The sequence below is a fragment of the Lytechinus pictus genome, unplaced genomic scaffold (assembly GCF_037042905.1).
Source record: "Lytechinus pictus isolate F3 Inbred unplaced genomic scaffold, Lp3.0 scaffold_20, whole genome shotgun sequence".
Classification (NCBI taxonomy): domain Eukaryota; kingdom Metazoa; phylum Echinodermata; class Echinoidea; order Temnopleuroida; family Toxopneustidae; genus Lytechinus; species Lytechinus pictus.
In genome coordinates, this window is record NW_026974141.1 from 10225724 (window position 1) to 10297812 (window position 72089).

General features: G+C 35.8%; 2 protein-coding genes across 2 annotated transcripts; one reads left to right on the forward strand and one right to left on the reverse strand.

Moving 5' to 3' along the window:
* Window positions 1-16119: 16119 nt before the first annotated feature.
* On the forward strand, window positions 16120-27942 carry LOC135157969 (uncharacterized). The gene is made up of 6 exons (XM_064115182.1): window positions 16120-16186; window positions 21545-21742; window positions 23272-23451; window positions 24182-24367; window positions 25158-25308; window positions 26947-27942. Exons 1-6 carry the CDS (start codon window positions 16120-16122, stop codon window positions 27131-27133), a joined length of 969 nt encoding a protein of 322 aa, XP_063971252.1. The 3' UTR covers window positions 27134-27942.
* A 15111-nt stretch (window positions 27943-43053) lies between these two features.
* On the reverse strand, window positions 43054-51677 carry LOC129278875 (uncharacterized). The gene is made up of 4 exons (XM_054915006.2): window positions 51530-51677; window positions 47475-50584; window positions 46222-46389; window positions 43054-45439 (listed from the first exon to the last, which is right to left on the reverse strand). Exons 2-4 carry the CDS (start codon window positions 50503-50505, stop codon window positions 45207-45209), a joined length of 3432 nt encoding a protein of 1143 aa, XP_054770981.2. The 5' UTR covers window positions 50506-50584; window positions 51530-51677; the 3' UTR covers window positions 43054-45206.
* Between the last annotated feature and the right edge of the window lie 20412 nt (window positions 51678-72089).

The window sequence follows — 72089 nt, forward strand, 5'->3', positions numbered from 1 at the left end:
TACTGACATACACCATGACCTGGGTGCACAATTGCGCTTATAACATTGCAGACAACTAAAAATGCACGTATGATTCATGGTCAACCACGTTGCAAGCATTCGTCGGATGCAACAAACCAGGTGAGACGTGTCGGTGGATCACAAATCAACGTTGAAATTAAGATTACATATATCATGTGAAATTTATTTGAAGAGTTTGACTCTTTTATCAGAAGAACACCATTTGAATATTTAAAACTTGACTTCTAGTAATTCAGGGAAATGCCTGCCACCTGTAACCAAAGCGGAATGTCACGTGGAGTATTATACAGCTACAGCGCGCTGTCTTGGTGTAAAAGTTTTAGTTATTTATTCACGTATGTATATGTCCTCTTTTGTCGCAATATGGCTGAGTTAGATACAGGTGTATGTTCGCCGCCCCAGTTTGCTTCGGACAGGATATCTATGGATGGCTCCCAGCTGCTGTTCCTGTCGACTATGATTTTTTTAAATGAAGAGCATTACATAAATCCAAACGGAATGCAAGAATGTGTGTAGCAGCTTCTTTGTTCTAGACATGTGAGATATTTCCTAAATAAACCAAAAGTTCCAAGTTGATACTGAATACACTGAAACAAACTAGACACTTAATTTGACAGAGATGTATCATACAAAAAGTAACTCCAAGATTGCTACACTTTTTGGTTACTTTAGGTACTGAACACCCTACCTTTATGGAGCACCCATTGCACTTAACTCTTACTCTGCCAGGCCCAATACCCCTCTACTGCCAGGGATATTCGAGGGAATCCTAAATTGACCGAAACTTGAGAAGCAACTGATTTTAAAACGGTCATAATTCTTTACCCGTACGTTGTATAATAAAACCTTCTACACATGAAATGATGCATGGTTCATGGGCTTTATGGTCGTGTTATTATCTTTCATATTTGCGTTTGGAAAAATGGAGAAAAGATGTAATATTTTACATCGTTTTTTTTTCAATAAGTAAAACCTAGAAAATTATGATTTCATGAACATTTTAAAGAGTAAATAACCTGACGAATTGTAGAGATACCAAGAAATTAAGAAGATAAAATGAAAGTTCAATGTTTACCCTTTCAAATGACGTATGTATTGATGAAATTGAACAGACAGAAATAACGAAAAATAATGCTCATTTGAATGAAATACTATTTTGCTATTCAAGTTATTTCCTCTGAAGTACGATAGAGTATGACCTGTTCCAAAAAAGGGCATTGTCGTCGATCAAGTGACCAATCACAGCACAGCTGCGATCCCCACGCAAACACACACAATAATATATTAGAGCCATGTATCTTCAAAGTGCGGCCAACCGTACCCTTTCATTCGTGTAGTCTTCAAAATAAGACTCTGTAAATTTTTTTATTCGTAGTGTAACAAACAAAGTTATTGCCAGTCAGAAGGAGACAAAATATAAAAGAACTAAAGATGATATATTGAAATATAGATAAAGAGGGGTCGGACAGATTCAATAATTACAAGTTTGGGGTATAAAATCCCACAAAATAATATACGCGTTCATGGCAAAGTGCACAGAAGTAAGAAAAAAAAGTTTAGTTTTCGTGAATCAAAGAAGAGGGAATGCAGATCAGTTACAAACAAAAAAATCAATAAAAATTTTCAAAAAGAAAATAGGCCTATTTGTTCTGTATTACTGGCCTGACCAAAGTAGCCACCTGTTAACATTCTACACGACTACATTCTATTGTTCATGCCACCAAGTCATGAACAATAGATGCCCAGACTCTCTTTCATGATTAATCTCTAATCCGCATTCCCTCCTGACCTATTATCTAGGAAAGTAATTTAGCACAGGATGTTCATAGAAATCGGGGCTCACGCGCGTCTTTTGATTTGACTTTTTAATACTTTCAAAGGTTCCGGTATTGATTTATTATGGGTGACCCAGGTAAAGAGAAAACAATTTGCCCCCCTACAGAAAAATCCTGCATCCGCCCAGGGCCTCCCCAGCTCGTAGCACTATCCGTGGTAAAAGAAATAATTTGTTCAGATAACATAGTGTACAATAATATGCGTGGTATAAAGAAATGTAATATTCAACCCGTTATCATCGTTATCATTTTAATTTCTACTCTCTAAAGTCGTTTTAAAATCCCCTTGATAGTGACGTCAATGATGCAGCAACTAACAGGTCGGTCTGATCGGTTTTGTTAATGTATCCCTTTCTTTCTTTTCCTCAAAACATCTGATATTACTGTATATACTCCGTTTACTTTTTCTCTGACCAATGGTTTGATTTAGCAAAGGAAAAACATCCACCTTGAAAAAAAAAAAAATCTTGAGAAGAATAAAGCGGTATTATCGGCCGTTTTAATTATCACATTTTTTTTTTGCTTCTTCCTATTTTATTAGAGGAGAATATTGAACGATTCATATTTTTGTGAGAAGTTTGAATATGATATTGATAAGCATAACAATGTCAGTCATTTTTTTGTATAATGGTTTGGGCTATAAAAACACAAACGAATATGAACCGTTATTTACCTGATCTTAACTTTATGAAGAGAGAGTTTGGCTGCAGAAGGAATGCAATTTATATGATTACAACAATTATTTTTTAATAATAATCATAATGATGATGATGATGATTCTGATGGCAATAACATAAATAATAATAAGAAGGTGAAGGAGGAGAATAATGATAATAATTATACTAATAACAATAACAATAATAATGATTATGATAATAGTAATACTAATAATGATAATAATAATAATAAATGAATAAATAAATAAATAATGAGTGTGATGATTGCAGTGCGACGGGAGTTGGAAATGACAGCCTTCTTTACTCATATATTTATAACGAGAACAATTTTGTGAGAATGCTAAAAAAACAAAGTAAAATACCTTTTCCCCCCGCCCCCCCCCAAAAAAAAAATCTCCCCCAAACCTTGCACATTTGCAGGCAGAAAAAAGCCTTGACACAAGAATACTACCATATCGGCCTGCAAAAGACCCGATCGATAGCTCATGAATATTCATAAAACAATAGCGAATGGGCGAGTAGCGTTGGGTGAGAGACATCGTACCGCTCTGTCATTGGTCAATTCCGAGCTGAATGCCTTCGCACACTCGCCTTTGCTCTGCCCATAGAAGTACGTGTATTGCTACACACAACCTTTATATCACACGTGTCTATAGTGGAAATCTTGATTCAGATCGCGGCAATATCCTAAATCAACTCTTCAAAATAATGATGCAAAATTCCATTTTACTCAAAAAATGTCTATGTAAACCATTATTTTTTATATGACAAAATCAATTGTGAATTCCTTGCCAATATAACAACATAAAAAACAAAGAATATGGTGTTGATTTTCTGGCTGTAAAATTGGTTAAACAAAAAAAAGTTTTTTGGGCAACTATAGCTGCCAATGGCACTAGAGGGCTATGGGCAGCTATAGCTGCCAATGGCTCTTAAAGAGTTAAATAACGAGAGTCCTAGAACCAAGTAACATGAAATCATAAGCGTGATCACATCCTGTCTAATACGCCATTAGTGTATTATTCTTCATTTTTGTAGCAAAACCTGTGTTTCCTTGACCAGGGGAGTATGATCTATACAATCAACATTATCAGCGCAAGTGGTACTTAACAACAGAGTGGTTTTGTACAGCATGCAATGTTGCAAGGGTTATGTCATGATACAAGAATATCCACGATGATGATTCGTCATGCTCATCGTGTGGATATCTTCCTTTTAGTGTATCTGTTGTCTACCGTTGCACATCACCTGTACCAAATATGGATCACAGAGTTCACAATTTAATAAGCATTCGGAATAAATCACTATCACAAACTTGTAAATAATCTTGTGTTACATAACAGCAATCAAGATGAAAAAAAAATGTGGGTAATGTTTATTTCCAAACATATTTGCAAATTATTAGATTACTAGTCTATCATGGGTTAAGTCGTAGACAGCACGCATTAATTTCCTGATTCCCTAACAAACATTACCCTATCCATAGGCATGCGACAGTTTCGATTTAATATCCATCTTTCCCCATATCATCCCTGATTGGTTCCCTTACCGATGATGTTTATGTGTTGGCAATTCTGTTTGTATCCACAAAGATTGTGTGGTAGCATACTTATCTTAGCAATTATACTGTGGTAGGTCTGTTAACATCATGACTATTCCCAAAACTGTCGTCAATATCAAATTTTCATAGCCTCCAATTCCCAAAACAAGGAGTCTTTATTTGACGGTAATTGCAGGGAGATGTAAACTGTACCATTATTGGTGGACACCGTCCAATTGGGCTTCTCATTTGGTTGAATCCTGGGATATATTAGAAGTCAGCTTGGTTTTATGGAGCAATTGATTATCAAGTTTATACCAGCTCGACCGGTATGACGTACGTGTATAACTATACTAAATAATTTGCGAATCATTGAATATACACGTATTACTCATCGTCATACCGTTACCAAGCATTCCTCTGATGCCATAAACCAGGTGAGATGTTTTGTGGATTTAGACGGAAGATAATCCTGTAAAATTCGAATCAACGTCAACTATTCATTACGTCAATTGTATATACTAGGATATGATTTTCTTGTTCATACATATAATATTTGGTGAACATTAAGCTGTCTGCCGATGTTATATCCATCCTCAATTTATAATTTGCGCCATATGAGATCATAATATATTATACAGTTAAGTTCCCAATACAAAAAAACGATTTATTTCATACATTATCCATACATTAATACTTTTTTAATAATAATAAGTGTTTTAGAATGAGGTACCAGTTTTCGAAACGTTTTGTATTATTAGCTTTTATTATTTTGCATTTACTACTACATGCCACACCTGATTCAATATGAGGCTTTGTCTACGTAAATTTCTGCATTTTGTTTCCACTAAATTGTACTCGATTGCTTCCATATTTGAAGCATTTTCAATCTTAAGTCAGTGAGGATTGAGAAAGCTTAACTTGTAAGATCTTTATGAATACGCCAGCTTAATTTTTATTAAAACTTAACGTAGACTTTTACTTTGACTATTAGTCAAAGTTTAAAGCTATCTGATTTGATGGTCAGATGGCCATCAAATCATTAGATTTTATGTTAAAAACAAGATGACCATCAAATCAGTAGAAATTATGTTAAAGACAATGTGATGAACCATTGACACAGTTACAATCGGACAAGATTATGAGATCTGATAGGTTTGAATTCATTAGAACTCAAAATTAATCCTTAAACGAGGTATGTGTAAGATCTTATTCAACTTAAGCCTTTATATTATATCTTAATTATCCCTTGGTTTTTTTTTTCGAAAGCCCCAAATACATCATACATCCAAACAAACGTTTTAGCCTCTAAAAGGGTAATAAGGGTAATTAACCCTCTCGTTGACGTATTTCATGCACTTAGGAAAAGGGTACTTAGTGTTCAACCTAGTGACAAAGTTAAGTACAACTCTTTATGGTAATCATGAGTGAATTAATGGTGATGCAAATGTGATGTTATTGCGTTTCAAATGTATGCAATGTATGGCATACTAAACATGATAGGATTGCCTGTTAAAGAGGGAGTGAACTGACTAACACTTTGTGCTGTCTCTCTTTGACTGTTTGTTACAGCATAAAATACTAGTCTTAAAATATAACTTTGCGATAAATCTTAGTAATACAGAAAATAAATTAGCCTATAAGTTATTTTTTGTAGAGAAATTAATAGTTTTTTTTGAAGAAAGGTACATGTTCTGCTAATTGGTAACATAATTATTGTGATATGAATGAATTCAGTTTTTCATTGATGTGTTATCATTCATATATACCTTTGCTACAAGACTACACTGTTCAGAATGCTGAATTATGGGTAAGGACCTTGGCCAGGTGTGAGGAGTTGAAAACTTGAGGTGGGGCTGTTAAGGCTACTTGGCCGTTCCTTTGCCATTTAAGATAAAGTGTTGACATAAAATACCAAATAGATTTATAGCGTGTTAATGATATAGATTGCTTGTAAAAATGGTAAAGATAAATCTGTACGAGGCTAATGGAGTAGCCTGATCCTCATTTTTGGGGTCCGACTGGTCTGGTTACCTGAAGCCGAAGATCATTTTTCGTCAGCTTGTATTCGTAGATATCAACTCGTGTGATGAGCATAGGCAGAGCAGCTCGCATACATAAATCATTGTTCACAGCAAACGTTTAGCAATTTGAATACCTAAGCAATTATTATATGTAAAAACAAGGGGAAAAAGACACATCGACTTTGAGTATATGGGAATGAGACTTGTGACTAGGAGTGCAAATTTATGAGAAATGAGATAAAACTTATGGATATCATATGAATAGTTGTTGATGATAGTGAATGTCACATGAAATATTTTCCCTCCGAAAAAAATGGCATTCGGTAACCAAAAATAGTCAACTAGATATTCTTCATTTGGACCATATTCCAAATATTAATGAGACTGAATTCTCGCACATTTAGCCTGAAAACACAGGCGAAATACTCACAATAGTACATCTTAATAAGAATAAGGAAATAACATCTGAACTTCATAATCACGTATAAGTGTATAAAGAGAGGAGATGTTGATGATAACAACTACTTATTTCGTAAGCACTTCATCCTTTCTTTTTATTATTTATTTTAAGAACGTGGTAATATGAATAAGGAAATAGTAGTAAGTATAAACACGTTTGATAAAAAAAAACGAAAATTAATAAAGACTCTATATCATTGACTTGTTACAAATGTAATCCAAATTATGGTATGCAAACACCCCCCCCCCCCCATGTAACGAATTAGGGAGGAAGTTCTTTTCTGCAAAATTTGAAGAAAAGAAGGTTTCAGTATATTTTTGTTACAGTGTATTTCCATAGCCATTAGTTCACTTAAGTTTCATTTTAATTAACCAATGATCCCCCTATAGCGTGCATTTTATTTTACACAATCAGTTGCATTACGTTAAGCGTTTTGTTACGCGGGTTTTTTTTATCATTATCTCTCTAGAGCACCAACTATTTTGGCGACGCACACAATTGCTAAATTGAAATTAAACAAAGTCAAGAAATGGAATTCGACGTTACAAAATGTTTAATGTGCATTATAAGAATTTCCCGCTAAAGAAATGACCGGAAGTACTTGAATCTTTGGCAATAGTCATTCCAGGACATTGAAGAGTGTAGTTTTTTATTACTCCTTTTTATTTGAATGACAAGTACTCTTACGCTGACATTGTAGTGTTTGTTGGAGGGTAGCAGGAGACAGATAAAAGCATATGATACCTACTTCAACTCTTTAACAATAAAATTTGGCACGTAAAATTAGCTGGCTATGAAAATTATGTGCTTAGTATGTCTCACAAGAATTGGATTGAAATGACGAATTGCAGTTGATTCGAATTTGAAAAAAAAATGTATGTTTCGACAACCGAAAATGCCCACGACTTAATGGTGTTCTAAAGGTTTTTTTTTTTAATATGTTTCGGTTGCCAATTAGGCATATCATTCGATATTAGAATGTATAGCTTTCTTTCAGATCACCAAGTGAAATAAGCCTCGGTTATTCGTCTGACTGATTATCAGTCCAATTGCATCATTGGTCTCCAAACAATTAAGTTCACAATACAAACTGCTTTAAAAGTCCCATCACTGAAACTAATTTTTTAAATAAAAACGAGGTAAACACAAAGTGAAAAATGACACATTGCTCATATGATAAAATACTGTAGCTGCCTGTCTTTAACCATAAACGAATAGAAGAAATGTTGACCGCTTCCACATATCCACGGACAATTTGGGAATATACCAAGAGGAAATTTTCGTTTAAGGCAGCTCAGCCAGTATGACCAAAGTGCGGAACTGCGCTTATGAGTTTTGGAATTAATTTGATGTCCTGATTGAATATTAATACATAGGTATTGCATTGGATGCCACAAACTAGGTGAGACGTTTTAACGTATAAACGACCTAAAATATAAGAGCGAATGAAGGATGCTAAACAGTCACTGTGCGTCCCGCAAAAAAGGAAACCCGTTTGCAAAGATAGATTACCCCATTCTTAAACATGTTTTTACTATGAATTTGATACTTATGGTAAGAGTTGAATTTCATCTTTAATCTGAGATGAACACCTTAGCAAAACATCCACGCATGGCATATTACAAATAATGAATATTGAGACAGCAACTCACGTATCAATATGAATCGACTCTCATTTCAGGGATAAGTGACAGATCCTCAACAAAGCATACAAAAGAAATGATATTGAGCGAATCGTCGAATAAGCTCGGTTGTCGTTTCACGAACCAACCTTGTCCATTATGTTGTTTTTTGCGCAACCTGATTTTGACATTAAAATTTCGAATTGGTCTTGCTTATTGATGGGTGACGTATTCGTCACATATTCGGTATCAAAATGTAGAGAAATAATTAAAGGGTGTAATAATGTAAATGAAACCTCATAATCAATTTGCGTCTGAAAAAAAGTATGTGGGAATCCCTGTTTCTTTTTTCTGGGACGCACTGTATATATATATATATATATATATATATATATATATAAATATAATTGTGATGAGCAAGGACCTAAACATTGCGTGGGTGCTTCAGTGAGTAATATATTGGCGAAGAAGCTCAAAAAGCATTGAAGCAAGAGACGTAGCCTGGATTTTTTCAACTTTTATTAGTACAAGCTTTCGGCCATTTAGTAGGGCCCTCTTCAGGTATCGTCAAGTTTTACTGTAAGTGCTTAACCAGGTGGGGGATGTGTGGGTTCTCTTGCTTGGTCTGACCAAGCAAGACCAAGCAACTGAACATTGTAAAAAAAATCAATTTCCGAGCCTCTAATTTCTAGCATAAGTTATTTAAGTGAAGGAAGTCATTTAGTTGGCCCCCAAAAACAAATAAATTAAATAAATTAAAGTTCAATTACTTTCATGAAAGAGGACTTAGCTACTAACATAGCAAGATAATACCGCACCTGCAAATTGCCATTTCCATTTGGCAATCGGGTACAACATAAAATATATCGCAGCCCTGTGAAAAAGGTGAGTAGTACGGCAGTGAGTGTTGTTACAACTAATGAAAAGGTTGTCATCTCAATACAAATTTTAATATTTAACGCATGTATTCCAATAAGTAGATCTACTCATCGGCCATTTTAATATATTTTTTTGTGGGGGCAATTTATTTCAAAATTCCGGTTTGAAGTATAATTATACTTGTAATGCTTATTCTGCGAGGACATAGTTTAATACTGAAGTATCTTTCGATCATTTATATGCAGTAAAGAGCAGAAATTGCAACTTTCGACGTTTTGAGACTGAAGTAGATGTTAGTGTATATTCAGGAACTATAATCAAAACCATACAAATTTACTTTAAAAAGTAAGAAAACGGGTCCACACATCGCAAACACACACGAGTCAGCAAGTAGACATGTACAAGGGGGAGTGGCAGTTTAAACGTCGCATGTTTCGATTTCTGGCAGTTATCTGGCTGAAGGCCCCCTCACACCTAACCGAATTGCCTGAAATATGCTTTGCGATGGCTGGCGAAAGGCACTTTTTTTTTTTCGTTTTCAATGGTAACTAATAGTAAATCATGTTTACCCTCCGTGTTTGGGTTCGTACAACTTTTGAACTAACAGCTGTGATTATTCAAATTCGCGCGGAAATTTTGATCATGTTTAAAATTTCCCGACGAATTGAAAAATCGTTGGTCATCTGTTTGAATTCGCATCTCTTATCTAGTCTGCGGTAATCGTTCGTTTATCGTTCGTGTGTTATTGTCGCGCATAGTTCCTCATCGCGCTTTTGCGAAAGTGGACCGATCTCGAAAGAACCCTTAACGAACCAACACGATGACAAAAAAATTAGTTACACCCCAAGGAGCGCATATGAACTCGTCTTTGTTTCTAATCGCACGCCATATCAAACCATTGCTTACTGTTCGTTCTTCTTATTGGGGTTATCAACCCTTCGCTCGCCTTCGGCTGCAATTTACTCAAAGAGGTGAACCAAAAAATCGATATCCTTCGCATGTCATATTTATCCTTCGCTTACCGTTCGTTGATAAAATTTGACAATTGTTACTGATCGCATGATTTGACGGAAGTTTTATTTGAATTCGTTGAATTCGCGTGCCTTTCGTGCATTTTTCCCATTTGTCACCCTTCGTCATCCTACATTCGGTCAGGTGTGAGGGGGCTTTTTAGCCTTTAAAAACTAAATGACGTTTTAATATGCTTTAATTTACCTAATTAAAGCTTAACTGTTAGTATCCTCTAACAGGTTATTCCGATTGCGTGGGCGATATCTTCATCGATAAAATATGTTCCGTTCGTGTGGTTAATATGGCAAACATTTAATTATTTAATACAATAATACAAACTGTGTTGAATATGTTATTAAGGAAATCTAAATTTGTAGATGACATAGGGCCATTCAGTGAGGATTTCGAGATAAAAGCAATACATTTCAAATATCATGTCTCAAAATTAAAAGAAAGTGTAGGTCATTATATTTTCTACTAGCAAATGATATTACAATGCCGATGATAACATTTAGTAAGACAATGTTCAAATCAAGTCAATCTTGCAAATGGCAGTTGGGGCAAACTGTACTATTTCATTTAGACTGAATCAATTGCAATGTATGCTAACCCAAGCCAACATATGAAGTCAAGTTACTGTAACATTTCACGTCTCAAATTAGCAGCACGTTCACTATGACCATAGTGGAGCGTTGCGCTTAAATAATTGCTGAAACTCCAATATCTGCTCGTATTCTACAATCACAAATTATATACTAAGCAGTCGTCGGATGCCACAAACCAGGTGAGACGTTTAACAATGAAATAAATATTTGCATTTCTCGACACACTTAAAATAAAATGTTCAGTACTTAGTAAACCGACATCAATATATGTGTGAAAATCGAGTTAGATGATATTAGTTGAGCAGCTTAAAAAATATCAAAGTTCCCTGCAGCTGCCTTACCATTAAAAAAAGTTGTCAACGTTTAAGAAATATATCTGTTCAGAATAAAACTTAGGTATTTAGCTCTGAGCACTAAAGCATTAACCGTTTTACCATGGAAACAGGCCAGTTATTCAGGCGACTGCGAATGTCTGTACGGATAAGTTAACACAAAAAAAAAAAATTGACATCCGATCACAAAATTACTTTTGGTATAAGAAGAGAGCATCCTACATTGCTCTACGTATCTAAATCTAAAGTCCATTCGAATACACATTGCCTGTCTGCCACTGCTACGTGCATGACGAATGTGTTGCCTTTCTGGGTTCGGGCTTGACTATCCCTACTGGCAAGTCTTCGAGAAATCCCAACTAAATACTATTCAAGTACCATCTTTGTCTTCTTATCATGTCTATTGCAACTCTAGAAGGGAGGAAGCGAAGTCTGTTTTGTACAATCACATATAGCGTGCGTAACCCAATCTCATGCATTTTTGGGGCGGTTTTTGTGTGTGTTTTGGGGTTTTTTTCGGGGGAGGAATGATTATTTGTTTTTGTTTTTTGTGTTTTTTTTTTCTCTCTCTCTCTTGTATAATAATAGACTCCGCACAGGAAAAATTGATAATGGTAAAGAACCGATACAATGAAATGCGTGAAAAAGAGGAAAACTCGACAACCATTCTTGGAAAGTGGCGGCACCAAATATGAGCCCAATTTCATGCATATTTTTGGTGGTGGTTTGTGTGTGTGTGTGTGTGTTTTTTTTTACTTCGGGGGGGGGTGTTTATTCCTTTTTGGTTTATTGTGTGTATTTTTCTCTCTTGTATAATAATAGACTCCGCACAGGAAAAATCGATAATGGTAAAGAACCGACACCAAAAATGAGTGAAAAGAGAGAAAAACTCGACATCCATTCTTAGAAAGTGGCGGCACCAAAAATGAGTGTTAAAAGTAACCCGTCGTTTACACACGTTGTATAAATATTACAGGGACCAGTGGCAAATGATTTCATTTGAATTGATATTAAGCTTGGTAAAAGTAAACTTATTGATCTTGAAAACTGCCGATGGAAGGGTAATGTATTGAATTTCACAATATTTACCCATCCTACTTTTTTTAAGGAAGCATTATTTCCCTTTCATCTTTGATTAGCTATCATGATCAAATTTCACCCCCCCCCCAAAAAAAAAAAAAAAAAAAAAAAACATAATCGCAATGTTCCTGCCTACTAGTTTGTCATTGGGGCTCCTATAAAGTTTCACACTATTTTCGATACACTGAAGATACATCTGAGTGATCTACATTTACTGGAAGAAGGACAGTATATCCTACACTTTTACACGGATCCTCTGGAATGTTATCCTATACCTACTTGACAAATTCTGATAATGCATCGCATGTGGTATGTACGTAATAAGCGGACATCGTTGACAAGTTTGCCAAAGTTCAATAAGAGGTATATGGCATTTTTATTTAGTCTTCATTCACCAATATAATTGTCAAATTGCAAAGAAAAAATAATACTTATTAGGTTGTAGTCTTAACCATCTAAAACACTGAGCTATTCCGACGCCTTGGAAGACAGGATGTGGGCTGATTCTGCCCCACCCCCTAATGATCTCGGCATAGGATAGTGACGAAAATTGGCGCTCGCGCTACCCATGGCATAACGTAAGAAACTCTAAAATCTGATACCTAGAAAATTTTCATTGTTAATTAATCATGGGAATTCATGAGTCAAAGTTTGTTCTGTCTAACTGAATAAGGACTCTTATTTATTATTACTTACTGACTCCATCAGATTGTGATTTAATGTACTTAAAAAAATTTATTTGACGATTATTTTTTTATGTATTCAATTGTTTTTCAAAATTTCTCATGTATCTACATGTATGTTTTTCGATTTTTTTTATTATGGGAATTGTCGGGTTATTTATTCTGATCGTAATCAAGATTAAATTGAAAGAGATAAATCAGTCAAAGGTGAAATAATGATTTATTATTTAAAACGCTGAATTGCATTAGAGTTAAAGCACGAATTCGTGCTCTTGGGCAATTTTGGAGTTTGCATGCACTTGCGAAAGGTTGTCGAAACTTCGTAAACGGGGGTCGCAAAGTTGAACTCAAAATTTTCGCGAGACATACAAATAAAAAGTCAGCGAAAGCGCAGTCAAACAAGAAAAATCGCAAGAATTTAGAGTGGATGATACAACCCTGACACCAAGATCAGTGTGACCGAAGTGTTCAATTGCGTTTACATGGTGTAATACAATATAGCCAAGCAAAACTGCACGTATCGTTCAGTGTCAGAAAGATATCAAGCTTTCATCGCATGCCACAAATCAGGTGAGACGTTAAAGATTATACCAACATCTTTGTTTTTGTTTCGAACACCAAGGGTGTTTTCATTTTGTCAAATTATTTTTACCATGATTTGTCATTGATTAAGTGTGAGAACTTGTAATGAGCGGCTGCTTGTGGAATTCCCGCGCGAAACACGCGGTTCTGACTTTTGACAAGGTACACTGTAAAACTGTGGTGTTAAAACTGACACCAGTTGTATATAGAGGACTACACCATGAGGTGTTAAAATTACACCCTAGAGATTGAACATAGAACCAAATAGCGTAAATGTAACAACCAAAGGTGTAGTAATAACACTGTCAATTTAACACCGGAGTAAATTAACGTGTGTGGTCCTCTATGTACACAGGATTACACCACGGTTTTTGCTGTGTACCCTAGGCTTGAGCATGGACGGCTCACAGCCTGAATATAACAGTCATAAAACTAATTACCTCACCCCTAAAAGAGACTAAATTTGATGACTAATTTCATGTAAATCTTATTCTCTCTGCTCTAAAATGGGAACATGCAATTATTATACAGTATGCTTATATATTTGTATCAATCAATCTGGAAATTAAAAAAATATTGGAAAAGTAATGTATTTAATGCATTGATGATACCCTAGCAAGCATGATCGACACAACATTACCAGCTCCCTTGACTGATGATTATAAAGGTAATTCGACTGTATAGGTGTCAAATACACTACATTGCACAAGACGCATGAAGAATGAATACGTCGATAGTACGGTTTTAAGAACTTTGTTGGACTTTTTGTGGACTCAACAGAGTTACAATTGTTGGTGTATTCACCGAGGCTGTTCCACATTGAGGAGCGTGCATGCACATTGGATCTTTCGCCAATGAATATTTTGCTAAAAATTTGAACGGGGAGAATTCTTTTTGAGGGAAAATATAACAGTAACATCCGCAGCCCTTCGAAGACATCACATCAACTTCATATATATGTTTCTAAATTTCTAGTAAATATAAAACTGTGAAGCAAATCATTAATACATAGGTACATCCCAGCTCAAACAGTCTGACCAAAGTGACCACTTGCGCTTACAAGATTGCGGACAACTCAAAGCTGCACGTTCACTTCACTGTCAAACAGATTCCAACATTTTCTTCAAATGCCATAAACCAAGTGAGACGTTTGCACTATTGAAATAATATGAACTTCACCCGAATGGAATTTAATAATAACTGCCATATAAAACAATTTGGGATATTTGAGCCGATTATGTAAATCTACCCCAAATAGATGACTATCCAATCAATGAAGTCTAGTTTTCTTTTCTTTTCTTTTTGTCAACAACTTTCACGATGTGTGTGTGTGGGGGGGGGGGGGCAATTACTTTTCTTAAATATTGGAGATCCATATTCCTTTGGCGTAGATGCTAAAGTTGCAATTCATATCCTCTATGAGTGGGATCGTTACGTCATCAATTGCCGCTTTATTAATTCAGAAATGCAATGATGCCTAATGTATAAAACTGGCTGAAACATATTCGCCACACAGCAATAAATGAAATAAAAACAATAATTGTTGCCTCATTAGTAAAAAGTGCTGATCATTTATATAAGTCACTGTCAGTTGAGGCTTTCAAACTACATTCTTGTAAGCCATATCACTGCCCGTCCTCCTTTGTTTGATGTGTGTGTGTTTATATATATATATATGTGTGTGTGTGTGTCCTCACGTTTTGTGAGGACGAAGTGTGTGATGTTATAAACTTAACTAAGCTTATGCTCGAATTCACTTAATCTGACATGCTTAATCTTTGTAATTGATGATTGAATTTAATCATAATATTTAAAATTACACTTCGAATGTAAATATTTCACTCTACCTGTTTCTCTTTTGGTTTCGTCAAAGACAAAAAGAAATAGTATCGGCGTTTGAAAAATTAATAACATTGTTAACATTACCTATTATGCTTGATTAACCTTAGGGATGTATGCACATGGAAAATCTGCACTTGCTTTTGAAATTCGTCGTAAAAATACATAGCCCCTCCCCACTGGGCATTTTACCTGATATTACCCGGGTTGTAACAGGTAATAGCATGAATATTACTACGGTAACAACAGTGGGTAATAACAGGGAAATTGTTAACCAATCTTTCCCTGTTATTACCTGGACCTGATATTACTCCATTTACACAGTATTTCTCAGTATGATGTAACTAATATTTTTAGCATTTCCATGATATTACCACCTGATATTACTCCATTTACCCAATAACCAGTATGATGTTACTAATATTTCAAGAATTTTCGTGATATTACAACCTGATAATTACTCTGTTTACCCAATATAACCCAATTAATGTGGGCTCATCAAAAAAAAATTTGTCATTGAAGCACATTTTTTACAACTCCTTACTCTAAGCCATATCATCTTATCCTATCCTAAAATCTTACATTCTAATCCTATCCTACACCTATCCACCGAGTCCTGTCATTGACTTTTATATATTGAGCGAGTTTACAACACTTGACAAATTATGGTTAACAATTATTTAACACTAAAACATTTTTCTAAAATTAAATGTCATGATTGTGAATAATATGATATATAAACTACATATTTTTCTGAAACTTATCTGGGTGGAATCATTGCATAAACATAGACACATTAATTATTAGAGCAATATTAGCTTTAAACAATTCAAAAATTTGTATTGTAGTTATGGATATTCATGAAAAACTAATATTTTCAGCATTATCCTGATATTACCATCTGATATTACTCCATTTACCCAATATTAATGGGTTCCGCATGGGTTGGAGGTCTCGTTTCCATCTGGGTCTTAGCTGGGCCCCATGTTGGTTCAAGTAAATTTGTTTCATCTGGGTTTCATGTGGGCCCATATGGGACCCAGATATCCCAGATAAGAACCAGATCCTGATACTTAGCTGTCTGGGAATGGAAGCGTTTCAACATTACCCATTACCCCTTATCAACCTGTTGTAACTCGGTAAAATGTCGGTTTCATCAGGGTGATAACAATATTTTTTTTGGAATTGAAGATTTCGCTGGGATTGCTGTAAGATTATTATTACTCAAGTTTACAAGGTTATAACAAATCAAGCCATTCATCATTACCATATTAACCCTCATCACCCAGTTGTAACTCGGTAAGTTATGGGTTTCATCGGGATGATAACAGTATTTTTTGGGACTTTGAAAATATCGCTGGGATTGCTGTAAGATTGCTGTTATTACTAAAGTGTGCAATGTTAAAACCAATCAAAGTCATTCAACAATACCCTTATTACCCATCATCACCCTGTTGTAACTAGGTAATTGTCGGTTTCATCAGGGTGATAACAATAACAAGTAGCAACAGGAATTGTAATTTCGGTAATAGAGTGGTTATAACGGTAACATTTGGAGTTACTCAAATTTCCGGGTGATATTACCGGTAATATCCGGTAAAATTGGTAATTGGTAATAAATTGCCCAGTGGGTCCTTAGAAATGTCTGTTAAAAAGCAACCTAATTTCTTTCATGTGGATGTGATCATAGAATATGGTAGGTCTACTTGAATTCCAGGTGTCTTCAAATTTCATGAGACTTCTAACCTGACAGTAAAGTTTTTCGTGATAAATTTTCGATTTTCATGAATTTTGAAAATAAAGCTGGAAGTGAGAGTTAAAACTGAAAACCTGTTTGCTTTTTAGCCGAGCATCTTTTGAACTTTCATCGTAAATGTCGTTTGGAAATCAGTGTTGATGAAGCCCTTTTTCAATATGCCAGCGCGTTCAGTATGACCAAAGCGACTAATTGCGCTTACGAAATATGGCATCTGCACGTATGCTTCATTGACAACCAATTATATAGCATTCCTCGGATACCACAAACCAGGTGAGACGTTTCAATCAACACATATGTTACTGCAATAATTACTTTTACCCATGTCGTCCTTTTCTGTTAATTTTAGAATGTTCAGTCTCCTGTCCTTTCACCACCAAAGCACAAGGCTGCTGCTGTCTTTGTTTGTTTGTTGTTGTTGTTTATATTGGTGGGCTCCCCTGTTCCCAAGTCAACGCATGCGAAGGTTATCTATTGGCATATGGGAAAAATAAAGTAATAAATACTATATCTTATCCCCCCCCCCCCCTTCTTCTTCCCTCCTCCGTCAAATTCGTTATTCATTTTAATTTTAATTTGGTATACCTTTAAACGTTGGTGAGGCAATAATCACCTTGGGGTGTTTTTAACTTCCATCCATGGTGGGGACTGTATTAAGACAATGTAGTACTCAAATTGAATCAAATAAATTAAAGCAATGTACTGGCTAACATTGACTAAGTTTGGTTTACATGGAGGGCTAATTTGCTCCTGAATCTTGTTCAATTTCGGGTAAATATGCTATCACGTGGGGGAGGGGGGGCGATAACCGCGCCGAGCCGCAGCTTGGCAAGGTTTTTTTAGTTTACAAATGTGGACCCCTCTCCATTCACAAGTGACATTCAACTTGCAAGCTTCTTTCCACCCCCCCCCCTCTCTCTCTCTCTTTACCCAATGTAAGGCAGCACACCCAATCCAAATATTGAAATGTGTAAGCCGGATCCAGGCCGCTAAGATATTAGCCTGTGCCACGTGGTCTACAGGTCTAAGGCTCCAAATTAACCTTTTTTTTTCTAAAGAGCAATGCCAATAATAAGGGCACTGTTTTATTTGGTGACGTCTCCCCGAAGAACTTCATTGATGTTTTTATATAAAAAAATTGATAGTCGGGGTCGTCTTCGTTCTAAGGGACTAATGATTTATGAATCACACAATCATAGTCTTTCACTGCATTTTTTCACTTACCGTCTTCGGTACAATTCTATGCAATGTCATTGCTTTATCTTGTTGTGTTTGTACTTGCAGCATTGTCACTGTGTAGTTTTAAATGTGGAATATAAATAGAGCAAACCGAATCAACCAAATACAAAGTATGTTTGTGACATAGACACAAATAAATGCCGAAATACATATATATATATTAATTTACATTGACTAGTAAAATGTATTATCACAGACTGATGAATACACACACACACACAGACAAAAACACTGAATAGAAATATGCAACGTCAGAATCTCTGTAGAACCCAGTGATAAACAAGAACAGCAACCAATGAACATATTTTAGAAAATGATAAACCCCATGAACCTGGGGATATTCCTGAACAATATGCAGGCTTCGTCAAGGTCAAGCTAAGAGTGGCAATTGAAAGAGCATGGATATATTTATCATGTTCATCTTGTTCATGGAATTCTACTAGTATCCGACGTACTTGTCAATGCTAGAACTGTAGCACAATGGTTGGATCTTGACTGAAATATCCCAGCTCGGTCAGTATGACCAAAGTATCTAGGTGTGCTTACAGAATTTAGTGGCACCGAAGCTGCACGTATAGTTCAGAGACAAAAATAGTATTCTTAGGATGCCACAAACCAGGTGAGACGTTTGCATCATTACGTATTAGTGGCGTTCAAGTGTCTTCTTCAGGAGAGCGAAAAAGCAAAGCCTGGAAATTGCGTGTGCTACTGTATATATGTCAAATTTTCCAATATTATGTACCTGCCAAATACATGTAACAGATCTGCACAGGTCATCACACAGTTTTCCCTTCGGAGCGATGATGTATTTATTAATATTTTAGCTGATTAAATTGTAAACCAGAACGTTTTCTGTGCACCGGCGCACAACCAACTTGAACTGTCAAACGTACATGATAAATCGGAGTGTTTGTTTACCTTCAGAGAGTCAAGCAAACTAAACTTCTTTTTTTTTACCGAAACTTGTTGTCTTCATTGTGAAATGCATAACACATTGGCCTCATTTCTCATTTTCATTGAGGGCTTATTTAATTTCTTCATTAATGTGTTTCAATATTTAATGCATTTTGTCTTAGTTATATGTATCTGATGTGTTTCTCCTTTCCCTAAATCCCATAACCCATAAATGTGTACTTTCAATAGCATTTTTGTATAACCATATGTGCGATACATGTAAACTTACTGATATATACAATTGAGTTTATTTCGAGATAATGATAAACAGATTTATCCTTTACACTTTTGCTGTCTATCAATTGTCCAACGCGCAGAAAGTACTCCAAAACGCAAAATGATTCCCAGCTTGTAAGTTAAGTTGCATCTGCATACATTAATATGCCAAGGACGACTTTTCACATTTTGTTAAATCCGTTATAATATACATGCTATACTTTGAAGTAAATGTATTTGTGTATATGAGCGTATGTGCAGGTGTGTGTTAGTGGGTGTGGGTGCGATAGATGAAACCATGATTCAAGAGCTGTATTTACGAAATCGAGTGCATTCAGAACTCAGTGATGCGAACTTAGAGTGAGTATCAAGAAAATATCGCATACTATATAATCTGGAAAAGGGTGTTGGTTTTGAAAGTACCACGTACCCTCTGACATGGCGCAGTGCGTTAACATATTCGATAGCGACAGCACAGGCAAAGGTGCACACTCGAATCACTATCAACGAAAATTCCAAGTGAACGTCGGATGAAATTTACAAGGTGAGACGTTTGACTGAGAAATTCAAAGTCTAGCATGGGATGCACTGACTGGCTGTTCGCACTCATCACACTAAAATCATGTGCTTCTTTAGAACGTAGCTTATCTGCAATATTTGTTATGCTATTGAAACTAGAGAAAAAAGATGATAACGTAACAACTAATGTTACGACGTGTTATCCAAAGTTTGCTCACGATTTCTGAAACCATAGATGATCGCCACAACCAAATAAACGGCACCGACGCAGTGACACCAAGTCATTCACATATATGTGCACACCCACATGAACACACGCACACGTAACCTTACCTGCCTTATTCTGAACAGTGCCTCTTGTCCTCCCCAGTAGGTTAAATGTCATGAGTTCTCTCGTCCCTCTTATCCATAATTTGCAGTTTGTGTAGGTATAATCTGATAATAGTCCAATCAATCCATCCCATATTCACAAATCTATGTAACGAAGACTGCCCCTGCCTCCTTACATAGAAGGCAACAGTTTGACTTGATGTTGAATACCATAATAATAAAGATTCCAACAACTCTAACATGTCTAAACAACATTTATGCCACAATTTGAAATGTAGGCAGCATTCACAGTATCCGTAATACGTATATTCTCGTACAGGTTTTCGTTTGAACGCTTGAATTAAAATGAGTGGTTTTCAATAAAAAAATTAGCTACGACATGTATACATCTATAATAAAAATATATCCATTGGATAATAGAGTCCCACCATCTATTTAGATTTGTTTTTGCGTTTGATACCTTTTTTAACATTATAAGTTAGTGACAAGCAGGAGGATAATGTTTACTTCTTGTGTAGACTTGTTGTTCCTTTTCGCCCCCCCCCCTCCAAAAAAAATATATAAATATATATCTTTCTATTGGCTCTATAACATGGAACTTTTTTCAACTTTCAAATAGTATGAACTGGTCGGCTTCGTTGGCAGGCCTATATGTTTATAGTACGTGGCAGATGACATCCCAGTGGGTTTTATTGTACAATCTGAGACTTGGATAACTTGCAATACCGTCGAATTCATTATAAATATACGGTTAAAAAATGGGCATATTATTTCTGTTTTAGCTTGGATTCTAGTACACTTATCGTAACAATGAGCAGGCGGAGTTGCAAGAAATCGCAACGAAGAGAAGAGCGTTATCTCTTTCCAGCCAATGTGTTCGTATGCCTTATTTGCCTTATCTGCTATAAAAGTCATTTGTCTTTATTTCATCTCCTAAGTATGCACAAGCTTCCAAAGACATGCTTCTCTGCACTTCTTTAGTATGTCAAAATTGGCACTTTGGTGAAAAAATATCAATAGCAAATGCACAAAAATTGGCACCTTTCAGTTTATATTTCGTGATATGAAAATAACCATAATCACAATTTGTACTCCTCTTTAAACATTTATTATTCCAAGTGAAGTGCATTAAGGAATTACGACAAAATGCAAACATATACATAATATATATATATATATATATGTAATGATAATTATGATATCTCGGGGGGAAATGTTGCAGAGAAGCATGTAGGAATGGTCTTGTGAAAAAAAACGATACTATTATGATCCCCAGTAAAGTCCTCGATTATGTTCGCATTGCCAGCGTTGTAACTTAAGTTTTCTTTTACAATGGGCAGGTCACCTCAACTGCAGTACACCATACGTTCCAAACCACGCCAGAATCCAGGATCCTCGCTTGAACTATCAATTCAGAGACAGAGTGACTGTGACTTGCGACGCCGACCAATCTAGCTTTACTCTGCAATGTCATAATAAAGGCTTGTGGAGCGGACCAGACGTATCTTGCCCAGTGCCTCCACCATCAGCATCAAAAGGTAATCCATCCTTGATGATTTCCATGTTGTCATGCAAATGAATAGTTGTAATATATATATCACTATTTTTCATTGGTCTATAATCTTGTTATGTAGTATGAATTTAAGTTCATGTTATCATTTCAGTCATTCACTTTCACTTGTTTACAAACTCCCCCAATGTCATCTAAGAATTCCACAACTCCCAATACCCTTTAAATCCTAAACCTTGACCAGAACAGACAAACCCTCAGTGACGTCAGCTAACTTCAAGGAACAAAAGTTCTAAGAAGTATGACTCACATTTCCAGCCCAAGTCACTTGCACAGAGCATCACCACACCCCTTATACCAGAGAAAGTTTGATAGACAGTTACCTGTAGACCAATCAGAACAAATTTAGATCACTCCCACCTTAAATTGTTACACCCCCAAAACTAATGATATAAATAAGATATCTTGATTACAGAGATAGACGATAATACTAGACCCACACTCATCCATATAGACTGACTGACTTCAAGACTTAAACGTCCATCCAGTATTTATTTCACAATCTCAGTCTGATACTTCTAATTTTTTATTTATTTATCGTCTCTTGTTATATCCGAATCTTCATGTACTTCGGACTGTAAACTCAAAGTGATGATTAAATACTCAGTGATTTGAACTGCATAACTTTCTCCAAAGTTTCTTCATTACTCTTCCCTTCTAAATTATAATTACCGATCCCAACACGTCAATATGTTGCACTAATCGCTTTGAACATTAACAAGGAAATGAAGAAAAATCAAGAGTATTTTATATATATATATATATATATATATTGCAATGTAGTTGAATCAACACTTCAATAGCAAGAGCAGTTTAAAATGTTATGCACATTGTGAAACCTTGTCAGGAAGCAGTGGATACTTTACAAAATGAGATCCCAGAAACAGACACTGTATATAAGCAGACTTTTGATATTATCAATGCATTTCAAGTATATTGCATTATATCATAATTGAGGTATTGACTATTATGATTGTATCTTGCATCATGTGTTCCTCACTTCCGAAAACGTCCTCTTGGAAATATGACTCGGCAGGATGATGAGATAAGGAAATTGCACGTGAATTCAAGTTTATATAGCGGATTTAAATACCGTGTTGGAAGCAATGTCAACATAAGTTTTGGGGAGGTCACTCCAAGGTTAAACGGCTTCGGGGAAAGAAGGATTGATAATGGCATTCAAGTAAAATAAAATAAGTTGACCATGTAGCCACTGAAATCATAATCCGTTGGTTAATCGAACCATCAACAATTTAATATTAAATGAATTACCCTATCCTTCGCTAGAAACACACTGATGCAAAGAGACAAAACTAACAATCTAATTGATGAGCCTCTTGATACGCCATTTGTCTTTAATGCACCTATGTCTGAATCGTGGGCCACGACTAGCTAATGACTACAGTGGATTTTGGATTGTATGTTTTGTATGAATTATTTGTAATGATGTTGTACAGCCATATATACTTTGATGCTTATACAATTTTACCAAAACAGTGCTCTCCTGCAATGCCCCGGTAGTGCCTCCCTATGCCACCATTGGGAATTTTCGACTATCCTACAAGCCCGGGGACAGATTGAATGTCACGTGTGATATAAGGGGAGAACCGGTTACATTGGAATGTGATGATGGCTTATGGACAGGACAGAATGTAGTGTGTGATTCACCCGCCCCAGGTAAGTTCTTACATGAAAATAAAACTATTTACTTGAACATATTATGCACACACACCGAGGCATACACACACACTTACGAACCTACACACAAAGGTGTTGTGGCTGAGTGAATACGACTACGGACTATCAACCAAGCGGTTTGGAGTTCGAAAACCACCACAGCTCTTGGGTTCTTTGGGAAGGCGTTTATCTACATACCCCACTTTCCAACCAGGTGCAGTAAACGGGTACCATGCAGAAAGTTATTTATCAAATGATTGAGCGCCTATATAGGCAGCCAAGTTGAAGGCGGGATAATAATGGCATCATTCTATAACAAGGGTCCGCTTGGAGTAGTGGGCCACTTTGTAAATCTCTACAGAACAGTATTAGAAAAAAAAATTATTTCTTGCGGGCTTCCTTTTACACAGATATGATTTTTATTTCACTTTTATCTTGACATTGGAATGTCCTATCAAAATTATGCGGACATTACTATATGTATTTAACGGCTTATTTATTATTCTTCATAATTTATTATTATTATATATATAATTACATATATATGTGTGTATACATATATATGTATGTGTGTGTGTGTGTGTGTGTGGGTGAGAGTGTGTGTGTGTGTTTGTGTGTATGTATGTATGTATTTATAATACGTTTTGGCCCCTAATTGCTTAAGAATTACAAAAAATGGTATGTACGGCTTATCAGTTAAATGGCAAATTTACATTTATTTAATTCACAGCGTGCAATCCGCCGAACATTCCTTCGATCTCATATATTGAAGCTGTTAAACCACGCTACAAGAATGGAGACCAAGTGAATATTACATGTAACGATAACTCTGAGCAGTTCGTCTGGGAATGCCAAGAAGATGGTTTGTGGCGAGGAAGGTACATCACATGTGCATTCAATGTAACACCTATTGCAGGTAATTACACACATAAAAACCAATGTCCACAGAATATTTCGAACTTTAGCAATAGTTTTGAAGAGCAGTTTAGTTATGACTATGGCAATGTGACAAGCATTCAACCTGATTACTTATTTTCTCTAAGTTATCTCCATTCTTCCTACAATTAAATTCATATTTCAATTACTAAGGAAATACCTGAATTCTTAGATTTAATCCCATGGGAAAAACAACGATATAAACTAGCAAACAGCACCGAAATTTAAGTAACAATTTTTGCTATACTGTAACTGTATCTTAACAATCATTGCGAAGGAAATGATTGATAACTAATAAGTTGACTCTGGTTATTTAGTATATCTTAAAATGATTGCTATGAGTTGTTACAATCCTTCTGCAAGCCGAAAAGAACATGAATTGATGGGCTGTGAGAGGGGCTGCAGTGTCTAATGGAGGCACTATTGAACTTACCTAATGCAGTGCAATGTAATAGTAGATAATGTTGAAACGAATATTATTGAAGAGATGAAATGAGGGTTTTGCACAATCAAACTTAAAAACGTTCTTTAACATTGCTTGCATTAATAAATCCTGTATTTTGAATGTTTTTATCCTTAACATGTCATATTAATGTATTCGTTGCCGGTTTTTACCTTTTTCTTTTTTAATAACTTTTGAGAGGAAAATTTTGTGTATTAATGCTGACTCGTGGACATTCTGTTGGCAAATTCATGAAAAGTTCAACATGTAGATTGCAAGATGCTAATTAAATTTGTTACTTCGATTTTGCTTATTCTAACATGTATAGGTCCGAACCCAGGACCTCCTGCGCCAATAAGAAACCCACCAAAGGAAGTCAGTGGCAGAGAGTATTTTATCACCGGCCTACTTGTAGTAGCTGTCATTTTGTTCGTTCTGGTTTTAATGAGTTTGGCGATGTTCTTCATTTTCGTTAGGAAGTGAGTTTTTATCTTGTTGTTGTTGTTCTTCTTTTTCTTCTTCTTCTTACTAGTATGAACCTTAACCTGATCTTGTTATCTGCGTACAATATGATATACAAATGCACTAAAAATAAAAAAATAAATATATATATATAATCTTGATGAGCAAGGACCTAAACATTGCGTGGGTGCTTCAGTGAGTAATATAATGGCGAAGAAGCTCAAAAAGCATTGAAGCTAGAGACGTAACCTGGATTTCTTCAACTTTTATTAGTACAAGCTTTCGGCCATTTAGTAGGGCCTTCTTCAGGTATCTGAAAATATAAAAGACATAATGGCTTTACAATTACCATGCATATATTTGAATAAATTTACTAAATATAGGTATATCTTAAAAGAAAATGTTTTACATCGGTAATGTTTAATTAGGATTATTATCAATTAAGTTTACGCAGATTTTTATTACAAACATTTTTGTGAAAGTATGTAGACATATTGTGTTATGTGTGCTGTATAATACATATATCCCAAAATGTATAATAATACATATATATATATATATATATACCGTATATACATGCATTATGTATATGTATATTTATAATGTATATTGCTAATTGTTCATATTCTTAGATAACTTGTCTAAAACTTGGAAATGCGGCAGTTGTTAGAGTGCCGAGTATGAAATCTTAACATCGCTTTTTTACAGAGTACTGTCTCTTATACGATAAAGCTCTAGAATGTAGTTTATTCTTTTAGAATTGAATCATATGATATCATTAATGTATCCTTACGAATGAAAGTATTTTTCGTTTAGATAATTTATTATCTACGATTTCAAGAATAACAAGGAATTCTTATCTTACTTGAAGTATACACGTTATGTGCAATACGTAAAGACATGCTTTACTGTATGATATTCATTATGTGATATGTCTCCATCGAGATTGCCTCGAACACGCTGAAGGTGAAAAACCCACCTACCATCGCAACCATCAAGGATGATACATATTCGCCCTTTATTTTTTTTTTATGAATGTAGCAGGTGTTAACTTTTCAGTGAACCCTTCATGCACTGGGGCTTCTGTAACTTGGGAATGATGTTGATTGTCATATAAGTCTTTCACGAAGCTATTCATATGTTACGCAGGAATTTGAATACGACTGGTAACCACTTTTCGTGTCATGCACTATAAAATAAGAACAAAAATTGTGTTTGATTATGAATTTTTAAGAGCTTGTTTAGTAAATGAGTTATACGTGATGATGTTCATCAGTTGGTTTAATCCACATAGCTCGACATGTGTTCTTAGCAAGTGCTGCAAATAAGTTTTCAAAAGCTCTGATACATTACTTCCTCTTGCCGCAGTGCAAGATACCCTAAATTTGCTTTTTTAATATCAAAAGTTTAGTTCACTTTTTCCCATTCCTGTCACGTTTTGAATGAATGATCAAACATTTGGCTACTACTAATGAGAATTTTAATTCACAATGATCATGTTTTACGTTAAGATGATGGGGAAAATTTTCAGAATCTGAATAAGAACGTACGAAACTATTGCCAGCCGTCCGAAAATTCGTGCTTAACTTACGAACAGTTTTATCATAAAAAAAAATCATATATCTTTTTTTTTTCTTTTAAATCGTATAATTCAGTCGTGGATACGGCTTGGCATCACCATCAAAAGAAGCTCTCAGTGAGAAAGCTCGGGGACCTCTGCCAGATGTTCCGGAAGGATATGCGAATTATGTTGCTGGCGAACAATCACTGTACGTTGAACCTTATCTCAAACAAAATGGAGATCCGAGCCCCAGCTACGAAGTCTACGAAAAGCCTGTTTGAAACAATTGGCTGACCTTATCCTCTTGTTGAAAAATGTACAGAGACATCAGGCAGAATTCGATTCATGTTTATCAATAGATACGATAAAGGAATCCCCATCACCTTCGGATTATTATGTTAATACAATACCTAATATGTTAGAAACCTCTGTCAATACATTGAAGCATACTATTTGAAGCGTGTGGGCTTTTTCAGTCTACAGTATGTTTCTTGTACAACTTATGATTTTTTTTTCCTTAGGAGTAAAGAATAGGTTTGGTTGATGTGACAACGTTCGTGTTGGTAATAACGTATTGATCATCTTTTACGGTATTAGTAAAATCATTATGAAATTTTGCTTGATTTATTTTCATTATTTAAGTTTCGTTAATGCGTGTTCTCCTTGTAAGGAAAATTCTTTCAGGTAAATCCAATTTTTGAAGGTTTTCTTTTTACATCTCGCCGTATGTTAGAAGTTGATGTGTATGTTTGTAGCATCTTAAAAGAAAATCAAGTGCAAAGTTTACTTATATTCTCACGGTAATTGTCATAATATTCATGAAGTATATTTTTTGTAGTTTGCCAACCTTCTCTCATTATCTGTTTAAACAACATTTTAAATACTACTTTGATGTGGAAACATGTCGTAATCGAAGACTCTCTGTATGCCTCTGAATATGAAAATATGATAGCACAAACACGAAGTCTCCGGGCTACTATTGGGATTTCATAGATTATTTGATTGACTGTCTGTGTATTATAACGAAAAGATAGGTTTGTAAGAAAAAGATATGAATATATTCCAGAATAAATATGAAATGTAAATTAGAAATGTGCAAGTTTGTTACCTGTCTGCAGTCCTAGTTCTTCATGTGTTGGAGTGAAACACGAATTCAATCGTTCGTATACATACTGTAACTCATCAGCCAACATGTTCAAGGCGCTTGCGATCCTTCTGCGTTGTAATAAAAAAAAAAATAAGTAATAACAATAATAATAATATATATATCCTCAAGCAGAGCACGTTCTTGGATGTTCCGAGGTACTTACGTTCGTATGCACAGTTCTGCAAATTAAAGTTTCATTACTTATCTATTTAATTGTTTGTTTGTTCGTTTCAATTCCCCTTTTATTAATTGTTTATGATTTCCTCTAGCCTTAGAATTATAAATGGCTAGAATAAAATAGAACCCACAATCGTAGTAATGCGAAGCGGGATACGAGTAGTGTAAATGTGTTTGTTTAATAATATGTCACACTCCTTCAGTTTGAAAAGATATGTATCTTCAAATTACCCTGCAACCCAGATTCAATTTGATGAAGCAAGCAATAAAAATTACAAAAAATGAAAATTTCCTTCAATCTACAAGCTCTTTAAATGCAATAAATGTATCAACTAATTTCACTTTTGTGAAACTTCCTAGATAACTTCGAGAGTCTTGTTTGGGCATTAGAGAGTTATCGCTCCACAACCCACGACAAAGTCAAGAAAGTATAAAATGTAATGTCAAATGCCCTTCATGGCAATGGGCAACAACTGAAAGGTCTTTGTCGAAAATTGGTCAACCAAAACAAAAAGTTCCGTGTGGGACTCTGGACAAATTACATATTTTCATTTTTTTGATTAGCTTCGAAACTTTGGACGAAACTATTATTCTGGTTCACTAAATTTTCCACAGAGACCTCTCAGCTGTTTATTGTCATTTGGCGGGCCTTTCCAATACATTTCAAGTGTTCTTGAATATGCCGTGCGTCGCGGACCGAAAATCCCCTAATAGCCAGATTACGCTACAGGAGAGCCAAATAATAACAACCATGAAAAATATAACAATACTGATCAACTAAATCGATGTCCTTCCTGCGCATGCAAGCAAGCTACCATCTAATTTTCATTTGTATTTCCATGACGTTATTCAGACGAAACAGCGTTTGGTATTGTATGTAAGCGAAACAAAACCCCTTAACCTTGTTATATGTGTATGTTCGACTGATTTGTATTACAGTGTTTGGTGACTTCATGAACCGTTTTGTATCATTAAGCCCCGATAGATTAGCTTGAGATCTTTAATTTTTCCCCTACTTGGCAAAGTCGTGTTTCACCCCAAATATTGAGTTGCAAGGACTGGTTCTTAACGTTTTAAGCAAATGGCTATAGATCTGATGATAATGTTCATAATGCTGACAAAGACGATGAGAGCGTTAGGTTAGTCATAATATTGGCGTGACGAAATATATATACATATATATATATATATATATATATATATATATATATATATATATATATATATATATATATATACAAAACTAGACAACAACGGATAACGTGGTTACTTTGTATATTCCAATGGTACTGTTGCATAATAAAGTTTATACCAATACAATTGACAGTATACATAAAAATATTGGCAATTGCCAGTGACGTTCTAATAAATTCAATTCAATTCATCATAATACATTGACAAAAAATGAGTTTATTGCATTTCAGATCAAACAAAACCAAGCTTTATCTTGGATGTAAAGTAACAACATATTACTAAAAATACACTATAAACTCTTTTGATTCGATATAATATTGAGATAAGTGGTTCTAAACATATTCTCTGAACAGTTATAATGGTTAGTAAAATTTCTAAATTGCTTTAGACAGCTTAATTCATTCAGATAGGGTTAAATGTACTAGCATAAACAAATTGCCTAAGAATTTGCCTAAGACAAAATTGATGAAACATTACTTATGGTGATTATAATTATGATTAAAATGTTAACAGCAAACACAGCAATGAAAATAAATATTATCCCAATCTCATGATAGGAAGTAAAGGACTTCGTCACTGGTGTTGTCATTTTAACCTCATTATCATTATTTGCTCTGACATGGTACCTACGATATCCGTATTAAACAAAAAGTATTGTACGTTTTTCAAAATGACTTAATGTGACATTCCTAATCAGAACCCAAAGGTTGTTTTTGTAATGCTTTTATTATGGCACACTGTTCGAAAATCGTGTGTATTATGCGTGTATTTATGCTCAGATACTCAGATATATGGCAACATAGAGCAAAGTAGTATGTTAGCTAAAAATGGAAAATAACCCTATTAATAATTTTGTCACTCTACATGAAGTATATATGAAATAAATTGAATGCATATTAAAATCACTTTAATTTGTTATTTTCTTCTTTTTTCCGGTGTACATTAATGTATAGTATAGTAGTAGTAGTAGTAGCAGCAGCACCAGCACCAGAAGCAGCAGTAGTAGCAGTAGTAGCATTAGTAGTAGTAGTAGTAGTAGTAGTAGTAGTAGTAGTAGTAGTAGTAGTAGTAGTAATAGTATAGTATGCATGTAGTAAATATTCAAAACAAATCAAACACAAACAGTGGTACAAAGCATAACATCATAGAACTCAGAATGATAGGTTTGGGTCCCCAGTGAAGCACAGCTTGTTGAGCATGTTGAGGGGGCCCCTTTACATAGTGGTATATCACAAAAAGTAACATATTTTCAATGAGTATAATTTAAGAACAAATGATGTAAGAATATAACAATAGAGGGGGGTTATAAATTATTTATGTTTCTGTTTGCCCAGGGTACCAACCTTAATGAAGCAGGGCGTTCCCCGAGCATACTACTACCTCATCAAAATGGGTATAATATTGTGAATGCATCAACATCGCTAAGGAAAAGACTCCGCATCAAATAAGGAGGCGCCCTAAGGAAACCGAAGCACCGCCCTTTTTTTACTCCTGTATAGACAACCTCTAATATTAAATGCACAGATGTAATTCCCTCCCCTTTACACACAGGTGTACGCACAAACACGCACACCCTAACACACACACACACACACTTACAGACAATCGCATCCAAACGTGGACTTTGATTTAAAACACAAAAACGAGGACATCTTTTTAATTGGGAAATTTACAGATCTCTAGGAAGGAAACTGCTTTAAAAACATTATTTATATGAAATTCATATCGACCAAGTCCACATCTAAGCGAGAAAACGATTTTTTATTTTTATGTTATGTTCAAACCAAGTGCGGACTAGTCACATGATCAACCGTCAGGTACGTGTATAAATTATTAAATCCAAGCGTGGACTAGTCACATGATCAACCATCAAGTACGTGTGTCTAAACTGTTGCATCCAAGCGTGGGCTAGTCACATGATCAACCATCCAGTACGTGTGTAAATGCATCCAAGCGTGGACTAGTCACATGATCAACCATCAAGTACGTGCGTCTCAACTATTACATCCGAGCGTGGACTAGTCACATGATTAGCCATCCAGTGTGTCTAAACTATACCATCCCAGCGCGGACCAGTACAGTCACATGATCAACCATTGAGTAATTTCATGTAGCCTAATAAGAGATGCGGAGCAAAGATATTAAACATAGCTGCAAGCGTTTCCTGACAATTTCATTGTTGAAATATTACATAGGCTTAGTAACCGGGGGGGGGGGGGGGGCGCCCCACCCAAAAGAAATATTGAGGGGGGGGCTCAGATATCATTGAGCCCCCCCCCCCCAATATTTCTGGTGGGATATTAATGAGCCCCCCCCCCCCCAATATTTGTTAGTAGGGCTAGGATATCATTTAGCGGCCCCTCCAATATTTTTGGCGGGGCTTTTTTTAAAGGATCGGATTACAAAAAGAAATCACACGTGGCCATGCAGCCCCCTTGTAATTTGACGCCGATTGGTTAATAAAAACTTCACGTTCATTTACTGAAAGCATTATTTTAGGGGGATTTTGAGGGAAAAGGGGCTACGAAGGCCTTGTTTTCACGTCGCTATATCGAAAAATTTCAGCTCGCATGGTTTAACTGGATATAAAATTTCGAACATGGCCGGCCTCTTAGAACCACGCACGCCATAATCTATATTCTCTTCCCAATCTTTCGTCTATTTCACTTTCCTTCATTTAATATAGGCCTATGTCTCTCTCTTCCCAATCTTCCGTCTATTTCACTTTCCTTCATTTAATAATAGGCCTATATATGCCTCTCTCCCGTCTATTTCACTTTCTTTCATTCAATAATAGGCATATGCATCTCTCTTCCCAATCTTCCGTCTATTTCACTTTCCTTCATTTAATAATAGGCCTATGCCTCTCTCTTCCCAATCTTCCGTCCATTTCACTTTCATTCTCCATCTCTCCCCCTTCTGTCTATTTCACTCTTTCTTTCATCATTTAATATATTTATTATTAGCCCTCTATCCTCCCCTTGTCCCCTTTCTCTCTTTCCTGTCTAAGTTCACTCTTTCTTTATTTTAATATCATTCTCGCTATCTCTATCCCCCGCCTGCCCCCCCCCCCTCTTTCTCTCTTGGTCCTACTGGTGTGTCTGAACAATGCACTTACATGACTTTATAACTATATGTCTTGAAGATGCTTGGTATGCAGGAGTAATATTCCTTCAAATAAGATTAACAAGGCAAATAAAATACAAAATAAATGCACATGGAAATTATGAATGGTGCTAGCTATGCAAGTCAGTATATTTAGAGGAATTCAATGACTTGTTAAACCTCGGCATAAGAGTACATGAAGATCTATAATAGTACACTTTAATTAAGAAAGCACGTACCGGTAGTTGAAAAGCAAGCAACAAAACAACAAACACTAAAAGACACAACCCATAACCTTCAAACAAAAACCTTGAAAATAACGATGCACTACACATTATTTCGAGACCTCATTTACTTCTTTACTCCATCATCTTTCTTATTCCTGTTCTGATTTCAAGTTCATGGTCAAAACCATGCATATCGGGAAATATATAAGCCAATGAAAAATCACACTACTAACCATAAATAACCGACTCTCCAGAAGAGGAGACTAAAATTATTTGCACTATGAATTAAAGGAAAAATTAACAGCTTCAAGCTTCACGTGGTGAATAAACTTAGGACTATCAGAACACTACCCCAGTAGTCGAAAATCGAAATAAAATAGGAAAAAATAGGGGGAAAATAGGCCTGCAAGAACCGAAAAAAATATATTTCTTTCCTATTTTTTTCCTATTTCCAAAATAGGGAAAAAATAGTTTTTGGAAATGAAAAAAATAGGTTTGGAACATTTTAGACTATTTTTTTTCCTATTTTTTCGATAAACAAATAGGAAAAAAATAGTATACAAAATAGTAAAAAAAATTGTGTTGAAAAATAGGAAGAAAATAGTCTAAAAATAGAAAGAAAATAGTTGATAAAAATATGATAATACATGAAATACCAATTTAACACAAAAATTTATTAATTAAGTAACAATTGAGTGTCAATTTGCACTGATTGACACTTGAGGTCTTTGCCAAGGGTGTAATGGCATTTTATACATGGTGTCTGATCAGTTTCTTCAATGTACAGGCATGCATTGCTATTTGGCAAACTGTTAGCATTTAAAACAGTATGGTATTCTCATGTACTTGTATTATAGTTAATGTTTTTTTTTGTATTAAATGGTTAGTGTTTCTTGAAGTCCTGTTTAATATTGCATGCAAATTTCCAAATGATTGCTCTTGATCTTTCTTTGTATTTGGGAAACATATTACACTAAAATAAAGCATCATTAATGAAGTAAATTAATCTTTAGTCAAATAAATTACATAAAACCGTTGATTCGCATACAGCCAATGTGTTGTATGCAAATTAACTAATTTGCATACCTGTTTCAACTGGTTTCCAACTGGAACCAGTAAGCAATTGGGAATATGTGTTGATTGGAATCAAGCTGCTAGGGCAACTGGACAAATCAAATACATCAGTATTTAATGCGCATTCTAGTCATATAATAAAGACTAATTCATGGAATTCAGGATTAAAATATTAATACAAAAATTAATAAAGCGGAGTGATCGAGTCATTTAGAAGTTGAAAAAATAGGGAAAAAATAGTATCTTGCTCGAAAATAGGAAAAAAATATATGTTTGTATTTATTTCCTATTTTTTTCCTATTTCTTTTTTACTAGGGAGTCCTCTCTTCAAGGTTTAAAAGAAATTTGCAAGTAGTTAATTATGCACCATTAACAATAATTGTAAACATGCACAATCAATAAAAAACATCTCTAAAATTTTCTTGATCAACTTATCTTTAAACCTTCAAGAGAGGACTGACTGTCTTTAGTTGCATGTTGGTGGTCTAGAAGTAGGCACAACACTCTTTCACTGTAATAAGCATTTTGTGTGCTATATGCTTAATAGTCTGGTAGGAACAAGGGATCCCCACAAGCACCCAAAAGTATATTTTTGTAATCCTTAGGATGTCTAGTTAATGAAATTTGATGTTCCCAGTGCAAAATTTTGTCCTACGGTTCCGTTGGGGGCCTCTTTGGGGGCCCGTCATGAATTTTTAATGAAATTCAATAATTAGCATATCTTTTGAATTAGACATCATACACTAATAAATGATATCCATTTTTTAAATTAATATTCATGTAAGGAATTGATTGCGAGGGTTATTTCTGTGATTTGACTGGCTAGGATTCCACAAAAACTCAAAAAGTGTGAAAAAGAGGTACAAATTTACATTAAAAATTGGGCACTCTAACGCCATGTTCTTTTTCAACTAATAGAAACAATAATATCCTACTAATTTCTGCCTGAATATGTTCAGAGTGATGTAATCATGATATATATGTATCAATTGGCACATCTATTATAAAGGCCTACTAGCATGGTCAGCTCAAAGACACCTCTCAGATTAGGAAATGTAGCGGTTTTCATATGCTCTAATCAAACCCCATTGACTATAGTGTGTGAAACCCCATTGCCTATTATATTCCTGTCAACATATACATGTAGCAATATTTGGCAGGCTAGCCTAAAATAAATTTCAACACAATTTCTGTCACTGCAGTACTGCTTTTCAGTATGGTCCCCTTAACAAAATACTAAAAGTTGAGGGAACTCGAAGCAGTGGAAAGCAGGAAAATGTAAATTATTATGCAAATTAGCATGTGAATTAGTAAATTCATATTATCATATATATATATATCTAACTGAAATTACCCAATTAACCAAATCATAGTGCTCAAATCCATGTCTAGAATTTAAATACACAATAATACCTACATTTTAGGGGAATGAAATGATTTCAATTTGCATGATATGCAAATTAGCCTCTGAAATCAAAGGAATTTCATATAATTCATAAATTTGCATACGAGTCTGACAGATTGACATTTTGTCAAAAATTATGTTATTCATATCAACAAACTTAGTGGACAAAATTTGAGATCTGTAGTACACATATAATTTGCATAATATGCAGATAAGCTTCGAACAGAGGGAAATAACACTTTTTGTCATAACTTTCTATCTACACACCTGACTGATTCGATCCAAATTTTGAAACCAATGTTCTCAATATCACTGAACATGATAGTCAAATTTAAAAATCGAACAAGTAGATTCGACAAAATATGCAAATGAGCTTCAGTCATAAATTAATCAAAAGCCATATTTTCGTATTAAATTGACATTTTAGTACCATTTTATGACAATTAATGTTTTCAAGGCCGGTGAACACATATGAATCATTTTCAAAATGAAACTGCAAAAAAATTACTGTAATTAATACATAAAAATACCAATATTAAACTTATTTCTTCATTTTACTACCCAGAAGTAAAGGTAAATTTTCATATCTCCAAAATCTACTTGTTACATCAATTTTTAGAATGGGTCCATCATCTTCAGTGACATCGAGAACATCGGTTACACTATTTAAAAAGATTTGAACGGATGTGTGGATGGAAAGTTATGACACAAATATGAATTGTTATTTCCCTTTGTTGGAAGCTAATTTGCATATTATTGCATATTGTGCAAATTATACATGTATGTAGATCTCAAATTTGTCCACTAAGTTTGATATGAATAACATAATTTTTGACACTTTAAAGTATTTCAATGTGTCAGACTCATGAGCAAATTTATGAAAAATATGAATTTCCTTGTTTTCAGAGGCTAATTTGCATATTATGCAAATTGAAATCATTTTATTCAGCTAAAATGTAGGTATTCTTGTGTATTGAAATTCTAGACATGGATTTAAACACTATGATTTGGTTCATTTCAGGCAGATATATATGGAAATATGAATTTACTCATTATGGCACATGCTAATTTGCATAATAATGTACACTTTACTGCTTTTCATCCGGGGGGCCACTTACATTGACGAGTGGATACCATGCGCGACCAAAAAAACACGTAAAAAGGATGTCTTTTTCACGATAGGGCACGTAACGTGATAAGGGTGTCAAAAACACAAAAATAATGAAAAAAGGGTATCTATTTCGCTAGGAAAATTACGTGTTTAGGGTCGAATTTGCGGGAATGATAAAACAAAATTAAAATGTTTTATAAGGGATGTCCTTTTTGCCTCAACACTTCGTGTTTAGAGTCCGATTTGCGCGAGGTGTAGACGTTGGGATCGTACTAAACCAAATAGGTAAAGCCGACGACCGAAGGACCCGTAACAATATAACATTCCTGTACTTGTTTAGGGGTTCATTCCAGGGAATATTTACCAAGACTGCAAGAGTATCGTTTTGTTTCCAATACTTGTTAAGGGAAGGGTTTCACACGCCAATACTTGTTATGGGGTGCATTTTCAGAATATGAAAATTACGTGTTTAGGGTACTTTTCGAGACCCCATGGTCGCAAATGGTATCCAGTCGTGAATGGAAGTGGCCCCCCCAGGGCTTTTCACTGCTTCGATTTCCCACTCTGAACATATTCAGGCAAAAATTAGTAGGATATTATTGTTTTTATTAGTTGAAAAAGAAAATGGCATTAGGGTGCCCAAATTTTAAGGTAAATTTGTACCTTTTTTTCATACTTTTGACATTTTGTGAAATCCTAGCCAGTCAAATCACAGAAATAACCCTCGTAATCAATTCCTTACATAAATATTACTCGGAAAAGTGATATCATTTATTCATGTACATGTATGATGTCTGGTTCAAAAGATATGCTTATTATTGAATTTCATCAAAAATTCTTGATGGGCCCCCCCAAAGGCCCCCAACGGACCAAATGGGACAATATTTCACACTGGGAACATCAAATTTCATTAACTAGACATCGTAAGGATTCCAAAAATCCGCATTAAGAAAATATACCTTTTGGGTGCTCGGGGACCCATCCTTCCTCCTTATAAAGTCAATGTGAATTATGACTAGTTCATGGCAAATAAACAGGACATGCCGGTAGATGTTTTATCTATACACTGTACTTGTGTTTACAGCTAATTTTAGGCACCGGCAGCCATCTTGGAAGCCATTTTGAAAATAACAGCTTTCCGGGCTTTTGGAATTTTCACTTAGATTTTTATTATGTTATTCTTGAGGTCAAATACTACTAGAAACCGTTGAAAAACATTTGGTTTGCCATTTGTTTAGGGTTAAGCAGTATTTTAACCCTACTATCAAGAGAGAACTGCCTTGAATTGCAGTTTAGTGGTTGCTGAGTAGGCACTTGTGAATTATGCTAGTTAATGAAGGATAAGTAGGGCGCCCTGGTGACAACCTGCAACAAGAAAGTCCTCTCTTGATGGTTTAAAAGAGATTTGAAAGTAGTTAATGCATATATTCAACAATAGTGGTAAACCCAATTGATAAAAAACATCTCTAGCATTAATTGTCCTTATCAACTCATCTTTAAACCTTCAGGAGAGCACTGTCTTTTACTTGCAGGGTGCCAGTCTATGCGTATAGGCATACCACTTGTGCACTGTTAAACATTTACTTTGCTATAATAGACAAAGTGAAATATGCAAGTTCAAGGAAAATAAATTTGGACACAATTGATGGCAACCTGCAACAAGACAGTCCTCTCTTGAAGGTTTAAAAGAGATTTGCAAGTAGTTAATGCATCAACAATAGTGGTAAACCCAATTGATAAAAAACATCTCTAGCATTGTCCTTATCAACTCATCTTTAAACCTTCAAGAGAGGACTGTCTTTACTTGCAGGTTGCCAGTCTATGGGTATAGGCATACCACTTGTGCACTGTTAAACATTTACTTTGCTATAATAGACAAAGTGAAATATGCAAGTTCAAGGAAAATAAATTTGGACACAATTGATGGCAACCTGCAACAAGACAGTCCTCTCTTGAAGGTTTAAAAGAGATTTGCAAGTAGTTAATGCATCAACAATAGTGGTAAACCCAATTGATAAAAAACATCTCTAGCATTGTCCTTATCAACTCATCTTTAAACCTTCAAGAGAGGACTGTCTTTACTTGCAGGTTGCCAGTCTATGCGTATAAGCATACCACTTGTGCACTGTTAAACATTTACTTTGCTATAATAGACAAAGTGAATTATGCAAGTTCATGGAAAATAAATTTGGACACAATTGATGGCAACCTGCAACAAGACAGTCCTCTCTTGAAGGTTTAAAAGAGATTTGCAAGTAGTTAATGCATCAACAATAGTGGTAAACCCAATTGATAAAAAACATCTCTAGCATTGTCCTTATCAACTCATCTTTAAACCTTCAAGAGAGGACTGTCTTTACTTGCATGTTGCCAGTCTATGCGTATAAGCATACCACTTGTGCACTGTTAAACATTTACTTTGCTATAATAGACAAAGTGAATTATGCAAGTTCATGGAAAATAAATTTGGACACAATTGATGGCAACCTGCAACAAGACAGTCCTCTCTTGAAGGTTTAAAAGAGATTTGCAAGTAGTTAATGCATCAACAATAGTGGTAAACCCAATTGATAAAAAACATCTCTAGCATTGTCCTTATCAATTCATCTTTAAACCTTCAAGAGAGGACTGTCTTTACTTGCAGGTTGCCAGTCTATGCGTATAAGCATACCACTTGTGCACTGTTAAACATTTACTTTGCTATAATAGACAAAGTGAATTATGCAAGTTCAAGGAAAATAAATTTGGACACCTTGATGGCAACCTGCAACAAGACAGTCCTCACTTCAAGGTTTAAAAGAGATTTGCAAGTAGTTAACTATGCACCATCAACAATAATTGTAAACATGCACAATCAATAAAAAACATCTCTAGAATTTTCTTGATCAACTTATCTTTAAACCTTCAAGAGAGGACTGACTGTCTTTAGTTGCATGTTGGTGGTCTAGAAGTAGGCACAACACTCTTTCACTGTAATAAGCATTTTGTGTGCTATATGCTTAATAGTCTGGTAGGAATAAGGGATCCCCACAAGCACCCAAAAGTATATTTTTTAAATCCTTAGAATGTCTAGTTAATGAAATTTGATGTTCCCAGTGCAAAATGTTGTCCTACGGTTCCGTTGGGGGCCTCTTTGGGGGCCCGTCATGAATTTTTAATGAAATTCAATAATTAGCATATCTTTTGAATTAGACATCATACACTAATAAATGATATCCATTTTTTAAATTAATATTCATGTAAGGAATTGATTGCGAGGGTTATTTCTGTGATTTGACTGGCTAGGATTCCACAAAAACTCAAAAAGTGTGAAAAAGAGGTACAAATTTACATTAAAAATTGGGCACTCTAACGCCATGTTCTTTTTCAACTAATAGAAACAATATTATCCTACTAATTTCTGCCTGAATATGTTCAGAGTGATGTAATCATGATTTATATGTATCAATTGGCACATCTATTATAAAGGCCTACTAGCATGGTCAGCTCAAAGACACCTCTCAGATTAGGAAATGTAGCGGTTTTCATATGCTCTAATCAAACCCCATTGACTATACAGTGCGTCCCAGAAAAAACGAAACCGAGATTTAGCGATGATTTATCATAACTTAATCACAAATAAAATAGACAAATGACCTACCAATGTAAAGCTTAGAATCTCCTCTTTCATCTGATATTACTTAGATTATTCCTCATTCACGCCTGAGTGAGCAAAAACAATTTGAAGAAAGGATACCAAAAACTCATTTGGCGGGGGGTATCTGAATTTTAAAAAGAAAATCACATGCCTAAAAAGTTCAATATCTGCTCTTTAATTTGATACCTTAATCACAAAAAATGGTCAAGAAGTAAAAAAGTTACGTTCCCTCGAAACAATGCTTGTATTTCCATAATTTCATTAAATAAACTTGTTTTCACCGGTTCCCACATAAGCTATCGCATGGTTAACAAAAGACTTCATGCATGGCTGATCGTCAACAAAACGGAGTGTCGAGTGAGTTTGAACGCTGGCCTGTAAAACCTCTTCATTTTATGAAATTATTGAAATTCAAGCCTTATTTCAAATAACCAGAACTTTCTTATTTCTTGACCATTTTCTGTAATTGAGGTATCAAATTAAAGAGCAGATATTGAACTTTTTAGAAATGTGATTTTCTTTTTGAAACCCAGATACAGCCCGCCAAATGACTTTTTGGTATCCCCTCTTCAAATTGTTTTTGCTCACTCATGCGTGAATGAGAAATAATCTAAGTAATTTTAGATGAAAGAGGAGATTCTAAGCTTTACAATGGTAGGTCATTTGTCTATTGTATTTGTGATTAAATTATGATAAATCATCGATAAATCTCGGTTTCGTTTTTTGTGGGACGCACTGTAGTGTTTGAAACCCCATTGCCTATTATATTCCTGTCAACATATACATGTAGCAATATTTGGCAGGCTAGCCTAAAATAAATTTCAACACAATTTCTGTCACTGCAGTACTGCTTTTCAGTATGGTCCCCTTAACAAAATACTAAAAGTTGAGGGAACTCGAAGCAGTGGAAAGCAGGAAAATGTAAATTATTATGCAAATTAGCATGTGAATTAGTAAATTCATATTTTCATATATATATATATATCTACCTGAAATTACCCAATTAACAAAATCATAGTGCTCAAATCCATGTCTAGAATTTAAATACACAAGAATACCTACATTTTAGGGGAATGAAATGATTTCAATTTGCATAATATGCAAATTAGCCTCTGAAAACAAAGGAATTTCATATAATTCATAAATTTGCATACGAGTCTGACACATTGACATACTTTAAAGTGTCAAAAATTATGTTATTCATATCAACAATCTTAGTGGACAAAATTTGAGATCTGTAGTACACATATAATTTGCATAATATGCAGATAAGCTTCGAACAGAGGGAAATAACAATTTTTTGTCATAACTTTCTATCTACACACCCGACTGATTCGATCCAAATTTTGAAACCAATGTTCTCAATATCACTGAACATGATAGTCAAATTTAAAAATCGAACAAGTAGATTCGACAAAATATGCAAATGAGCTTCAGTCATAAATTAATCAAAAGTCATATTTTCGTATTAAATTGACATTTTAGTACCATTTTATGACAATTAATGTTTTCAAGGCCGGTGAACACATATGAATCATTTTCAAAATGAAACTGCAAAAAAATTACTGTAATTAATACATAAAAATACCAATATTAAACTTATTTCTTCATTTTACTACCCAGAAGTAAAGGTAAATTTTCATATCTCCAAAATCTACTTGTTACATCAATTTTTAGAATGGGTCCATCATCTTCAGTGACATCGAGAACATCGGTTACATTATTTAAAAAGATTTGAACGGATGTGTGGATGGAAAGTTATGACACAAATATGAATTGTTATTACCCTTTGTTGGAAGCTAATTTGCATATTATTGCATATTGTGCAAATTATACATGTATGTAGATCTCAAATTTGTCCACTAAGTTTGTTGATATGAATAACATATTTTTAACACTTTAAAGTATTTCAATGTGTCAGACTCATAAGCAAATTTATGAAAAATATGAATTTCCTTGTTTTCAGAGGCTAATTTGCATATTATGCAAATTGAAATCATTTTATTCAGCTAAAATATAGGTATTCTTGTGTATTGAAATTCTAGACATGGATTTAAACACTATGATTAGGTTCATTGGTTAATTTCAGGCAGATATATATGGAAATATGAATTTACTCATTATGGCACATGCTAATTTGCATAATAATGTACATTTAACTGCTTTTCACCCGGGGGGGGGGGGGGGGGGGGCCACTTACATTGACGAGTGGATACCATGCGCGACAAAAAAACACGTAAAAAGGATGTCTTTTTCACAATAGGGCAGGTAACGTACGTAACGTGATAAGGGTGTCAAAAACACAAAAATAATGAAAAAAGTGTATCTATTTCGCTAGGAAAATTACGTGTTTAGGGTCGAATTTGCGGGGATGATAAAACAAAATTAAAATGTTTTATAAGGGATGTCCTTTTTGCCTCAACACTTCGTGTTTAGAGTCCGATTTGCGCGAGGTGTAGACGTTGGGATCGTACTAAACCAAATAGGTAAAGCCGACGACCGAAGGACCCGTAACAATATAACATTCCTGTACTTGTTTAGGGGTTCATTCCAGGGAATATTTACCAAGACTGCAAGAGTATCGTTTTGTTTCCAATACTTGTTTAAGGGAAGGGTTTCACACGCCAATACTTGTTATGGGGTGCATTTTCAGAATATGAAAATTACGTGTTTAGGGTACTTTTCGAGACCCCATGGTCGCGCATGGTATCCACTCGTGAATGGAAGTGGCCCCCCAGGGCTTTTCACTGCTTCGATTTCCCACTTTGAACATATTCAGGCAAAAATTAGTAGGATATTATTGTTTTTATTAGTTGAAAAAGAAAATGGCATTAGGGTGCCCAAATTTTAAGGTAAATTTGTACCTTTTTTTCATACTTTTGACATTTTGTGGAATCCTAGCCAGTCAAATCACAGAAATAACCCTCGTAATCAATTCCTTACATAAATATTACTCGGAAAAGTGATATCATTTATTCATGTACATGTATGATGTCTGGTTCAAAAGATATGCTTATTATTGAATTTCATCAAAAATTTTTGATAGGCCCCCCCAAAGGCCCCCAACGGACCAAATGGGACAATATTTCACACTGGGAACATCAAATTTCATTAACTAGATTCCAAAAATCCGCATTAAAAAAAATATACCTTTCGGGTGCTCGGGGACCCATCCTTCCTCCCTATAAAGTCAATGTGAATTATGACTAGTTCATGGCAAATAAACAGGACATGCCGGTAGATGTTTTATCTATACACTGTACTTGTGTTTACAGCTAATTTTAGGCACCGGCAGCTATCTTGGATGCCATTTTGAAAATAACAGCTTTCCGGGCTTTTGGATTTTTCACTTAGATTTTTATTATGTTATTCTTGAGGTCAAATACTACTAGAAACCGTTGAAAAACATTTGGTTTGCCATTTGTTTAGGGTTAAGCTGTATTTTGACCCTACTATCAAGAGAGAACTGCCTTGAATTGCAGTTTAGTGGTTGCTGAGTAGGCACTTGTGAATTATGCTAGTTAATGAAGGATAAGTAGGGCGCCCTGGTGACAACCTGCAACAAGAAAGTCCTCTCTTGATGGTTTAAAAGAGATTTGAAAGTAGTTAATGCATATATTCAACAATAGTGGTAAACCCAATTGATAAAAAACATCTCTAGCATTAATTGTCCTTATCAACTCATCTTTAAACCTTCAAGAGAGGACTGTCTTTACTTGCAGGTTGCCAGTCTATGGGTATAGGCATACCACTTGTGCACTGTTAAACATTTACTTTGCTATAATAGACAAAGTGAATTATGCAAGTTCAAGGAAAATAAATTTGGACACAATTGATGGCAACCTGCAACAAGACAGTCCTCTCTTGAAGGTTTAAAAGAGATTTGCAAGTAGTTAATGCATCAACAATAGTGGTAAACCCAATTGATAAAAAACATCTCTAGCATTGTCCTTATCAACTCATCTTTAAACCTTCAAGAGAGGACTGTCTTTACTTGCAGGTTGCCAGTCTATGGGTATAGGCATACCACTTGTGCACTGTTAAACATTTACTTTGCTATAATAGACAAAGTGAATTATGCAAGTTCATGGAAAATAAATTTGGACACAATTGATGGCAACCTGCAACAAGACAGTCCTCTCTTGAAGGTTTAAAAGAGATTTGCAAGTAGTTAATGCATCAACAATAGTGGTAAACCCAATTGATAAAAAACATCTCTAGCATTGTCCTTATCAACTCATCTTTAAACCTTCAAGAGAGGACTGTCTTTACTTGCAGGTTGCCAGTCTATGGGTATAGGCATACCACTTGTGCACTGTTAAACATTTACTTTGCTATAATAGACAAAGTGAAATATGCAAGTTCAAGGAAAATAAATTTGGACACCTTGATGGCAACCTGCAACAAGACAGTCCTCACTTCAAGGTTTAAAAGAGATTTGCAAGTAGTTAACTATGCACCATCAACAATAATTGTAAACATGCACAATCAATAAAAAACATCTCTAGAATTTTCTTGATCAACTCATCTTTAAACCTTCAAGAGAGGACTGTCTTTAGTTGCATGTTGGTGGTCTATAAGTGGGCACAACATTTTTTTCAATGTGTAATAAGAATTTTGTGTGCTATGCTCAAAGTCAATGTGAATTTTGACTAGTTCATGGCAAATAAACAGGACAGGTTAGATAACCTGTTTTATTCATACTTGTGTTTACCATTATTGTTGGTTATGCATTCAACCATCGGATATTTACATGTACTCATCTTTAAACCTTCAAGAGAGGACCGTCTAAAGTTGAAGGTTGCGAGTCTATGAGTATATAGGCACAACACTTGTACACTCTATAACCTTTATTGTACTAGCAGACAATGTTAATTATGAATATATCATGGATAATATACAGGGAAAGTAGTATGTCTTTATAAAGTGTTTACCATTTTTGTTGATGATGCACTCATTACCTGCACATTTACTCTCCTTTAATTAAACCTTCAAGAGAGGACTGCCTTTAATTGTAATTTAGTGGTTGATGAGTAGGCACTTGTGCACTGTTTAACAAACCTTTACTGTGAATGTGAATTATGCTAGTTCATGAAAGATAATTAGGACACCTTGGTGACAACTTGCAACAAGACAGTCCTCTCTTGAAGGTTTAAAAGAGATTTGCAAGTAGTTCATGCACCATCAACAATAATGGTAAACACAATAAATAAAAACCGTTTCTATAATTTACTTTTGGTATTGGACATAGCTTCCAGGAGATTAAATGACTTCAATTCACAAGAAACTTAATGGGTCATCCTTCTTTATATTATTACGTACAAAGTCTTTAATGTTCTTCCAATTCCTTGCCTGTAATACTGGCTGAGAAGACATAGCTTTTTCAATCTCACGCTTTCCTGGCAGCTTATGATGAATGAAAAAATATCGTAGTGAGCTTGCAACGGCCGTCTTTTCCTTCTTGGTCCAGACCTTTCTCTCAGAAGTCTTCTTCTTGGTTCCCTGTGACCCTGATTATAGTTAAAGATGGGAAAATGGAATTGCTTTAATTTCTGCTGCAACCCCAACCCCCCCCCCCCAAAAAAAAGGTAGATAGTCTAGCAAACCTGCAGGTGGCTAAGACTAGCATTTTGCTGCAGCCAATCAGCGATCTTTGTATTTCGCGCGCATTATTTTCTTTAAGTTATTGTCTTTCCGTCCCCCTTGGTCTCGTTCATTCTTGAGTTTTACTATGACGAGTGCAAGACGAAAAGCATTAGCATGTCTTTGTTTAATGCCATTCTTCGAAGATAGTGTACACATACACATTAGTAAGGCTGGGGATACAAAGTCCTATTAGAATTTAAACAGGCATGACTCCTTTATCTGAAGTATCAATTGGCTTACATTTACACATGATCATAAAATTCATAACCTATTCTCCATGTGAAGTTCTGAAGATCTATAAACAATTGTGTGATACTTAAATACAATATACCAATTCTAAAATTTGTTGATTTGTCCTCATCTGTTGTTGAAATTTATTCATTTTGTATAAACTTCTGAAGCCCACCATGTTAAACAAAGAGAAATACAATGTGCTGAACATATTGTATAATAGTTAATCCATGTTTCCATTTTTTGTCTGAAAATATTCAACATAAATTTGTCTTGAATGTGAAATGAAATTGTTAATGGCAGACATCATATTGGTATACCCCATCCCCTCCCCCACCTCCAGTTAAAGGGATGTGCAATAAGAGCAAGGCTGTCATAGCCTAGCTCTGTACAGCACCCTTTTCAAATGATGTACCTTTCAGATTGAGAGTTTCTCGCAGCACTCCTGTAGGAATCCCTTCCTGACCATCGCTTCCTGTTGGTCCACTTCCATCATCAGCAGTCATGTCAGGGGCTCTAGGGATGTTCTGTGATACATCTTCATCAGGATCATCAGCATCAGACAGATCATCCAGATGTATTTCTGATTTAAAAAAACACATAAAAAGTAAAAAAAATTAACCAAATTAATCAAACATAAATGCATGCATTCATATGCAGATCGTGCAGTCGATCTAACACACTGGGAGTTATATACATGTACAGTAAAAATTCTTTCTCAAGAAATCCTCCCACGAAGCTTACTAACATTCATACATGTACATGCATGTTTGCTTGAAACAGAGAAGTAGTATTTCACTAGAAAAAAAGTGCTTGTAAATTTCTAAACAAGCTGCATCTTTTCTTAAATTCTAAAACATCTTATTGCCTTAAAAAGGGTTACAAGGTGCTCTTGATCATGAGTATCATAAATTTTTGCAATGATAAATACTATAACAAGAAACACAAGAGTTATATGCATGCAATTAAGCCATGTACTGTACATATAGCACATGGATCAAGAGAACCAGCTATTGCATTTGTTTTCTATCAAGGAATGCAGCCTAACCGTCCTTATTTACTAATAGCAATAATACCATAGGCTACTTTTGCCATGGATTTTATATTATAATTGAGAAAAAAAAACTGTGATGTTTAACTCATATTTCATGACTTCGTTACTGAACTGGGTTATGTATGCAAATTCATTACAAATGGTACTTTCTTATATGTATTAGGGATGCCATATTCAGGGATTTATATTACCAAAAAGCATATAGTGAATGTGAACTTTAGATTACTTGTACATGTATATTAAAGATAGAAAATATATTTCATTTCATAAACATAATTTTATGTATGTCTATTATCTCACTGGTGCAAAGATGGCACAAGTACAATTCCACATTTCCTGAACTTAAGACTTTGCATTAATAGTAATGTTTACATATTTTCAAATTTCTCAGAGCAATTTCTCCCATTTTGATCAAATTTTCATTTAGGGATAATATCTGTATATCAGTATTCCCATGATTATTTATTTTTTTCTACCTCAAATTAATAAGTTTAGGAAATTTACCTGAAAATGGCATACATGTATTTGAAGATGAGTAACTTGTACACATATAAGGAGCACAAATTGACATTATTGCATTATGCTACATTAAAAAAATGTCAATGGGCTTATACCTTCTCCCTCTGTGACATCTATCTCATCAAGGCTCTTTCCTGCAAGGTGAGTGACATCCCCTTTCTCCATTTGCAGGAGTACCTTTGTGACTTTCGCCAATTGCATTGTTTGGTCTGGCAGACGATAGTAATCACGGTGGACTCTGATATCATGACCCATAAATCTTGCCAAAATGTCAAGTTCGTGATCTTTCAGGTTCATGACTTGTGAAACAGTACCAATATGTTTGCGTAGACGTGTAGATCTAAGATATTCTGGTTTCCTTGCCCCACATAGGTTTGCGTGTTTGCGCAATGCATCACAGCCCCTCATGTGGCCTTCAGAATTGCATGGAAACATATATTCATTCGCTGGATCTACTCCCACAAGATCTCTCGAGTTCTTTAGAACATCCAAACTTTGTTTGACTTGCTCGGATAGCAGCACCGGAACCGTCCTTGCTTTCTTTCCAATGATTTCAATGCGGTACACAACTCTGCATAATTCTTTCTCCCATGATGACAGTCCATCAGTCATGAGGTCTTCTCCTCCCTTTTTGCAGTGTGCAAAGTCGGCCAGTTTCATCTTAGAAACCTCTCCAGCCCGCTTCCTGTTGAAAACCAAAATGGATGTCAGTGTTACTTCAGCAAGGCCTTTATATGCCGCCACGTCTGAAGGGTTCTTTGACATTAATACCTTTCCTCTCTCAATTTCCTCTTTGAGGTAAGTTGTAAGCTTCACAACATCCTGCATTAGAGGAAGGTAGGTGGGATTGTTCCTCTTCTGTTCATTAAGTGTACGATGAGCATGTGTCGATACCATTTCTTCCCATCTGAGGTCACAAAGCTTCAAGAAAGCTGCACACCTTTTTTCCAGTTTTTCATCCTCCTTCATGATGGCTTCTCCAAGCAATATTCCTGCAGCCTTCTTCAATGAGTGTCCTATCTTTAAGGCAAGACTTGGTGTTTCATATTGATGATTCTCCTTATCAAATCCGGCGGTGTGTCGAGTTGCAGCTACTACTTCACTGAATTTCACCGGATTTATCAAATTTGCAAGGCATGCACATTTTTCCCCTGTTAGATCCCTGTAATTCAGCACGAGTCTTCCTAGTTCCCTCAATTTTGTTCGCACATATGAATTTTGATCTTTATCATGTCCTAATTTCAAAGCTAATTTCTCTGCTAGCTTTTTGATGAGGTCATCTGATTTTACTAAGCGAGCTACCCCTTCTTCATCATCCCTCAGTCCAGAGAGGATTTTGTGAGCCTTATCACTAACACCTACTGAGGGGAGGAGAAGCTTGCCTGGTCTTACATGTTCCTTTCTTGACTTTTTCGGCTGAGGTCCACTGTCCCTATCATTGTTCCTTGCATCTCTATTCTCCTGCAGTTTGCAGCCATGCTTCCAAAGATCTCTCTTAGCAAAGAAACCAAGGCAAACACTACAAGGCACATAATTTTGATAGTTTGCATCAAAGTTGGGCCGGTAAACTGGAATTATTGTGCCTTTCTGATTCCTTATCACCTCTGTATTGTGGTAGTAATTGCCAAGATGCCTGAGTTTGGTTAGTTTTTGATCCCTCAATGTCTCATCTTTTATAGATTTTAATCGTATCACTTCTACCTCATCCTCATGTATTCTTGTCTGCAAGTGCCTCGGAAGTTTCTTCTGATAGGTTTTGCAGAATGGGCAGTACGCCCCTTTGTCCCACTTTCTCTTGCCTTGATTTTCAGTACGCATCACCAATATCGCTGCATGTCCAGTATCTCCTGGAGAATAACCAGCAGTCAAATCAGGAGAAACTGCATGCTCTCCTACTGGAGAATGACCAACAGTCAAATTGGGAGAAACAGCACGCACTCGTGCAGCATTGCTGTTATTTGATTGATTGTCATGATATTGCATTGTCATCCGGGATGTTACTGGAAGTGGACTGTTCTCCTCATCACTTTCATCATTAACAGACTCTGGCACATAGTCTGAATCATTATCCGAATCATCATAGAAGTCTGAAGAGTTAGCATTTGATCCACTATCAAGGTCCACTTCTCTTCTATAAATACTGTCTGGTACTGCATTATTCTCAATAATAGATTGACCTGATGTACTATGACAAACTTCCGGTTCCATCTCAACACTCATAGATGTTTCACCGACTATTGCATTCTTAGTGATTGGAAAGTCTGGTACATTCTCTGTGGCATGTTGATTTGATGTAGTACGCGATGCTTGACCTGACGGACAAACTTCTGGTTCTGTCTCAACACTCATAGATGTTTCACCGACTATTTCATTCTCAGTGATCGGCAAGTCTGGTACATACTCTGTAGCGGGTTGATTTGACGTAGTGCGCGATGCTTGACCTGACGGACTAACTTCCGGTTCTGTCTCAACACTCATAGATGTTTCACCGACTATTTCATTCTCAGTGATCGGCAAGTCTGGTACATACTCTGTAGCGGGTTGATTTGATGTAGTACGCGATGCTTGACCTGACGGACTAACTTCTGGTTCTGTCTCAACACTCACAGATGTTTCACCGACTACTTCATTCTCAGTGATTGGCAAGTCTGGTACATACTCTGTGGCGGGTTGATTTGATGTAGTACGCGATGCTTGACCTGACGGACAAACTTCTGGTTCTGTCTCAACACTCATAGATGTTTCACCGACTATTTCATTCTCAGTGATCGGCAAGTCTGGTACATGCTCTGTAGCGGGTTGATTTGACGTAGTACTCGATGCTTGACCTGACGGACTAACTTCTGGTTCTGTCTCAACACTCATAGATGTTTCACCGACTACTTCATTCTCAGTGATTGGCAAGTCTGGTACATTCTCTGTGGCAGGTCGATTTGATGTAGTACTCAATGCTAATGCAACATTAGCACTGGAAGATGGACCTAATCGTCTCTGTGTTGTTCCCTTCTTTCGCCATGGTAGGCCCTTGACATGGTAATCATACCTTATTTCTTCATCAATGTCAATGTCCCTGATGGCAAAGAGGCAAATGTGGACGTTATCACCACTACCGGCAATTTTCTTCATTTGCGAATTACAGGCCCTGCTAGTATATGGGGAGTCATTGACCAGCCGTGCCAAACTAGTATCATGGATGGCATCTATGCTGAATGGAGAGGATGAAGACAAGAAACAAAGGAAACAAATTATTACATGTAAAATAATGATATGACTTCTGACCTAAAATCAAATGTTTAGGCGATACATGAAGACTAAAAACTGTAGAATGCATGTCAATAAAGACACCTAGACCTTATTACGAGGCAGCTGTCTGCGCAACTCCCTCAAACACAGATCTGCAGAAATGTTCAACTACCAATAGTCAACGAATGTGCTAAGGCTACTAAATAAAGCAATTAATCGTTTACAATTGCAAATGACTGATGTTACATGTTGAGTATATAATTGTGAGACATTCTTTACTCTTTACAACCTTTTCACATGATGTTTCTCATCATATTTAGATGAAATATAAATACACCATATCTATAGGATATGTCATATTAGCTCAGCTCTATGCATGTACATTGTTACAGGGGCCACCACCCCCGCATGAGCCCCCCCCCCAAAAAAAAAAAACAGCAACAACTACAAAACAACAACAAACTAGGTTGCTCCTAGCTGTGCCCCACAAGGGCCTGGTGCATAATTTGATCCTCAATCTGCTCAGATTAATTCTTGCCAAGTAAAAATGTGTTCATAATGCATTCTGGAGAAGTCAAAATGTGAAATACTTGAAAATTTGAAAATTCATAACTAATTTATAATGGATGGTCTCAATTTGATTTGTTGCATTTTGTGGTAATATAGAGATGGCTTTCTTTCACCCCTATGGTTTGCTGGTATCTTAAGACAAGGTTAATATACTGCTAAAACTTACAGCATTATTTGATCTATATTATGCTTTATTATCATATTATGCCAAAGGAAATTTTCTCTTCTGGTACTATATACATGTATAAAACCAAAATCCTGCATCAATATTCTTTTTATGACATCTCCCCCCCCCAAAAAAAAAAAAAAAATATATATATATCATAAAAATATTTACCAGACTGTTTTGCCTTTTGAACTGAAGAAATATTGATAGCAGTGCTGGTTGTTGTATTCCCTTTGTTCAGCCTGCTTCTCAGTCAAAAGCTCTCCTTTATATTCCAGAAGAAATTCTCCTTTCTTAAACTTCTTTAGAGCAAACAGTCCTCTGCCTGCAAACAGGAAAGTTTATAAAACCAATTGATCAACAAGGAATGGGCTTATAATTGCCTGTTCCCTGCGAGCTTCTGTCTACTTTTACATGTAAGCAGCCTACTCATTGGATATAGAAAAGTTTTTAACTTTATGGGAAACGGGAGCAAAAAAAATAATTAAAAAATGGAGCACTATAAAGTAACATTTACAAACAATTAAGCAAAACAAAGTCTGCTTATGCCCCTTTACAATGAGGCCCGATTCATAATGATTATATGATTAATTAATTACATGGGATGTGCAGTACACCAGAACATTGGCGGCGGAGCAGAGGATTATCTTTTGTGTTTGGGGGGGACGCAACAATAGACGTCCCCCCCCCAAACACAAAAGATAATCCTCTGCTCCGCCGCCAATGCACCAGAATATGCTGGGGCCAAGTCAAAAGTGAAATGTTGCAAAATGCATACCTACATGAACATGCATATGCTATTGTCAATTTCAGTGAATTCTTCATTTGTTTGGAGGCTGGGTTCATTGTTGACATTATCAAAGAAGACAACAAAACCTTAATTGTAAGTGCTAAAGGCTTATGCTAAACAATCGGGTCACGTTCGCGTATCATCGCGTTTAGTTTGTAACTCGCCGAGAAAAATTATCGACTTAAAAAAAAAAGAAAAAAAAGTTCCTATGGTATCGTTAAAGTGCAAAGAGAGAGGAAACCTCCATCATATGCAACGTGCATTTGTTTCTCATCCCTAGTTACTTATATTATTTAGTGTTCCTTCTGTTTAACAAATTTTTATTTTTATTAGTCTATCAAGTATCAGCTTCTCTTCCTCTCTTTTCTTATAGTATTCTTTATTTTTATCTTTTCTTTCTCTCTGTTGTTTAATGTTTTTTATCTTTCCTTATGTTATTCTTTGTTTTTATCTGTCTTTCATTTTCTTTCTGTTATCTTATTCATTGTTTTTTCTCTCCTTATGTTATTTGTTGTTTTTCTCTCTTTCCTTATGTTATTGTTTTCTCTATCTTCTTATATTATTCATTATTTCTCTTTCCTTCTAATTCTTTATATTATCCATTGTTTATCAGTCTTTCCTTATGTTAAGGTTAAGATATCACTGAGCCCCCGCCCCCTCCCCCCCAAAAAAAAAATTGTTTTGGTGGGGCTCTGATATCATTGAATTTCCAATAATTTGATGCATTTAAGATATCACTGAGCCCTCCCCCCCCCCATTTGTATTATAATGTATTACTGTTATTATTATCATTATCATTATTATCTATTATCATTATTATCGTTATTTTTTATCACTATTATAAATGTATTTATCTTTTTCTTCTGAGCAGGCCTTTTGAGAATACCATAACGAGAATGTGATGCAAACGCAACCCGACTGTTTATCATAAGCCGTGCTACATGTATGTGACTAGTTCATGGAAATAAAACATGACACCAAGATGTCTTTATTGATGATTCTGTGTTTACCTTTGTTAATTTCTAATTACACATTAACTCTCCTTTAAACTTTTAACAGCTCTAGGATTGTCTTTGAAGTTGTGGGTTGCCGGTATTGAGTACATGATATGGGCACAACGGTCTTGTGCATTAATTTGCTGTCACACCTATATACCGTGCTATATGCTAGTCTATGTGATATAGTTCATGGAAAATAAACAGGAGAGCTAGTTTTCATGATTGTTTTTTACCATTTTTAATAATGATGCATTCATTACCTGAGCATTTATCTCCTTCAAGAGAGGACTGTCTGCAGTTGCAGGTTGCCATTATATTTGCAGGCAAACATGCAACAATTGTTCACTGTTTAACAATTAACCTCTGCTGCTCTATAATATGTCAATGTGAATATTGTTCTTGGACAATAGACAGGACAGGTAGCTTTTTATTCGGTTCGGTGTAAAATTGCTGGTGATAAAAATGCCAGAGGTAAAAATGCCATATAACCCTAACAATTACCCTAACCCTGCTATTTGTTTACCTCTAGCATTCTTACCTGGCAACTTTTATTCATGGTTGTGTTTACCATTTTTTGTTGATGATACATTACATTTACTCTCCTTTAAACCTTCAAGAGAGGACTGTCTTCAGCTGCAGGTTGCTATTTGCAGGCAAACACGCAACAATTATTCACTGTTTAAAGGTATTGCACAGTGTTGGTAAAAGTCGAAGGAGTAAAAATAAAATAGATCTCCTTAATTGTCTAATTTTTTGATACACTTATGAGGGTAGCACATAACCTCATAAAATTTAGCAGTGGAATGCCTGCATTTTCGACAAATAACATGATTAATGCCAGTTTCCGGCTGTCCTATTTATTTCCAAGAACAATTACAGTCACAACTCCCATTAAACATACATGTAGCAATTAAGGTTTGTTAAACAGTGAACAATTGTTGTGCCTATAAAAATAGACTTGCAACCTGCAACTGAAGACAGTCCTCTCTTGAAGGTTTAAAGATGAGTACATAAACTGGTTCAATACATAACCAACAATAATGGTAAACACAAGCATGAATACACACATTTACATGTACCTGCCCTGTTTATTAACCATGAACTATTCAGAATTGACATTGTCTGCTGTTATCATAGTAGCACAGTAAGGTTTTTTAAACAATGCATAATTGCTTAAGGACTTGCAACCTACAACTGAAGACAGCTCCTCTCTTGAATGTTTTAAAGATGAGTAAACATGAAGTAGTAAATGCATGCATCATTTTTTTTTCCAAAGCTAGGACTCACCATTGTCGCCTGTCTGTCAATCCCTACACCCACCCCCTCATCAATTCCAAAAGTAAAATTAAGAAACAAGTTTAGTGGAAAGGGTCATCAAAACAAGGACAGCATAATGAAAAGTTTATAACGCAATACGATCATCCCAGCGAATTTACGAACACCACTGACCTCAAAGGTCAGCGCGTTCATCTTTCAGACTTAATTTTACGACCAGACTACTCCATAATGCATCTGCGGGGAATTCGTGCATAGATGAATCAAAATAGACCAATTATCTCTTTGAATAGACACAAAATGGCCAGTTTACATATTGTGGGGATTGCACATTAACTAATTCCATTAATATTACCAATAATCAAAGATAACTTCAACTCATATAAAGATGCTCAACACTCTAGGCTGATGTCTCTGTTAATTATCTCGACTTCTTCGGATAGCGAGCTACCCGTCTTGAAGTCAAGCGCGAATGAGATGCGACTCACGTATGTGGCATACATACAGTGATTCAAATTAATTTGCAAAATTCATCTCAAACTCTGAGCAAAAAATGATCACTGGATTTTGTATCAATCACGATAAGTTTTATATCAACAAGTAGATATTTTATTCATCATTCCGAATCCACTCACCCCATGGTTCCTTGATATTTATAAATGAGGCACATTCGGTATGTCGCTGAATTTTTACATTTTCAGTTTCCAATAGAAAAATGCTGTGCATGGAAAAGTTTGAGGACAAAATGATCACTGGATTTTGCAGTAAATATGTTAAAATTTACATCAACAGATTGGTAATTAATTTATGAAATTAATTTTCATAATCCGATCATCCCTGATTGCCATCATACCGCACAAAGAAAATCCGCAAACTTTCATGCGAAATAAAAGGAGAACTCCGGGCCCACGAAAAGCTGAATAATTAAAGAAACATAAAGAAAAAGTTTGAGGAAAATCGGACAAGTAATAAGAAAGTTATAAATTATTTTATGAAATAAGAAACAATGAAACTGAAATCACTGCCTTTTAAGACAAATTCAAAATGACGTCATTGGCTTGTGACGTCACACTCCCACTATTTACCAATCGTTTTTGTATATTATAATATGCTAAATTTTCACTTTTTCTCTAAAGAAACTTTAATGCCTTTGCCCAAGATGTAAACGTGTATTATGCATGCATATGTGTTCACCTTCATGGAATAAGTCTTTTTCCATCAGAAACAAAACAAAAAATATATTTTGATAAGTTTATATATTCATAAATATATATTTTGTATTCAAATTTTTATCAAAAATCCCATTTTTAATGTTTCTAAAAGAAAGTGACTTAATTTATACTAGTGCATATACATGACATGTACATGCAAAAACGTGTTTACATCAATATATCTTTGGCAAAGGCTGTAGGAAATTAGTTTTTTGGGAAAAATTGAAAATTTAGCATATCATAATACATAAAACAATTGGTAAATAGTTGGGTGTGACATCACGAGCCCATGATGTTATTTTCAATTTGTCTAAAAAAAGGCAATGATTTTCATTGTTTCTTATTTCATGAAATAATTCATAAAACTCTCATTAGTTGTCCGATTTACCTCAAATTTTTTTTGTTATTTTTCTCTAATTTTTCAGCTATTATTTCAAGCTACTTTTCTTGGGCCAGGACTACTCCTTTAAGGGCAAGTTTGCATGCTTAAAGGGTGTGCGTAAAACCGTCTAGAGGCAACTGCGCGGTACTTTCCATTATGATTACAGATTATATGACGACACAACAAAGATAATGAAGGCATAGACGAGAAGTACAATAATAACAGCCAACACAATGTAACAGATGAACAAAGTATTTACATGAGTTGTACGTTCAGAAGACAAATAAACAGCTCTATTAGGAGGGGTAAAAGAGTGAGTAGCAGGGGAGGCATCAGACAAAATACAAGGAAAAGGAGTTGTGTTATTCAATAGTGAATTTTCATGAAAAGATGATGAGAGTGATTCAACAGAAGATGATTTTGTGCAAGAGGGTGGGGCAGGAGAGGTACATGTAGAACAGGAAAGTGGAGATGGAGGAGGAGCTAGGAGATCATCAACACTGCTGCCATCACTCATTACCAGATCAGCTGTAAAGCACACAAAACAATAGAGGCAACAAATTAAACAGAGGAAAAGAGTTCAACTACATGTACACATGAAGAAAATTTAGTATACATGTATCAGCATAAGGAATAAATTTCAGTTCTGTGGCATTGCATTGGCTTTCGTCTTGGCCTATTTTGCTGTTGCTTGAATCAAATTTAACTCTTAAATATTTAAACTGAAACACCAATAGATTTGTCAAAAATGTGATATGAAAATGTATATTCAAACAAATATACTGTATGAACGACACATATGTATCTTGGGAATTCAATTTACCCTTGAAATTAGGCCCATATAGTATTTCAGTAAGCCCACATCATTTATTTGACAAGATCTTTCTTATTTTAGTTGAAAACCTACCATTCTAAGTGGTTTGTGATTGTTTCCCCTCCCCTCAAGAGTAAAGAAATAAGCAATTAAATTAAATTAAATTAATTAAAGAGGTAACAAGACAAATGTGACTGCGTCTCCTATATGCCTCCGCCCTTATAACCAGCAATTTCAGAAATTGACCTGTGACCCTTGGCCTAGTTACTTCAAAATCTAGTCAGATCATCTTCACATGTTGATTATACTATCATCCAGTTTGAAGTTCATATCTTATGTAGTTAGTAATGAGTTAGTGAGATATTGCGATAACGAGGCCAATACATTGTACCTGGAACTTCATAAGTTGACCTCTGTGATCCTTGACCTTTGGCCTAGTTACCCCAAAATCTAATCAGATCGTTTACCTATGGTGATCATACTATCATCAAGTTTGAAGTTCATGTCTTTAATTAGTGAGATATTACGATAATGAGGCAATACCTGGAATTTCATAAGTTGACCTCTGTGACCTTTCACCTTTCACCTAGTTACCCAAAAATCTATTCAGATCGTCTACCTATGGTGATACATACTATCCTCAAGTTTGAAGTTCATATCTTAAGTGGTTCTTGAGATATCGTGATAATGAGACCAATACCTAAAATTTCACAAGTTGACCTCATGACCCTTGGCCTTTCACCTAGTTAGCCCAAAATCTAATCAGATCTTCTACCTATGGTGATACATGTACATACTATCATCAAGTTTGAAGTTTTTATCTGAAGTGGCTCTTGAGATATTGCGACAACGAGAAAGCGGGACGGACAACCAAAAACATCATGCCTCCAGCACCATCTTTGGTGGCGGAGGCATAAAAATAATACATCTCCCTGATTGCTATCTATATTACTGGAGCACATCACCACACAAGGAAAGTGGGAAGAGCAACATACCGGTATGCCAATAATCAAACTTTACTTTGAAAAAAAAAGAGAAAAGTGAAATCTTTTAAATATCTGCAATGTTTATCAGAGGGGAGGTTTAAGGAGAGTAAAGGTGCAAGTAATGAAAACTTAATTAAGGATATGGGTAAACATAACCATCACTAACATCTAGCTATCCTGTTTATTTTCCATGAAAAAAAAAACTAGTCATGATGTTTGCTATAGCATGGTAAAGGTTTATTAAACAGTGCACAAGTGCCTACTCATAGATTGGGAACCTGCAACTGAAGACAGTCCTCTTTTGAAGGTTTAATAGTGGTGTTGCAGCCAGTTTTTAAACATCATGAAATTTGGCATGGATCAACGATATACCCTATACCATGTATGAAATCTTAGTCATAGGTTTCATTACTTTTTAATCAATAATGAAAAACTAACCTCTTGCCATTGGTTGAATAAGAGACAACCAGCATTTTAGTCATTTTGATACCTAAAAGTTGCTGTAAGTACATAAAAAGCCATTTTCCCGATCCATAATTTTGAGGGGTATTCAATTTTTTATCATACATGTATCGTCGTATTTATAGATATTTATTTTTTAGGCCCGCAAATGTGACACACCACCTTTAAAGTAGAGTAAATGTGCAGGTAATGAATGCATCATCAACAAAAATGGTAAACACAACCATGAATCGAAAATCTACCTGTCCTGTTTATTATCCATAAACTAGTAATAATTCAGTCTAGTATAGATCAGTAAAGGTTTGTTAAACAGTGAAGTGTTGTGTGTGTGCCTGCATGCAGACTGTCAACTAGCCTCTTGTCGAGGCCCTGTCGGCTGCTTTCCAAGCAAACATGGCTAAGCAAGGGAGAGAGCGAAGCAGAGCGCCGCGAGACAGGGCCTCTTGACATCTGACCCGAATTTCACCGACTTTCTTTTGTTTTTTATTGTTTTTACCAATATACCGACCAAGAACTGGTCAGTGAAAATCATCCATTGAGAGCGCGGGCCGCTATGACGTCATATTGAATATTCATGAGCTCATCCTGAATGGCGACCCGTGGATTCTTGGCGAAGAGTGACGACGAAATATCAAAGAGCATTGAATATGCCTCTAAAATGCTGAATATTGACCGATTTAAGGATTTGCAAGTCGATGAAATTAAATCTGCACTGAAAGGACAAGATATTTTGTAAATCTATATACCCACAGGATATGGAAAAAATGTAATATTTCATGCGATTCCACTATGCGTCGATTATCGATCTCCGCTGTGCAGTGAGGTAATGCTGGAGTGGAGCTTCCCCCTGACTCGAGTCTGACCAGCGGCTGACCAGCATCTCCTGGCAAGTTTCAGGGCGGTGATGGGTCTGCCATACGGCCAGTACTATAGTAGTAGCAGTACCACCACTTGTAGCATTTTGCTGGTTATATCCCCTTTAGTGTCCCGCATTTAAATGAATCCCCTGTAGAATAGTTGACTACTATAGTATTCCGAACCCCGGACGAAACAGCTTTGACATTTCATTGGTTTACTAGGTGACCGGTAATCTCATGACTCATGTATATTCATTAGAAAGACGTTCCTCATGAATATATAATTCAGCTCAGATGTCAAGAGGCCCTGGCTCGCGCCAGGCCTAATTCGCAAAGCGAATTAGGAAATCCCTCGCTTAATTCGCTCGGGAAGCAGCAGCCAGGGCCTCGACAAGAGGCTAACTGTCAACCTGCAACTGCACAGTCCTCTCTTGAAGGTTTAAAAGAGGTTAAATGAGCTTGTGCGTTTTTCCCCCAGTGATGTCAGCCCTCTATCCATCAAAATCTTGGGGGATTTTATGAAAAATAATTAGCTCTTCATTATAAAAATTGCACCTCTGAATTTTCAAAATATTAAATGACTAAAACCAGATCTATATATGCAATTGATTATATTCATAAAATCTGCAGGGGCAATATTTGACAGAAATTGTCAAACTGTGCTATTCTGAGTGGGATAAAGTTACCTACATGTAACAATTCTGTAATGGGCTGCAACTTTGAAACCAATTGTATACTTTGTATTTTAAATATTTATAATATTCTGCAACATGAAACTGATTGGATGAACATACAGGTACATGTAGGAGGGCTCAAATGAATTTCAGAAATAAACTATATAATTGAGATTCACAGTGAAAAGATACAGGCCTAAACCACATGCAGTGTTGATGGGTTAAGGAGCTTGCCCTAAAGGTAATTATGATGTATATTATCTTACCAATTTCTTGATTAATGAATCGTGGTATAAAATGATCCTCCGGGTCTTGACCTCCAAGGTATTTCTTATAATCAGCATCCTTTTTTGTAGAGGACGACCGTGTTGTCATTTTCTGAAATGAAATGATGTTTAAACAAACTTCACTGTTGTTTTCATTACAAACATCATTAAAAGTAGAGAAATAGAGAAATCTATAAATAAACTATGGCTAGATTTCAAAAATACTTTTCTCACCTCAATCCAAAAACATATTCCAAGTAAACTATACCCAACTACCATAACTCACATTATATCCGTATGATACGCAAGAAGCAATGTTTGTATAGTATAAGCAACAAAAATCAAATAACCCCCTAGATTGGGACAAGTACAAAGACTTTCATCGCTGTTTGGATCGCAGTATCCGTAAAGCTAGATCTAGCGATCTCCATGATGTAGGAAATAGTCTTAAACCAGGAGATACGAAACTATTCCGGCGTTACACAAAAAATGCCCACCAGTACTTCTCGGGAGTCGCACCTCTGAACACAATAAAGGGAACTTGCATGTCTGCTTTTGAAAAAGTTAACATATTAAACACGCAGTTCCAGTCAGTATTCACAAGTGAAAACTGCAGTAGTATCCCAACTGACTTGCCAAATATGCCATCAATAAATGTTACCGTCCCAGTTGTTGAAAAACTCCTCAAAAACCTAAATGCCCAGAAAGCACCAGGACCAGACGGACTATAGCTAACACCAAAAGTTCTCAAAGAATGTTCCATCTCTACTGCACCTATCCTAACCATCATTTTTCAGAAATCAATTACTATACTCGTGATCTACCTGGTGATTGGTTACATGCAAATGTCACTCCTTTGTATACAAAAAAGGAAATCGCTCTGAACCAGTAAACTATCGCCCAGTATCATTAACTATACCATATGTAAGCTTTTAGAGACTCAGGGATTTCTAAATGATAAACAACATGTCTTCCGTAAACGAAATTTCTGTAATCTCATCTTCTGACATCGTCCATACAACTAGGTCAGGATAAGAGGCTTCATTATATCCATCACCCATGTATTATAGGTATAAAATATGCAACACACATTAAGTCCTTTAATACATTGTATTAGTATTAGTTGAGGGTGGAGATTATTGGATAGGGTAGTGATCTTAATTAGCAAGGTTGACAAAACAACAGCAAAGTTTTACTTCTACCAGAAGATCACAGCTTGCAAATATTCATGATACTGGAATCAACACACAGGTATCTAAAGCCGGAGAACCTCCTTCTGATGAACGACGACAAGGAGACCATCCTGAAGGTGACCGACTTTGGTCTCTCCAAAGGATACCCTCTGTTCTCTAATGAGAGAGCAGTAGACCAAGCGTTCCGAGCAAGAACTGGAGCTCAGTGTCGACAGCTATAATTGACATGATGAAGAAGCTGCTGACCGTGAATCCTAAGTGAATTTTCGACTTGCATTGATTGCGGCCACCGTCGACCCTGTAATTCACAATTTGTTTGTTTCTCGCCGTTTATTTCATAATTTGAACAATTAATATGTCGGGTCCTGCGGGATATGCATTCCAACCAAGGTGGAATGCGGAAGAGTTGGAGAACCGTTGAAGAATAGAAGAAGAAGAGGTGGAGGAAGAAACGATCGTACCGCAGCCAGCGGCCGATCGAGTGGGGAGAAATGACTGGTGTCGGTGCGGGAACTGCCCGGTGATGCCGACGGCCAGAGAGAGCATTTGGTCTTAAAAATCTCCAAAGTCGAGTAAGGAGATAATACTTTTTGAAATGGCTCCTGTAATTATTTACTACGGGCTAAATATTTTTTGGAGCTGGCCTGGACCACCCCTTTAAAGGTTATTTTAAAGTTCAAAAGTGTCAAACGTTTTTTTTTTTAAACACCTAGTATAACCTGGGTAATATTAGACCCTAGCGCTATATATACAAGAAACCACTATTATTATTTCAAAATGAATAAAGATGCAGTGTACATTTCTTCAATGAGATCAGGTTGCCACATCAGACAATGGATTCATATTACCGGTATATTATAGACCTAGTAGTCAAGATATAGAAAGTCTAAATGATCTAGTTCTTCGTGTTGTAGGTTCTATACACTGTATTTTCACGAATGGTGACTGACAAATATAGACTTAATTAAATCTCACCCTGGTCTTTGGCAGATCCATATCCATGGGCATGGAGCCTGATGTGGAAGCCTGCAAATGTTCAAAAAACAATGTAGCACAGGGTTAATTTAACACAAATAGAGCAAGAAGTACATGTAGGATGGGGGGTCGGGTGTCCGGACACTTTGTAATTTTTGAAGCCTTCTTTTTTGTCTTTGGATTACACTAAAAATATGAATTCAATAGTTGTAATCATCTTCTATTTTGTTCTCTATAATATTTCCTAACATTTTGTACTAAAAATGGATGAAACTTCGCCTGTAAAATTTTCCAAATGACTTTCTAAAATTGATCGTCCGGACACACAACCTGTCCGGACACACAACAACTGGGTATATATATCTAGAAGACTAGAATGAGAAGGGGAAAAAACATGGGCATAAAATAATTGACTTGTACGAGATGTCCCTGACACAGTACACTATAAATAACAGTGCATGTGTATCCCTTGCATGTGCATTTCCAAGAACAGGCTGTAACAACAAAAATGCCTTGCCCTAATTGCTGCATTTAACCTACCCATTTTTTTTCTAAAATTATAAGCATACAATTTATTTCATCTAGATCTAGATCTTATTGTTACATTCTGGATCTAGATAGCTAACAGTTAGACCTTGAGTCTAGATACCAAGCTAAATATGAAATCAAGACAAGTGTAAACATACCCCTCTATAATCTTGATCAAGATCTTAAAAGATCAATCGTACATGTAGATCTAGATCCTATGTTATTTTGACCGAGTTAGTGAGTGGTCTAGCTAACAAGTAAGTTGGATCTGGACTTCATTTTGGAATCTAGATCTATTCTAAACAAAACATGCAACAAAAGGGTCAACTTCAAGCCTTGTACCCTGGGAATATAGTCTACATCTTCATGCGCGTATCCATGTTTTCCAGGATCTAATTCTTAAAAAAATATGAAAAAGTCTTGTGTGGTGTGAATACTGGAATAGATCTAGATCTAGATAGCGGGTAGATAAAAATGGGGTCGGGATGGGGGGGGGGGGGGCCGGTATGGTTGGACACAGATCAAGGTAGCTAAAAAGGGGGGCAGGGGTGGGGACCAATTAAAGGTTGGACAAGTTAAAGGTACCTAAAAAAAAAAATGGGGTCGGAAGGGGGGTGGGGGCCAGTGATGTTGGACAATTTAAGGGTAGCTAGAAAAAAAAAAAAAATTAGGGTCGGGTGGGGTCGGGGGCAAGGGCCAGTAAGGTTTGGGGTACGTGTAACATAGGGCCCCCCCCCAAAAAAAAAAAGGGGGTTGGGGCGAGTAATAATGGCAATTATGGGTGAGGGGGAGGGTTGTAAACATAAGGCCACGCAGTGGCCTGGCCTGGGGCAAATTATGGAAGGGGTAAACATAAATCTAGACATAGTAAATCAGGCCAAAAAAAAGATGGGGCCTTGGGCCATAATCAGGGATTAAAAGGGCAAGAAAGGTCCATCAATATCTGTTACATAATCATCAAAAACCAAACACCCCTACTCAACAGACTACAGTCTCCACATTGACCCTAAATTTTCCAGGACAGTGCAAGCCCCAGTCTTTCCCGCTGGCGGTATTTCGCGGTTTGCTAATTGGTAACAAGTTTGTTATCATTACAAAGCTTAGATTTCAAAGAATCTTATGATGCTGGGAATTTTTTTTGTTTTTCATGTGTAGGGGTACGATAAAGGGGTCAAAACATTCATGTCATCATCAAATCACCATATCAACAAAATCTCAACAAATCATGATATCAAAATGCAAAAAAAAAAATCGGATTTTTTAGACACAATTTCAGAGCAAAGTACAAAGCTAACGATTCAAATTGCCACAAACACTGGTGTAAGTCAAAATCTTGTGTGTCACATGATTATGACAAGAGCAGCACTTTCCACTTTGGGCTTCTGCGATTCAAAATGGCCGCGCGCATCGTCCGATCAGGCAGGTTTCAAGACACATTTCAAGTGCAAAATATCTGGCAATTCTAACCTCAAATTCAAATCAGAATGTAAAGTGAGAATTTTGTATTTTAATTTGATAATCTGCGGATTTTTGTGGGTCAGAGTGTTACTGAATGAATATTTAAAGACTGGAAAAGAGTTTTCTGAGACCATGTTTTACACGGGGGCAGAGCATACCGATGCAAACGCGCGGCTGGTTTCATCAATTTCATCAATTTTTAGTACAAAATGTTAGGAAATATTATAGAGAACAAAATAGTAGATGATTACAAGTAAAACTATTGAATTCACAATTTTAGTGTAATCCAAAGACAAAAAAAAAGGCTTCAAAAATATAAAGTGTCCGGACACCCGACCCCCCATCCTACTAGATCTAGACTCGATACAATCAGTATTTTATTGTTGTTTTTCAAATCCTCTAGAGTAGACCTATCTTATCTAGGCCTACCTCTTGCCCCGGGAACCTCGACACGACGTCTTTAGACAGTACGTGTTCGGGCTGCCGCAGTAAATCTACCTCTAGCACAAGCATTAAAGAGAAAATCAATTATAGACTAGTCTAGATCTAGTATTGTAGGCTCTAGATCTACAGTTAATAAGTAGGGTCTAGACTCTAGATAGACATACAGTTGTGCAAATATGCGACGAGTTTTTGTTGTGAATCATAACTTAACAAAAAAAATGGCCGATCGAGACTGGGCCCTGGGTAGAACTATTTAGAAGGAGAGAACTTTTCAGTTTTTTTTTGTTCCAGTCTGTGCCTCGACGTCAGGATTCTACCACTCGTTAGACCTTCATCCATATAATCGTGGTAGGCCTAAGTGCATAATATCTGTTTTCACAATTTATCTTGCTAGATATTTTGACCATAATCTACCCTTGTCTCGTGAGTATGGGTAAATTATACACGGTAAGCTCCTGGGCTGGGCTCTAACTTAAATAGATCTAGATCAAGATGTCTAGATCTAACTTAGATTGAAATCGGTACCGGTCTATATACGCGTAGGTAGTCTAATTAAAAGAAGTTATAAGTTAATTTAGTTGTCATGAGAGAGAGAAGAAAACTAATTCCACACTTACCATACTGAGTGATCCCAAAACTAACTCATTGACCCGGGTACCGTACATCTCAAACGTAAACTGCGATATGCATTGGATTGCAATTGGCGGGTAACCGGTACCGTACCAGTGGCCTATCTGGAAAAAGTGGCGCGCGCGCGCGGGCCGGCTGGCTATCGTTGCTATACACGTATACGTAAGGCACTATCTGGTTACATTTTGTTATGTCGCGAGATGGCGCTGTTAAGGAAAGAGTATACACTTTAAACAAAATTAAACACATATCCATGACATGTGCTTGACGTAGTACCTCTGACTGCGGACTGTCGGTGAATCGATCAGAGATTTTCACAGCATGATCGATATCGCATGTCCGTGCCAAAGAAATATATAAAGAGAACGAGGACGGTCCCCCATTGCGGGTGCGTCCTCGGTTTGAAGGTTTAATTTCGCGTGTGTGTCCTCGATTGAATGCAAACACATACGCACACGGAAACCTCACTCATTGCAATCTACCTCATGATTTAAACAGTTATACCGGACTGCAATCTATCAAAAAGGGTGTTTTTTACACATTTTTTAAATCGAGGCAGGATCAAGTTATTTCTAACGTCATGGGGTAATTATTCCATTCTTTGACACAAACTATTCTAAATGAATTCAAAGATTTTGTTTTGCTAATGGCTGATGGATAAGACATCCTTTACATGAAATCATAAAAAATAGTCTGCGAGCAGAATACATTTTATAATAGACCATGGAATCTGTTTCTTCTTACTAAGAAAAACACACGCAGTCATCGTGAAAAATCCAGGGATTCAGTAACCAAGAGTAAAATTATTCTTACTTATTAACTGTGAAATTCGTGTAGATGAGGATTCTTCACTCTTTGGTATCGGTGATGAAATCCGATCAAAATTTACGTAATGGACAGCTCGGTTCTCGACAAAAAGGCAGTTTTTCATTGCCAAAAACAGACAATTACAGCAAAGGGCATCGATCATGTCGATGTTCCGCTGAAAATACTTTCAGTGGGTAGTGGGATTTTATCCAGTTATATTAGACCTTGATGGCTAGTACTTTTCAACGTTATTAATCAAAAAAATCAGGACATGAGACAGCGACTCCTCGGTTTGTTCCCGATAACGTATTTCCTACCAGTGACAATAATTTCCTCTCGACACATTCTGAAAACAAGAAGAAAACAAAGAAACAAAACATCGTGTACAAATTCCTCCTTTTTTTTGGGGGGGGGGGGAGGTAGGCCTCCACTTCAAGGCTATTCAAAAAAGCCATACTCATTGACAAAGACATGAAATTGACTGATGCATCAGCCAAAGATTGCGCTTACCCTTCATTGGCAAAACATGGAAATATGACATTCGTGCTGTCTATAAAATCAATAAGTTGATAAATTAATCGTTTGAGGTAAAATTTAGATTGCAATGAAAAAGGTGAAAGGCTGCTTCCCCATATTTGTGTTATTGGTATGCAATAATACATCACATTTTTTCTGATCGTTACTCATAATCACCTACCATCTTGGATGGTAGCCGAGTCTCTGTAGGTAATTATTAATCTGTCTTTAACATTGTTATATACCGATGGTGATACCAAAATGAATAATTTCGCTTAGTAGGCACAACCCTATTTTACCCAACCAACAATGTTTTTATCACTTTCACAGTATTATTTTAAAAACAATTGATGCAGCATAAGTTTTTTTTTATACCACAACGAGTAGAGCAGGCATTAAACTCACCTACGGACCTGATAAGTATTCAGGCTCAGTACAGGTCAAGCTAACAATTGGCAATTAGATACGTTGTAATAAAAACAATTTGTGATCTTTTTTTCTCTCTCTTATGTCTGTTCATCTGAAATAAATCTCAATCATTAACAATTGGATTTCATTAATCTATCTGGATGCACTGCATAACTACAAAATAACTTATCGTCCATTCATAAACTTTTGAAATTATTATCCGAAGCAAGACTTGCAAGTTTCAAGTGAAATTGGTACCATAATAAGTATTCAGACTTGGTCAGTGTCAAGCTAAATCGGCAGTAAGACTCCAATAGCACAATAACATCATGCCAAGAAAAACTTTGGAAGAAAATTTGACCTAATTTAGATCTGTTCAGTAACCCAAGTGATGCAGGCATTAAACTCATCTACGGACCTGATAAGTACTCAGGCTTGGTGCAGGTCAAGCTAACAATTGGCAATTACGATACGTTATGATTATCATGATTAGTAATGATCAATTTTGTTTCTTCTGCCGTGTCTGTTTGTCTATTATAAGTCTAATAATCTAGGTTAGTCCGTAGAATTGAAAACTAGCATGCAAACCAAACTTTGCAAATTCGAACTTAAAATTCTACCACACTCATCTAGAGTCCTGATAAGTATTCAGGCTTGGTCTGGGTCAAGCAAACAAATGGCACTTTGAGTAAAATGATACAATTACATCGTGACAAGAAGAGGGTTAGATTAGTATGAGACCTTAGTTCAATTGCCTGAGTAAACCAAGTGAAGCGGGCATTAATCTCATCTACGGTCCTGATAAGTATTTAGGTTGGGTCCAGGTCAAGCTAATAAATGACAGTAAGGGTGTTTTCTTAATGGTGATCACTTTTGTTTCTTCCTTCCTGTCTGCTTATCTGTGATAGTTTTCTATCACTAAATAGTGTAATTTGATGCACCTGTCGTCACAGCTACAACATAATCTAGCGTCCGTTTATGAAATTACCATGCAAAACAAGGTTTAAAGGTCCGAATGAACATGGTACCATACTCATCTACGGTCCTGATACATAATCTAGCTAGGCCCGGGTCAAGCGAACAAATGGCAGTGAGACTGTAATGGCACAATTACATCGTAACAAAAAGACATTCAGATTAGAATGGGACCTAAATTAGATCTGTTCAATATACCAAGTTTATCGGGCATTCAACTCGCCTACGGACCTGATAAGTATTCAGGCTTGGTCCAGGTCAAGCTAACAAGTGACAATTAGGATACGTTATGATGATTGGTGATATTTCTTTTTCTTCTGCCGTATCTTTTTGTCTATTATAAGTCTAATAATCTAGGTTCAATCCATGAAATCGGAAATTAGCATGCAAACCAAACTTTGGAAGTTCGAAGTGAAAACTGCACCATATTCACCAAATGCAGTGAGACTAAAATGACACAGTTACACGGAAGAGCTTCTGACCAGTGTGAGACCTAATTTGAATGTGTTTGGTAACCAAGTGAAGCGGGCATTCAACTCGTCAACGGACCTGATAAGTATTCAGGCTGGGTCCAGGTCAAGCTAACAATTGACAGTAAAGATACTTTATGATTGGTAATCAAGATTGTTTTCTTCGGTCATGTCCGTTTATCTGTGATAGTCATGATAATTGAGCATCTAAATATAAAAACGGCCCAATTCCAATTTTAGGCGAAATTGGCCCCACCCACAAGTAACGTGAATATTGATGTTCATAAAAATGTACACTTAAATTTGTTTCCTGATGTTCTCTGGTGTCTTTTGGCCCAATTTAGTTTGTATTGCCCAAATTTGAAAATATCCACCTTTTTTCGATTTCTCGACATAAATTCCTATGGACTGGCCTTTTTTATATTCATATATACTCAATTCTCTGTCAGTGAATATCTTCATTTGATACATCTATCGCCAAAACTAGAAAACAATCAGCGTCCATCTACGAAATTGAAAATTAACATAAAAATCAACGTTTAAAGATCCAAGTGAAAATGGTTTCATACTCATTTACGGTCGTGATAGACATTCAGACTAGGTCCGGTTAAAGCTAATTAATGGCAGTTAGAATAAACTACGTTATTTTTATCCGGATAGAACGTTCCCTTCACCTCGATTTGTGAAATTGGGTTTTTTTTTTTTTTTGTATATCAAAAGTAAATGGCATTAAAACTATAAAAAAAATTAGCAATAGCAGACACAACCGCAAATACATCTTAAGAGCTTTACGTTTACCTTTGCATGGTTGAATGACATGGCGTTCTCGTATTTATCATTGTTTTCATTGTGTAATGAATGCATACATATATATATATGTATATATATATATATATATATATATATATATATATACAGATAACTTTTTCAATCGTGCGGTATTGTTCCTCCTATGAATATGTTCAATTAACAAATGAAGCGGGCATTAAACTCTTCAGCGGACCTGATAGGTATTCAGGCTGGGTGTCCGTCAAGCTAATAAATGGCAGTTAGAATATTAATCGCATTGGTCCAGACTTCAACAAGTTCAAGTTACCCGATCATACACAATCAATTGTTGTCGTCAGGAATGTCTGCAATTACTAATTTTAGCAATGATTATTTTCAGTTGCTTGCTTACTTTATATATATATATATATATATATATATACATATAACTTTTTAAATCGTGCGGTATTGTTCCCCCTATGAATATGTTCAGTTAACAAATGAAGCGGGCATTAAACTCTCCAGCGGACCTGATAAGTATTCAGGCTGGGTGTACGTCAAGCTAACAAATGGCAGTTAGAATATTAATCGCATTGGTCCAGACTTCAACATGTTCAAGTTACCCGATCGTACACAATCAATTGTTGTCGTCAGGAATCTCTGCAATTACTAATTTTAGCAATGATTATTTTCAGTTGTTTGCTTACTTTTTATTTAGGCATATGCCCCCCCCCAAAAAAAAAAAAAAATTGATAAATAAATAAATGTAAAATTAAATAAATAAACAAATAAAAATGAAAATGAAAAAAAAAAAAACATGACCAAGAAACAAGAGAGAAAATGGAAGAAAATGAAATAGAGAAGGGTGACATATAACTGTATAATTTTTAATTAACACAAAATTTGATATTTATATCAACCAGTGTCAAAATTGTTGCTCTCTCGCTTCGCTCGTTCCCAACCTATTAATGATCCTTGCCCGATACGCTATATCTAGCCCCCCCCTCATTTTTTGGTAAAGTAAAGGCTATTTGACCTTTACGATATTCAAAATTTAGGAGTAAAAATAACTTCCAAATTCCAAAACTCCATTAAATCATATTTTTATTATCTACCACATATCCTATATTATTATGATTGTTATTGTTTAATTTTAGATTTCAGATAAATGGATTGCAATGGAAGTCAAAATCCTCTTGAAACATGATAACGACTCTACCACGGACCTGGTTATTCTTTTTCGCGTTAAGCAAATATATATTGTACAAGAAAAGTTTCAGAATTATCAGGAAGGAAATTCTGAAATTGACGTATATTCAAAACATGACATGAGAAGGATGTGAACGAGTCTTTTGACAGAAATTAATATTCTTATTTCCGGATCAGAAATCAATTTGATTTGTATATCGCCAAATCAACCTCCCCCCCCCCCCCCCTCCATCCCTCAATAATGGGTTGCTGTAGTTTTCAAGTTTCACTAGATTGCGGCTCGTCGACGGACCTAATCATATTCAGGTTTCGTAAACGTATTTCAAATGGCAGTTGGGGTTGTTAGAATGGCTGATTTTCCTGATCTCTTAAGGGTCATGTCCGTTACTATGGTAACATCTCTTAGTCTCGGGGATCTCAAGTGGTGGGAACTTATTAAATATAGCCGCACGTACACTATGACATTAGTGGAGAGTTGCGCTTATCGTTGCAATTCCAGAAAATGCTTTGTCACTTGTATCAACATCTTTGAATCATCGGATGCCACAAACCAGGTGAGACGTGTTTTAGCATAAATGAGAGGTCACTAAATAGCGCTGACAGCGTGCGTTCGGTTTAAACATGACCAACATTCCGTTAACATGCATTGGTTAAACGTGCTTGTCTGAAAAAGTGCAATTTGCAGGCGATCTAGTTATTGGGCCTAAAGATCTCGAAATTCCAAGAGTCCCCTACTTGTTGGCACAACTTTGTCTGGTTGCTTGCCGATCTGCCGATCACACATGATAAATCTGAATCAATATCGCTGAATTGATGATGGCAGACATTGAATGTTGTTGAATTCAGCATCTAAATGATTCTCGTGCTGAGATGGACTGAAAACAGTAAAATTGTACTTTCTCTTCTTAGCATTTAAAAATAAAATTTGAAAAAAAAGCATGGTCGACAAGATTGTTAGCCTGACTTTGCATTTTATTGGCGAAATAGTAATCAAAATCGTGTTCGTATGTGATGAAAAGGGAAGCGTTCCATCACAGTTGGTTGTCCGGCAATTACTATTCCCTGATTTTATTAGGCTAGATATGGTGCACAGTTCTTATAGGAACTTTGGGATAAACATACATTTCAGGTAAAATTTTCGATGTCCTCCAGAACGCTCTCAAGAACACCCTAGGGTCCGTATCACTTGAAACGTTTATGATATGCTACTGATAGTAAGACATTCAGCATCACGTACCCTATGACCCAAGTGACAAGCTGCGCTTACGAGATTCAGAACTCTAAAGCTGCTCGCTTTTGACTGTACAAGTATGTAAATACAAGAACAACTGTTATCAAATACCACAAACCAGGTGAGACGTTTATGAAAATAAATGTATGTATCACTAAACACGTGGCAGAGTATTGAGTGGCATTTGTTCTGTTAAAACATCACCTATATCCTATCTGCTTTGCTTGTCTGGTGGAGTAGAATAAAGTCAACGATTATACTTTTGTCAGTTTATAGTTACAAAGATGCAAAAAAATTGTATACATTTAGTCTAACTTGCCCATCGCAGACAAGGTATGTGTAATATCATTTAAGTCAACACCTCAATCTCCCTCAGATTCAAGATCTGTGCCAACGCTCTGAAT

Bases quoted from the DNA above. Each gene is read 5' to 3' on its own strand.
- LOC129278875 (XM_054915006.2), bottom strand. From the start codon at position 50,505: ATGAAGAAAATTGCCGGTAGTGGTGATAACGTCCACATTTGCCTCTTT. The intron at 46,390-47,474 runs GTATAAGCCCAT...TTTTTAAATCAG, and splicing joins AGATGTCACAGAGGGAGAAG to AAATACATCTGGATGATCTG. The intron at 45,440-46,221 runs GTACATCATTTG...AACTATAATCAG, and splicing joins AGAAACTCTCAATCTGAAAG to GGTCACAGGGAACCAAGAAG.
- LOC135157969 (XM_064115182.1), top strand. From the start codon at position 16,120: ATGGGTTCCGCATGGGTTGGAGGTCTCGTTTCCATCTGGGTCTTAGCT. The intron at 24,368-25,157 runs GTAATTACACAC...TAACATGTATAG, and splicing joins CAATGTAACACCTATTGCAG to GTCCGAACCCAGGACCTCCT. The intron at 25,309-26,946 runs GTGAGTTTTTAT...CGTATAATTCAG, and splicing joins TTCTTCATTTTCGTTAGGAA to TCGTGGATACGGCTTGGCAT.